Source organism: Triticum aestivum, chromosome 2B, assembly GCF_018294505.1.
Source record: "Triticum aestivum cultivar Chinese Spring chromosome 2B, IWGSC CS RefSeq v2.1, whole genome shotgun sequence".
Classification (NCBI taxonomy): Eukaryota; Viridiplantae; Streptophyta; class Magnoliopsida; order Poales; family Poaceae; genus Triticum; species Triticum aestivum.
Genome location: NC_057798.1, coordinates 762,068,067 through 762,139,761, shown reverse-complemented (window position 1 = coordinate 762,139,761; position 71,695 = coordinate 762,068,067). Strand labels below are relative to the sequence as shown.

The window sequence follows — 71,695 nt, the reverse complement described above, 5'->3', positions numbered from 1 at the left end:
TATTTAGGGATTATTTTCCATAGGATGAACTATTTTGATTGCATGATGGAAGAAACAAATATTTGACATGCATTTCAAATGGAAAAATGGCTTTGATTTGGGACAAGTGTCAGATGGAAAAGTGATCATGATGACATGGCCCCTATTAGAGGGGGATTACTGTAGTGAGATGTTGGGGATGTTACATCTACAGAAAATAATAAGTTGTACTCTATGTGGTGCTTGTTTAGTGTATCTAAATAGCTATATTTACTAGAGTATTGATGTGACATTATATTCGCATGTTAGGATTTGTTCTCTATTGATAGTGACACAAGCTCTAGCATAGTGGAATGGGCAATGCCCGAGCTTTTCCAAAACCCATCATCAATGTCTAGTGCTTGGAGCGAGCTTGCAGAAGTTATTGGCTCCAAAAGAAACATTGAAGAAGATGATATTGTTCGGTTGCCCGATGTCCAAGCTGTCATAAAAGAAACTTTTCGACTTCATCCTCCCGGCTCGCTATTGTTGCCACACAAACCCAAGAGAACAATGAAAATAGTAGGTTACACAATATCTAAATATTCACGTTGTTCATCAACATATGGGCAATAGGTCGAGATAAAGATGGATGGACTGAACCTGAGAAGTTTATGCCAGAGAGGTTCTTGGGTTCCGCAGTTGACTTCAAGGGTGCTGATTTCGAGCTCCTTCCATTTGGTGCTGGACGTCGGATCTACCCTGGAATGCCATTGACTATTAGGATGGTGCGTCTGGTCCTCGCTTCGTTGTTAAATCAATTTAAGTGGAGTCTCCCTGTTGAGCTTGAAAGGGATGGGATTGATATGGAAGAAAAGTTTGGCCTATCACTAACGAAGGCCATGCCTCTTCGTATTGTACCAACCCCGATTTGAATTCGAAACAAAATGTTTACCTAGTAAGGCTGCTTTAGATGTTTTTAATATGTAATAATTCAAATGTATCACCCACGAAATTTGTACCATTATTTATGTCACAGTTAAAACTATTCTTTTATAAAACTTGACTTCCTTGCAGTGTACAATTTGAATGGTATGTTGTTTTTGCGAGGAGATATGTTGTGTTACAAAGTTGCCATGGATGGTGGATGATCATTTGATGAGATATTATTGAGAGCCATAAAGAGAAGACAAATAGTTAACTTAATATGGCAATTTCACCTTTATACCTTAAGTATTGTGTTGGAACAATAGTAATTGTTCTTAGAAAAAGAAAATAAAATGCAAAAGTGATTTACAAAGCTCGAGCTCACATGAGCTCGAGTGAACAGTAAAATAAAAATAAAATAAAAATTAGAATTTTATTTTGCAGCAAACATTAACAAATGTTTTGATTGCTTTCAAAGTTTCATTAGGAAATGACATTCATGGAAGACATAGCATAAAGAAAATCAATGCTCCAAATTTTGTCAATGTTTCATACAGAAATAGTAATCAGATATTTTATTTTTGTATTTATTTTACTGTTCACCCGAGCTCACATGAACTCACGATCTGTTTAACCGCATCGAATAAAATGTATATAGTTTCATATCAGAATATCTACACCATTCAAAGATCGAAAATTTCATTGTTCATAATTCATCACTATGAAAATTGTCCTCTCCAACATTCGGAAATATTTCATTGTCCAGAATATTTCGTTTTAAATCTCTTGCACATTCCAAAGTTCATAAATCTTTCACAATCCAAATCGTTTTTCATAGTCGAAACATTTTGTACCTTCGTTATGCCGTCATCAATGAAAAAGCACAATTTCAATTTTCTGATATCCTAATCAAATACTTATAAAAAATGCAAATGGTATGAAGCACTTTTTAAAATTACACAAACATTCTTTTACCTTGTATAAACAATTTTAATATATCCAGGACATATTTTGTGAAACACATGAACATTATTTTCTAAGTGTGACGACCATTTCTTTGAATGGGACGAATTTTTTTAAAAATTACATGAATGCTTTTTACATTGTATAAACACTTTTTATATATTTCACTAACATTTTTTATATGCATTAATTTTCTAAATGTAATGAACATTTTTTTTAATGCTATCAACAACTGTGACATTGTATAAATAATAGCAAGATGCCCGTGCATTGCACGGAACATCAAGATGCATTTTTTTTTATAAAACACATATTCTGATTGACCCATGCGGGAGCAATCCCATATGTAAAAACTAATGATATCTCGAGAAAGAGGAGAGATAAGGTGAGGAGGAGTGGTGCGTGCTGGTGATTGGTGGTCGGACCGAGAGGAGGCAGGGGGGTGGACGACGCCAGCAGCGACCACCATGCCAGTTTGTTCCAAGGATTCATATTTTAATTGCTCAACAATGAGGTTGTGGGAGATAAGGATGAACAAGAGAAGGCCTTGTCTGCAAATGTGGAGAGAGGTGCGGGTATCTTTTAGTTTAATTTCTATCCGTCAAATATAGATCGGACGGTCTGTATTGGAAGATGGCAGGCATACCATCATCACCAACTCGGTTTTTTATAAGAGAAGAGATTTTTAATTGTGCACTGAACATTTTTTCAAATTGCACATTCCAAATGGTATAGAATTTTTAAAATACAAATAGAAGTTAAAAGATAGAAAGTAGAGTAAAAAACGCATATGCAACTTTCTACCGGGCCGGCCTATTTAAAGGGTCCCTATAGGCGAGACATGCTTCCGTCTCCCTGTGGGCGAGACAAAGCCAGGACGTGGTTTGCGTAAGCTAGGTGGGCACAAGATCCAGGGCCATGAAAAGGTTGTCGGCTACCGCCCACGATCGTAGCCGCCCCTGTGAGGTAGATCCTATTTGATGCTCGTTAGCGTCAAAAGCGCATGCCTTCGGTGAGGGGAGCCTCCGCTCGGGCCAGCGCACGTACAGGATTCACGTACTCTTCGTTTCGCTGCTGCTTCCTTCGTTCTTTCCTGCGTTTTCTTTTTTGTTTTTCTTCTGTGGATTTTTTCCTTTCGGTTCTTTCAATGTTTTATGCGGTTTTCAATGATATTTTTTTATTTCTTTTCTTCATTTCTTATATTTTTCTTTTATGTTTTTTTCCTCCTTTTCTGTGTGTTATATAAAAAGTTCACCATGTATAATAAAAATGTTCACCTAATTAAGAGAATGTTCACCATATATTATGAAATTGTTCAACATGCATTCGAAAATATTCAGAGTATATCATAAAAATGTTTAATGTGTATTTGAAAACCGTTCAACATATATCACAAAAATGTTCAATGTGTATTGAAAAACTGTTCAACATATATCACAAAAATGTTCGTATTTATAAATTGTCCAGGAGCTCCCACGAACACATACACTGTAATAGCGGTTTGCGAGGTCGATTCCTCAACCAAGCATAATTTGCCCCCCTATTTTAATAGCTGCTCGCCACCGCATGGGCTGGCCCATTCAGATCGCGCTCTGCGCGAAAGCTTGGCTGTTCGACGCTAACGAGCGTCAGCTAGGAGCTCTCCCCCTGGGAGCTCCTATACGCGGGAAGCTCCTATACGCCGCCCGTGTGCATCCGATCGTTGCGACTTCGCTGAAGCGACGCGCACACGGGCCGGCCCAATCATGTCGCTGTGAGCGAAAAATCGAAAAAGAAAGTAACGCATGGGCGGGATCGAACCTCCGACCTGCTGACAGAATACAGTGAGGCTAGCCAGCCGAGCTAGCAACCTCGACTGTTTTAGATGCATCGCCAATCTTAAAGTAGAACGCACAGCGGCAAATCCTTAAAAAAGGACGTTCAACATTTTTATAATATGCGTTGAAGAAATTTTAAAATACAGTGAACGTTTTTGTAAAAAATACTGGACAAATCTAAAATACTAATATGGACATTTTATTGGTATACGTTGAACAATTTTTTAATATATGATGAACAAAACTTAAATACACAATGAACATTTTGTAATATACATTGAACAATTTAATAATGTACAATGAAATTTTTTGTAATACACAATGAACATTTTCCGATATACGTTGAAAATTTAATAACATACAATGAACATTTTTGTAATACACAATGAACATTTTCTGATATACCTTGAACAATTTAACAATATACAATGAACATTTTCTGATATATGTTGAACAATTTAATAATATACAATGAACATTTTTATAATACATAATGAACATTTTCTAATATACATTTAAAAATTTAATAATATACAACACAGTACAAGGTGAACTATTTCATAATATACGATGAGCATTTTCTTAATACATTGACAAATTTGTAACACATGATGAACTTTTTCTATAAATACGCAATAATGAGAAGAAGAACAGAAACATAAAATAAAAAAAAAGAAACGTAAAAGAAAGAAAATGAAAGGAAAAAAGGAATCAAAACAGAAAAATAAAAAACCGGAACAAAACAACTGAATACCGGCCAAACACAGTGAAAAACTGGAAGCAAAAAACCATACAAGAAAAACGAAAAAAAAAACGCAAGAAAGAAACAAGGAAACAGCGGCGAACGAAATCCGTCCGTGGGCCGGCCCAAGTGGCGAGTTGCTTCAGCGAAGGCTCGTCCTTTTGACGCCTGCGGGCGTCAAATAGGATTAGCCGCATGCGTCGACATCTCCATCTGATCTGCATTTGCTAAAAAAAAACTCTGATCTGCAACGGTGCAGTTCTGAAAATTATAATTAAAAATGAGTTTGCTAATTCTCATATACCTGAAATGTTTACAACCATCAATCACCATTTTGAGACAAGGCCAAAGGCTGAAGGGCGTGAGGAGTGTCATCCACGACAGGGCCAAATAGTGGACGAGCAGGAGCCGACGAGAGCGAGACCGAAACTTGATGGGTGCGGGTTGGGATGTGCGCATTCACCAAAAAAATGCAGTGAGGAGATGACGAGAGCACGAACGGTCGCGGGTGGCGGCGGCAAACAGTCCAACCGAGGTACATGGGGTGGATGGCGTCAGGTTGAAGATGAAGACGGCATGAGGTCGAGGCTGATCCTAATTTGTTTCATATGCACCATGAGAAAAACGAAGCTAGACAGAATGCACTGCATATTTTGCAAAAGCTAATTCAGTTATGCTCATAAATCTTGCCATAGCGATCTATACCACTCTTTTCCGGGCGCAACGTACAAAACCGCTTTGTGTCAGAAATAAACAAGACGGTATGACCGACTCATCAACCAAGAAAATAAAATCCAAATGATAAGTGTCACACATGTGGCACTAAGTAACAACGCTCGCCCTGACGTTTTTACAATGAAAATTGCCATAAAAAAAACCCCGAAAGAAAACTAAAACTTGGCATCCAAACAGAAAATTGCCATGTTTCATCGTTGTCATCCTTGGCTAACTAAACGTGTTGCGAACCAACCTGTGATTAGATGGTTAGGTGGACAGTGGTATCCCAGCCCATCAGGGTTCAAGTCTTGGTGCTCGCATTATTACGGGATTTATTTCAGGATTTCCGGCAATGCGCTTTCAGTGGGAGGAGACGTTCTCGTCGACGACGAGACGGGTGTGTATGTGCATTCATAGGGATGAGTGTATGCACGTATGTATAAGCGCTTGCGTTGTTAAAAAAAACTTGTCATAAAAAACGTCAGGACAAAATCGCTTTCTGCCATACGTGTGACACTTGGCAGGACAACCACTATACCAGGACCGTGGATGGTGGCGATGAGCGTGGGCGCCCTCCACCGAGCAGCCAAGGCCAAGGCCAACGTTAGTGGCAGCGTCTCGCAGGGCGCCAAGCAGCTTCCGCCGGCGGCGGAGAGGCGGCGAGCGGAGAAGGCCGAGGAGGGGCTGAGGACGGTGATGTACCTCAGCTGCTGGGGTCCCAATTAGTACTACCACCTAGCTTCTTCTAGTTCTAGCCTCTGTTAGAAACCTCTAGCAAGTAGCAACAACCGTGCCGTGTCACTTGGCTGGTTAGTTCCCTCCTGATTGTAAATACTCCCTAGTATGTATCACTCGATGATGATGGTGAAATTTCCCAGCTTGAGTTTACAGTGCCCTGCTTGAGAAAGGGGTTTACATTGCCCTCCAATTCCAAACTGTCTGTTCGTTTCAGATTCTTCCGGAGTACTATTGCTTCGAGTTGTTCACGGTTAAGCTCTGCCCGTTGCTCCCTTCGCTGCTTTGATGGGCAGAATCGGAGAACACTTTGGCCGGAACAAGATCGTGGGACCAAAATAACTGATCGTGGCCCTCAAATCTTCTGATCGAAGCGACGGAATCGAGCAGTGTTTCCTTTCCAGCTTCTACAGAGGACAATCGAAACTGTAACATCCCCGCAAGAAAAGAAGCAGCAAAATTGTACATGAACTAGTTCAATTTGACATCAAAATCAAACAATTCAACAATGTTATTACAAACCGTTTTTCACTTGAATACAATAAACAATCTGAATGCAACAAATAATCCAATGAATGAATTTTTCCAAGTAAAAGTTAATGAACTAAAGAAATGTAAATACACTATCACCCATGCTGTTTGTGTGTCATACGAGGCTTGATAGTTATGCCAACATTGTCCTACTTTTTGGCCACCTATGTATCCGTCTCATCTGCAATGACCATGTCATGTAGGATCACACAAAATATCATGATCCTTGCCAAGGCAATTTTATTCCAGAAATAAGCAGGACACTGGACAATTGCGAACCTACTTTGCACAATTCCAAATGCCCTAGCAATGTCCTTCCTTGCTACTTCTTACATCTTTGCAAAAATGATTATGTTTGGGGATCAGAAATTTTCTTCATAAATGTTGACCAAGATGGATAGATGTCATCGACTAGGTAGTATCCTTGGTCAAAATCATAGCCATTCACCTTGTAGTTGTATCCTGGAGTAGTACCACATGTTTCCAATGAGATATATGCAAGCATTGATGTCATTGTGAGATTCAGGCAAGTCAAAGTAGCAATGCGAAATCCAAAAATCGTCGGAGGTAACAACTTACAAGATAATAGTTGAATCATGAAAACCCGATGAATTGCCCGTGTCATTCTACCAGGCAATTATTCCACCTCCAATGCATAAAGTCAACGCTCCCAAGCATCCGAGGTCACCCTCTTACTTCACCCATTAATTTCTAAAAGACTCTTTCATCGGCATTGGGTGCTCATAAATACTGAGCTCCATGAACCCTAACTGCAACATCGACGAACACTTTTGTGCACTTTATGGTTATATCTTTCAAAGATATCCATGTGTCATATCTGCAGGAGTGTCATATGCAATCATCTGAAGTGTTAGTGTCACGGTCACCTTCTGAAAAAAAAAAGCCCAGCAGACCGGCGGCATTCCTCCGTTGCTTGAAGAACGGTCCATTAGATTCCATGTTATCAACAATTCGACATAATAGCCGTTTGGGCATGTTGAAGCGTCACTGACAATCAAATGCGAGCTCATTATATAACAACTGAATGCGAGCTCATTATATATTTCCCATTAAAATAAACTCGAGAAACACCATTTATTACACACTCATGTAAGGGAACATTTTGTCAAACATTCTGTTGAGACGACATGATATATATGGGCAAAAAATTGAACACGAGAACTGTTACAACTTGCACATCTAATAATTGAATCAATAAAAACGGGCCGGGTTGCATGACGCACTTGGGATCAACCAATCAATCAATAGTTGGGCACGGAGCACTTGAGCCTCACCTCCACGGGCATTCCTTTGGGCGGAGGTACGTTTCCCATCTTCACCATGGCCTTGGCGAAGTCCCTCGCGAACGCCTCACCGTCGGTGCTGTACATCTCCACGAGCTTGTCCTGCAAACCTCCACCGCCGTAGAGAGTCTGGTCGGAGGTGAGGAGACCGCGCCGCGCGATAAGGTTCCGGTAGTAAGCGTTGTCGAACCTCATCGGAGTCTGCACGTCAAACGACGCTTTACCAGAAGGACCCTGGCACATCTGCTGCATGGTCTGTGCGAAGGATGGGTCGATCTCCTCATCGCGGTCGGTGCCGTAGACGCGGTCGCTGTAGTGCAGGCAGTTGGCCATCCCGACGGTGTGTGCACCGGAGAGCGCGGTCATATCACGCGCGTCGAGGTTGAGCCTTGAAAACATGGTGACGAGCTCGCCGAGGTTGTCGTGCGGGCTGGGGAGGCCCTTCTTGGTGGACTCTGGGTCGGCCGCGAAGCGCGAGTCCTTGCGGCCGAGGGGCACGCTCCAGGTGGGGCCTCCGAGCAGGGCGACGGCGTCGCGGGACGCCAGGGCGATAACATCAGCGCAGGAGACGGTTGCCGGGCAGTCGTGCTCGAGGGCGGACTTGATGTCGTCGATGACGGTGTAGCCGGTGAGGGAGGCGTTCGGCTCTACATCCTTCTCGCTGGGGGAGAAGGGGGTTGCTTCCAGGAGAACAGAAGCATCACATCCCTGTCACGCCATATAAGAGTATTAGCAAATGGAACCATATAGTATATGTAAGAATATACGGAATATAGAAGTAGAGATGCGTATATACGTTGATGAAGCAGTCGTGGAAGAAGAGGCGGAGGACGGCGGGTGCCATCCTCGGCTGGGCGGCGACGCTGCTCGCCATCACTGACCGCACGACGCGCTGCACGTTGGGGCACGTCTTCTCGTAGTAACCCGCGGAGAGCTCGTCGCCATTGGCGGTGGCAGCGAGAGCAACCAAGAGGAGCAGCGCAAGTGCAACGCAAGAAGGGACGACGCTGGAGGACGCCATGCCTAGAGGTTGACTGATGATGAGAGCGATCGCTGCACGGTGCAGAAAAAGCCGGCAAGGAGAGAGCGAGATGCTTATAGCTTAATGCTATTGCTAGCTAGGTTGCAATGGATGATCCAGTAGTAAGCATCTGCTTATATAGACTTCGGTTTGGGCTGCCGTCTTCCTCGCGCGTGCGAGTGTGCGAACGCTCTGCTCGACTGACAAGGTCTCTGGTCTGTCTGCCGCGGTGCCGCCTCGTGCTCGTGCATCTTGGCCGGAACCTTGACGGGGTCAGGGCAGGACGTACGAAGAGAAACAAAAGCGCAGGGAATTGACATGCTAACTAATACACGTACCTAGCTTGAATTACATAAAATTATGGACGTGATCCCGTCGACACGGTTGCTTGCTTGGATGGTGCAATTGTCCACGCCGAGAATCAAATCGTTCGCTGAATTCAAAGGGTGTTGGGACATATCACAAACCGTTGAAACTCGCGCTGTAGAAACACAAAGATGCATGCTGTCCACTTGGGCTGTTTTGGCTAGTTCAAAAGGCGAGTAGTACGAGTTAGCAGACGATTTTGTCACGGTTCCAGAAAACATCCTTTAAATACACCCCGCTGGAACTGGAAGCCTGGTATGTATGCACACCTTACACCCAGCCTTGTATATTTGAAATATTTATGAAAGATATCGAGAACCTAAGAATTTGCCCGGGACGCACGGTGGCTATGGACTGCCCTAGGTCTGCCTTACCGCCCTATGGCCTTGAGGTTCGCTGTCATCAAACACGAAAAACAACGAAGAACGAGGAAGGATAAAATGAGGGAGAAAGGTAAAAGCTAAATGATGGATCGGTTTGACGATTGTGTGTTGTTCAATAAGTTGTCACATCTCATCTATTTATGAGACGGATAGTCTTCTTACAAAAAAACAACTTAGATTTCTGTCCAAATCATTAAATCTGTCATATTTCGGATTAATACGTTCAGAAGCTCCGAGCCAGCGCGCGGAGGCTCCAGCCCCAGAAGTCCCCGAACGTTCTGAGGCAATCTTCATGCAGACTTGCAATGCTCATGTTAAACATGGAGGTATCCCAGAGGTTCCAGGACAAAATTTCTCGCATAATGTTGCAATGTTCATGTTAAGTCCAGAGGTTCTGGGGCAACTTTTCTGCACCACACTATTTTGGCACTAGAAATAGCATAGAATCTTAGATTGAGACGATTAAAAGTACAAAAAAATCATTCGTGTTGACAGAAACCCCTTTGAACTTGTCATAACTTTCGGGTCTAAGCTCTAATTTGAGTGGCCCTTAATTGTTTTATATCCATTCTAATATTATAGGGCTATCCAATGGTGGCATCCGACTGTTAATTTGGCCACTGTTTGTGTTCCTTCCTGTTCTGTTTCTCTTGCCACTTTTGAGCGTCAACATTTGCAAAACTAATTGTTAACCACTTTGATGTGATTCAAAATTGGAGTTCAGATCCAGAAAATTGGTGCATGTATGTACCATATTTCTTAAATAGTTTTTTTTACTTCTTTATAATTTCTCTATATTCTAGCTCATGCTTTCATATGCATGCATGACTCAACCTTAGCCCGTTGGACCTATCATTTGGAGAAGATTCACACACGTAATAATCAAATTGATGTATATTTTGTCGATGGCCCTAGCAATGATACTATATACTAGAAGGGTTGGTGCGCTTTGCAGCGCCATTGGTGTTGTTGGGTTTCTTAGAAACATTACTCACTTTGTTTCACATCTAAGGTGAATTAAATTTTTTAAAAGTCAAATACTTTTAAGTTTGATCAAATTTGTAGAGAAATATATCAAATTCATAATACCAAATTGGTATTATTAGATTCATCATGAAATGGATTTCCATATATTTTTTGTTAAATATTGTGGATGTTGACATTTTTTGGCTCTAAACTTGGTCAAAGTTAAAGGAATTTGACTTTCCAAAAAGCTAATAACCTTATATTTTGGAATCGATGGAATATCTAATTTGGCGGGGCGGGGAGATGATGGAGTGTGTTTTATTTTTATATAATTCGATGACCTGTTGGGCCTTTCTCGATGTGATTCTGTGTTATCCGCTAAGAAACCCATATTTATGTCAGCAAATATCTGTGTCGGTAGCTGCATGTACTATATAGGTGCTACAGTATCACATGGTGGCGTTTCTTTTTCTAGGTGGTAGGAGGGTGTGTGGGATCGATATGTTTTTATAGGCGGTTGTTGCTAATTAATTTGAAAAATGATTGGCCCAATCAAAATCTGCCAAATCCATAATTGAATCCCTCAATTGAATTGAAGAGCTTCAAAATTACGGAACAATAGTGAATTAAAATAATTGAATGGGAGATCTCCTTGAAAAATTGTTGACCCAGCCAAAATTGAGTGACTCAATTTTAAATTGAAGACCTCAATTAGTTGTGAGGCCTTAAAATTAGGAAACATATTGTTAGTATAAACGAATTGAATGTGAGAGCTTTGAGAAATTGTTGACCCGATCAAAATCAAGTGACCCAATTTCAAACGAAGACCTCAATTGATTGTGAGCGGTTTAAAATTAGGGAGCTGGTTTTTCTTTTTTCTAGATGGTCGGAGGATGTGCGTGATTGATATGTTTTATAGGCGGTTGCTGCTGATTGATTTGAAAAATGATTGGCCCGATCAAAAATCTTAAACCAAAGCTATAATTGAATACCTCAATTGAATTGAAGAGCTTCAAAATTAGGGGAAATAGTGAATTAAAATAATTGAATGGAAGATCTCCTTGAGAAATTGTTGACCCGATCAAAATTGAGTGACTCAATTTTAAATTGATGACCTCAATTAGTTGTGAGAGACCTTAAAAATTAGGCAGCATATTGTATTGTATAAAAAAAATTGAATGAGAGAGCTTTGAGAAATTGTTGACCTGGTTAAAATCGGGTGACCATGTTTCAATTGGAAACCTCAATTGATTGTGAGCACTTTAAAATTAAGGAGCTTAGTGTTATAGAGGATGATTGACAATGGATGATCAAAATTGAACATGGTAGACAAGAAAAAGACGCAGGATGGATAGCATGTATTGCACACAAGATACTAAAAATCAAGCAATGTTCAGCTCTATAAACAAATGAATATGATAGTACAATATGTATTTTCACTATTTGTGCAACCACAAATGCATCATCTTGTTGACCCAGCCAAAATTGAGTGTCAAAAACCATTACATAACATCATGAATAGATAATTAAGTGTCAAAATTAATAAAAGTTCATCATCACATTAAAACCAAAGTACATACATAGTTCTCATTGAACAACATATAGCTCTCCAGAGCATCTAATTAATTAAACCATGCATTGAAACTATGTAAAACATTTCAATGCAAAAACAAATGTGATCATAATCGCAACCAAGGTAATGATTGATCCAACGGCATAATGATACGAAGACTTGGTATGAATGGCATATTTTCTAATCTTTCTAATCTTCAAGCGCATTGCATCCATCTTGATCTTGTGATTATCGACGACATCCGCAACATGCAACTCCAATATCATCTTCTCCTCCTCAACTTTTTTTATTTTTTCCTTCAAGAAATTGTTTTCTTCTTCAACTAAATTTAACCTCTCGACAATAGGGTCGGTTGGAATTTCCGGTTCACATACCTCCTAGATAAATAAAATCTATGTCACGTTGGTCAGCATAATTATCATAAACAATAAATGAACCAAATAGTTAGAAAAGATAATATATACCACACCTGAATCATAGACAGGACGAGGACCGACCGGGGCAGATACTAAAACCATCGCACTATATAATAAGAAGCAATAGTAAAAGTAAGAAAATTATACAAGTATCTATCTAAACATACAAGTAAGAATTATTTTTTCTTTCAGAAAGAAGATAAGAACAAGAGGCTCACCACCATGGTGTCGGCGACGAGATCGGCGTGGGCGATCGACGGCGGTGAAGACGGGGACGGGACGTGACAGAACGCTAAACCTAGACAAATATTTAGGAAAATGAAGTTTGAAGATCGAGCTGGGAGAGGAGAAAGTTTAAGTACTGTGGCTCGGACATTCCATCGAACACCTCATGTGCATAAGAGGTGAGCTAGAGCACCATAAAGCCCTCCCCTCGCCGGCCAGAAAAAATAGAGCAATGTGGAGTGCTCTGCTCGCCGGCGAGAGGGTATATATAGACACATCATTGGTTCCGGTTCATGGCTTGAACTGAGACTAAATGACACCCTTTGGTCCCCGTTCAAGCCAACCAACCGAAACAAATGATGGTGGGCCAGGAGCGAGGCCCATTGGTCCCGGTTCATCCCACCAACCGGGACCAAAGCAGCCAGATGAACCGGGACCAATGCCCCCACGAGGCCCGGCAGGCCCCCTGGCCTCATGAACCGGGACCAAACGTGATTGAACTGGGACTAATTGGCTTATCTGGCCTGAACGAAAAACCCTGTTTTCTACTAGTAAGGGGTTGAGGACCGTCATATACCTCAGCTGCTGGGTCCCAATTAGCGTGTGACTTGGTTCCCTCCCGGTTGTAAATACTCCCTAGTACAGTATGTTTCACAAACATCACGCATTACATATTCAAAAACCTTTGTACAAGGCAATCGTGCCATGCATGTCAATATGTCACGTGTAATGTTCGTGACACGACGGGTAAGGATTTGGTCACACAACTTTAGATTTGGTCTTTATTCCCGGTTCCCCGAACAGTACAAAGATCTCATTAGAGACACCTGTTCCGTGCGCTGATTTAAAAGACCGGAAGCATCTTAGCAATGGCGCCGGTGGCTGTGCTTGTGCCGTGGCTAGCATGGCTCGTCGTCTCTTTCCTCTCCGTCTACCTCCTCAACCTCCTCTCTCGAGCGCGCTCCGGCCTCCCGCCGGGCCCCCGCCCGCTGCCGCTCATCGGCAGCCTCCACCTCCTCGGCGACAAGCCGCACCGCTCCCTTGCCCGTCTGGCCAAGGTCCACGGCCCGCTCATGTCCCTGCGCCTCGGCGCGGTCACCACGGTGGTCGTTTCCTCCCCCGCCATGGCCCGGGAGTTCCTGCAGCGGCACGACTCCGCGTTCGCCGCCCGGTCCGTGCCCGACGCCACCGGCGAGCACGCGGCGGGCTCCGTGGCCTGGCTGCCCCCTGCGCCGCGGTGGCGCGCGCTGCGCAAGATGATGGCCACGGAGCTGTTCGCCCCGCACCGGCTCGACGCGCTGCGCCACCTGCGAAGCGAAAAGGTGCGGGAGCTCGTGGACCACGTCGCGCGGCTGGCGCGCGAGGGCGCGCCCGTGAACGTTGGCCGCGTGGCCTTCACGACGAGCCTGAACCTCCTCTCCCGCACCATCTTCTCCGCCGACCTGACGAGCCTCGACGACCGCGGCCGCTCGGAGGAGTTCCAGCAGGTGGTGACGGCCATCATGCAGGCCCTGGGGAGCCCCAACGTGTCGGACTTCTTCCCGCTGCTCGCGCCGGCCGACTTGCAGGGCACGCGCCGGCGGCTGGCGCGGCTGTTCGCGCGGCTGCACGCGGTGTTCGACGCCGAGGTGGACGGGAGGCTGCGCGGCCGCGACGCCGGCCAGCCGAGGAAGAACGACTTCCTCGACGCGCTGCTCGACGTGGCGGCGCGTGAGGACGGCAAGGACCTGCTGGACCGCCAGACGCTACGATCACTTTTCACGGTAAACATAATTTCTGTCTGAGAGGACACAAAAGATATACTTGAAAATTCCGCACGCACATGAATGGTCAGCCTTGCCGACTGAGCCTGCCGGGGATCAAAGCACATGGCCAGCCTTGGAGATTGAGATTTATATTTTTAAATGTTGGCATCGAGATATCTAATATCCACAAATTTCGTATTTAATTTTTTAATCAAGAAATAAACATAAGAGTTTGATAGTATATAGATGATAGGAGCCATATTACTTATAGCTTAAATGAATATATTTAGATATATTTCAATGCTAGATACATCTGTTTGGACGACAAGTAATTTGATTCAGAGGGAGTACCAGCCAGATTTTTGTTTATTTCCCTATGTATGGACGACATTTTGGTGAAATTTTGTAGTTACTACTATCCACTCTATTGATGCTATACGAACACTAACAGTGATAACATCAAAAGTAACATTTGGATACTCATGTAGCCATGTTTATGCCTCTAAGATTCAGACAGAAGAGTCGCACATAGTTTTTTACAAGAGTCATGCACGGCAGGCTACTCATGTGTTACAAAGTGTACCACTGGATTTCTCCTCTATATAAGAACTGAATCATCTAAAACAAGAATTCCTATGTTTTTCATTTGTTTCAAACCAGGCTTATTGTATTTTACCCCATTTCCAACAATTCCATGATAGCCCTTGCATGACTGCACTTCATCCAACGCGTGAAGAATGGAGAATTGGGTTAGGAACAATAGCTTCTACTATACTATAATGAAATGAGTATAAAATCTTATAACGCAAATCAATGAGGTGTTTCTTCTATAGTTCATCCGAACAGTACATGTATGTGTGGTTCAAAGAGAATTTAAGTTCTTCTATAGAAAACAATCATTTGTACTCTCTGTGGTGCTTGTTTAGTGTATCTAAATAGCTATATTGACTAGACTATTGACGTGACATTATATTTGCATGTTAGGATTTGTTCTCTGCTGGTAGTGACACAAGCTCTAGCACAGTGGAATGGGCAATGGCAGAGCTTCTCCAAAATCCATCATCAATGTCTAGAGCTTGCAACGAGCTTGCAGAAGTTATTGGATCCAAAAGAAACATTGACGAAGATGATATTGTTCGGTTGCCCTATCTCCAAGCTGTCATAAAAGAGACTTTTAGACTTCATCCTCCTGGCCCGTTCCTGTTGCCACGGAAACCAGAGAGAACACTGAAAATAGCAGGTTACACAATACCTAAAGATTCACGTGTGTTTATAAACATATGGGCGATAGGTCGAGATAAAGATGTATGGACTGAACCTGAGAAGTTTATGCTAGAGAGGTTCTTGGGTTCAACAGTTGACTTTAAGGGTGTCGATTTTGAGCTCCTTCCATTTGGTGTCGGACGTCGGATCTGCCCTGGAATGCCATTGGCTATTAGGATGGTGCATTTGGTCCTCGCTTCGTTGTTAAATCAATTTAAGTGGAGTCTCCCTATTGAGCTTGAAAGGGATGGGATTGATATGGAAGAAAAGTTTGGCCTATCACTTACGAAGGTCGTGCCTCTTCGTATTGTACCAACACAGATTTGAATTAGAAACAAAATGTGTCCCTAGTAAGGTTGTTTTAAATGTTTTTAACATGTAATAATTCAAATGTATCACCCATGGAATTTATACAATTATTTATGTCACAGTTAAACTTTTAGAAAACTTGACTTCCTCATAGTGCACAAGTTGAATGATATGTTGTTTTTACGCGGAGATATGTTGTGTTACACAGTTGCTGATCCTACAAAGGTATTCATGCATGCCATCCTAGCCACCCAGATTAACCTTTTAGGTTTGTACTAGCACATATGCTCGTGCATTGCAACGGGAAAATTTATGTTTTATGCAGGCATAATGTCTCGTAGCACCGGATTCACTACAGAATATGCAATGCAGCATCCGTTTACAAAATGAACATAAAAAATTCGAAGCAATTTATCTGCATCCATATTTTCTTTGCGGGCATATATAATCTCCCACTAATTCCGTTTAAGTATAATCCTTCCTTTAATTGCCATGACGTCCTCACCCATTTTTGTCGGGAATCAAATCCTTCCTTTTCTAGTTTAGTAGCCCCACCCGAATGAAGCATATGATCCTTCCTTTTAATTATCCTACCTTTTTACCTCAAATCCTTCCTTTAATTAGCCCCATATATTTGAATATTCTATTTATTAAGCCCATAATTGTTCTTTTAATTATTTCATCGGTTTACCCACAATCCTTTCTTTAATTAGCCACGTCCATTTAATATCCTATTTAAGCCGCATTCAATTCCCACTATGTTGATTTATTTTGACCTAACTATTTTTCGCGGTCTCTATGAAAGCGCATAGAAGGCCCATCAACGTACAAGTACCAGCGAACCGTACGAAACTTTAGTGTGCGCTCATCCCAAATGAAAATCAATGAAAAGGACTAAACCAAACCAAGAACATATATTCCCTTTAATAGTAGGTATAGATAACACCATATTACAAAAAAGTAAACGCATTCCTTAAAAAAATACAACATTTTATTCACATGCGATGGATGGTGGATGATCATTGATATATTATTGAGAGCCTTAAAGAGAAGACAAATGGTGAACTTAATATGACAATTTCACCTTTACACCTTAAGTATTGTGTTGGAGCAATAGTAATTGTTCTCAGAGAAAGAAAATAAAATACGAAATTGCTTTTCTAAGATCAAGCACACATGAGCTCGAGTGAACAGTAAAACAAAAATAAGAAAAATTAGATTATTTTTTTGCATCAAACAATGGCAAATGTTTTGATTGCTTTCAAAATTTCATTATGCAATGACATTCATGGAAGACATGGCTAGAAAAATAAAATCAATGCTCCAAATTTTTGTCAATGTTTGGTACCAAAAAAATCAGATTTGTTATATGTTATTATTTTACTGTTCACCCGAACTCACATGAGTTCATGCTCAGTTTAACCTTGTCCAATAAACTATGCATATTTTCACTTCACGAATATCTACACCATTCGAAGATTCAAAATTTTCACTATTCATAATTTGTCACTGTGAAAATTATCCTCTCCAACATATGGAAACATTTCCTTGTCCAGAATATTCACTTTTAAATTTTTTGCGCATTGCAAAGTTCAAAAATCTTCCACGGTCTAAATCTTTTTCGTAGTCAAAACATGTGCACCTTCATTCAACCGTCACCAATAATATGAAAAAGCACAATTTAATAATTTTTTATGTCCAAATCAAATACTTATGAAAATTTCAAATGGTATGGAGCACTTTTTAAAATTACATGAACATTCTTTTACATTGTATAACTTTTTAAAAAAAATACGAACATATTTGGTGAAATAAGTGAACATTATTTTCGAAATGTGACGACCATTTCTTTGAATGGTATGAAATATTTTTAAACTTACACAAATGCTTTTTACATTGTATAAACACTTTTTATAAATGTCACAAACATTTTTTTTGGAATGCATGAATAATTTTTAAATGTTACAAATATTTATTTTGAATGCTATCCAGATTTTTAAAAGTTGAAAGAACATTTTTTGACATTGTATAAATATGTTTAATGTGCGGTGAACATTTTTTGAATTTGATCAAGTATAAATAAAAGCTAAAAGATAGAAAGGAAAAAAAAACAAAACGCATACTTAACCTCCTACTGGGCCGGCTCATTTAAAGGGTCCGGCGAGACGTGCTTTTGTCTTGCGGCGGGCGAGACGAAGCCATGACGGGTTTCGCGTAAGTTGGGTGGGCACAAGATCTAGGCCCATGAAAAGGTTGCCCACTAACGCCCTCGGTCCTAACTGCCTCTGTGGTGCATGCGTCAACATCTCCATCTGACTACAACGCCACCTCAAAAAAATCTGATCTACAATGATGCAGTTCTCAAAAGTAAAATTAAAAACGAGTTTGCTAATTCTCATACACCTGGAATTCTTACAACCATCAATTATCTTTTTGAGACGAGGCCGAGGATGGACGTCGTGAGGAGCACCAGCCACGGCAAGGCCGAGCCATGGACGAGCGGGAGCCCGCAAGAGCGAGTCTGAAACTTGATGGGTGAGAGTTGAGGTGTGCACGGTCGCAGTCGCGGAAAAATCTATTCACCGACGAGGTTGAGAGGGGTGGAGGCGGGCAGCATGACGGTTGACGCCGGGGGATGGACGTGCGCCGGTGAGGTCAAGAGAGTGCCAACGGTCACCGGGGAGGGGGGGTCAATCATGTGGCTCAAAAGGTGATTGAAGGTTATTTTTTTTCAAGCACTTGAGTGTAGTGGTACGTGTCCTGAGGACGAGGCTGGGCCAGAGAAAAGCGATGGGTGCATGCGACCTATACGAGCACCCATTTTCCTGAAAACCAACGTCCGCCGTCAACTGTTTCGCCCCGCCATGTTATATTGACCCACTCTTTCAGACGTGGAGTATGTGATCGCGGATGAATAGTAAAATTCAGAATAATAGTAATTTTTTAAAAATTAGTCTGACTTTTTGGCAAGAAACATTGATGTTTTGTCTACACTAGTAAGCGTGCATGTGCAACGCATGAATAACCGTACACAGAAAATTCCCTGTTCATAATTAGCAAAATTCACACATCGAAGGCAATCAAGGGGGTGAACTTTTCCATAGAGAACATATGGGATATTTATTGTGCATATAGTAAAAATGAAACCAAATATTCCATAATGTTTCTGTTATCTATCTAATGCAAACTTCATAGGACTTATGATGCGATTAAGCATTGTACAAATGAACATGGTAGAGACAGAAAAGGTACAAAAAGGAAAAATAGGAACATACTAAATGGGTGCGAAGGTAAACTTTATCAGAGTTATAATTGATAAAGGGCCATACACTGTCGCAAGGCACAAGCAATGTCATTAAAACAATGAAAAAAAGTTAAATAATAATATGATTGTTCATGGTTCTTACATGATGAACCACAAATGCTTCCAAAAATAAACATGGGAAAAGTATCATATAGTACTCCCTCCGATCCATATTACTTGTCGCTCAAACAGATGTATCTAGAGATATTTCAGTGTTTGATACATCCAATTGAGCAACAATTAATATGGATAAGAGAGAGTATATGATTTTAGAACAAGTTCATGTCATACATGCATGAGAATAACGCCCGATTCACAAATCAACATCAATCTTAACATGTAGACCAATGACAATTATAACCTTGTGGTGGCATAGAACAATTCACCAATCTATACTGATCACAATCGGTTCAATTTTACACATATATGAATTGGACATAGTGCTCCTAAAGGCAATGGCTTCATCTTTGTAGAATTTTGTCCAATACATACTGGACACATAGAAGCATTTGACACATCAGGTGCATCACCTTGATACTGGAGCGGTTGTGTTAACAATAGCGCATTTCCTGACGAAAATATGAGATACCATGCAAATTACTCTCTAATCTTGAACGTGCTTCACGCGGTATCCATAAGCCAACGCTGGAGTAGCATTAACTTGATTGCAGCGTAGCTAATGCTCAACCCATGAATCTTACTTTTTCAACTATTGTCATGCCCACAGACATGCCCACCTGCACCCTGTAATTCAATCAACTGATTAGAGGTTATACTGTAAAAACAAATTAAGGTCACATCTATATTCAAATATGTCATCTTCTTTAGAATACTTAACTTTCCTTTATCTAAGAAAACAATGTCATAAACATATAGATACAACATCCTATCTCAGAGAAAATAATAAGTACAAAAGAAATTGTCAAGGTTTCTACATGCATCATTCCAATGCTTGATGTGCCCTCTCTAGGAGCAGCAGTACATAAACTGAGTCCTTGCAAGCCAAGAGTTGAATCCCCCACAAAAGAATATCAGTTTTTCACAGCAGGAAATTAACCCCACAAACTAAAATAAAAAAACTGAGTCCTTGCAAATAAAAATCAAAACTGAATGCCCTGCAGAACATGTGACATATGCTCAAAATAGAGAACCGAATTGAGGAGATGGTAGGTTAATCTATCAAGGGGAAGAAGTGGGTGGACCAACTTATGGGGACAGAGATACTAGTGTCTTGGGGTCTCGATTGCAGGGAGTCAAAGGCGAGTGAGATGGCTGACTGGAGAACATTTGTGATATTTGTTAGGCCAAAAAAAGTTCCAGATCAGTCAAGTCATTCCCAATGAAGAAGCTGAGCCAAATCTAACAAATCAACGCCTCCATTTTGGCCATCTCAGTGTGGTCGACCCCCAATTCGAGTGTGGTGCATCGATGCAGACACTCCACGCCTCCACCAAGCCAAATTATGCATTCAATTTTAGTAAGGGCATTCGTGATTAATGGAGGATCGAATTCTCACTTTTAGTAAAGGCATTCATGGTGTCTGTTCGAACATACTGGGATCGAGAGACTACACTATTAACACAAACTCGTAAATAGTATACTGCAGTGTACAATGAACAAACTAACTAACATGATATTCATGGGAATTTTAGATAGAAGTATACGAATACGGAAGTAGGATCCAGTGCTGAATTTATACCTTTGAGGCTACCTCCTGAACTATCTGTTGTTGATTTGACATCTTTTGGTATACTCAGAAAGCTTCAACTCTAGTTCTTCTATATACGGCCTACAAAATGATAATTTGACGCAGTGAAACAGTGGTGGTTCTTGACATTGCCTATCAACTGGGGGGTCACAAGACAGAAAGATAGATCACCATTAAGGAATTATATTGGTGCTAGAAACCCGCGCCCACTAAATAATACAACTGACAAGAATATCAAATTGGATGCAATTGCAGGGGTAAATTGATTGTATTTAGGCATCTGCAAGATAAAGCTTGTACTCTAAAAAAATGTGTGCCTGTTTCTCTGCAATGGAATGCCCTAATACTAAAGTTAAAACATCATCTAATAATTTCTGTATAATGAACATTTTGTATCAAATAATTCTTTCTGCTTAGAGTGCTAGAAAATGTTCAACTGAAAATGCAAGGAGGAACATATCGATCAGGTTGATGGCAGTATATACTTAAACATAGTCTCCTACTTCCTTTGAAGTTTTGCCAATTCCCTCCCCAGATTCAGAAATCACAACCCACCTCACTTTTCTGTTTATAAAAAACCAGTGGAACTGCACGTACATGGCCAAAATCAAGAATTCAAGTAATCTAATTCAACATGGTGCTCATTGAGAAAAATAACATACACGTGAGCTCCACACTCTGGGTCCCCGGCACGAAAAAAAACATTGCATGTCGATGAGCATCTGCGGTGCATGAAGAAACAACAGCGGCGATACTTCAGTCTTTGGCACACCTCCAGATACGCTCAGATCAAACCTGAAAATGCTAAAGTGCTAACATAAAACTCAGCACACCTCCAAATCACATCGAGACAATCAAATAAATATAATACCCAAATAAATGTTGTATTGTAGGCATACATAAAGCAAAACTATTTGCAGTTGCGTCTTCTATGACATCGTTAGCCTAAACGGGGAAAACAACAACTCCCTAGTCCAGTGAGTACCTAAAGTAGCCTACCTTGATGAACATAATAACCTGAGGCGGCGCTACATCCAGATCGTGGTGTGCGTCCACACAATGAGTATGTTGTCAAGTGGATGGAGATGGTGTCAAGGTTGGCGCGTCCGCGCGTGGAGTGGACCAGCGATCACTAGTAGAAAAGGGGGCATTGGTCCAGGCCGGGTCAGCCCATTAGTCCCGGTTCAATTCAGAATCGGGACCAATGGGGGCATTGGATCCGGTTCGTGAGCCCCGGGGGCTGACCGGGCCACGTGGGCCATTGGTCCCGGTTCGTCTGGACCTTTTGGTCCCGGTTCGTCCCAATGGTCCTCGCTCCTGGCCCACCACTATTGGTCCCGGTTGGAGGCATGAACCGGAACCAAAGGCCGCCCATTAGTCCCGGTTCATACCACCAACCGGGACTAAAGGGTTGGTCCTCATTGCGGCCAGAGTTTAGTCCCACCTCGCCAACCGAAGGGGGCTCACACCGGTTTATAAGCCCCTCCCTCTCTGCCTTGTTGAACTCCTCTCAAAATGAAAATAGATGCCCTTATACAAGAAATTTGACCTAAATTCATACTGAATTTCTCTGAAGTTAGTAGAAATTTATTATGAATTTAGGTTGAATTTTCTCTATAAGCGCATCTATGCTCATTTTTTTAGTAAAGTTAATCACAACTATTTTTTCTTCTATTTATTTCTGAGTAGTTTTTTATATAGTTTTTTTCTTTTCTGCTATATTTATTTTTTTCTATTTTTTTCTGAGTTGTAGTAAGTCATTAAAAATAAAAAAGAATTTAGTAAAGTTAATCACAACTATTTTTTCTTCTATTTATTTCTGACTAGTTTTTTATATAGTTTTTTTTCTTTTCTGCTATATTTATTTTTTTCTATTTATTTCTGTGTGGTAATAAGTCATTAAAAATAAGCATCTATGCTCATTTTTTTAGTAAAGTTAATCACAACTATTTTTTCTTCTATTTATTTCTGAGTAGTTTTTTATATAGTTTTTTTTCTTTTCTGCTATATTTATTTTTTTCTATTTTTTTCTGTGTGGTAATAAGTCATTAAAAATAAGCATCTATGTTCATTTTTTTAGTAAAGTTAATCACAACTATTTTTTCTTCTATTTATTTCTGAGTAGTTTTTTATATAGTTTTTTTTCTTTTCTGCTATATTTATTTATTTCTATTTATTTTTGTGTGGTAATAAGTCATTAAAAATAAAAAGAGGCGCAATGCTAGTTAATTCGCTTCAAGCCTTTCAGAATAGTGTAAACTGCACTGCACATAGCTCCGTGCAGTCTACCCTATTCCTCAAGGCTTGAAGCGAACCAACGTGCAGGTGAGCATTGAGCCTCTTCTTCATCGTCTCTGCACTCAGGGCTTATAAACAGCTACGAGTGCCTTTCGCTTGGTGAGGTGGGACTAAAAAAACAGCTGCAGAAAGAATCAACTAAAAAACAGCTGCAGAAAATAAATAAATAATTAGACGGGTCCATTGGTACCGGTTGGTGGCTCCAACCGGGACCAAGGCCCCTCTTTAGTCCCGGTTGGTGGCACCAACCGGGACCAATGCCACTCTTTAGTCCCGGTTGGTGGCACCAACCGGGACCAAAGCCCTCTGCTTCCCGCCCTTTGGGCTGCTGAAAAGAGGCCTTTGGTCCCGGTTGGTGCCACCAACCGGGACTAAAGGGGGCATTGGTCCCGGTTTGTGCCACGAACCGGGACCAAAACTTTTGCTATATAAGGAAAGTTTCAGAATCGCATCCCCGCTTCGATCTCTCCTCCTCCTCGATCTCCCGACGCCGCGCGCCGTCGACTGCCGCCACCTTGCCGTCGCCGCCCCGCCCCAACACCGTCGCCGCCCCGCCCCGACCCGACGCCGTCGCCCTGCCGCCTCGACGCCGTCGCCGCCCCGCGCCGCACCTCGCCGTCGCCGTCGACCTCGCCGTGAGCAACTTTTTATGATTTTTGTTAAAAAATTAGATTTTTTTGTAGTTTATAGAATTTTTTATTAGATCAGATGTGTAGTAATTTAGATATGTAGTTCATAGTATGTTAATTTAGATTGCGTAATTAATTTGTTCAAATTGTATTAGATTTTTTTTCTGTTAATAGATTTTTTTGGTGATATTATTGTTGAATATGCATGTTTGGTGATATTATTGTTAATAGATTATTTTGGTGATATTTAGATTGTGTTAGTAAGTACTAGTTTATTTTTTTGGTAATATAATTAGTTATAAAAATACTAGTTAGTTAGAAAAATACTAGTTTATTTTTAGTAAGTACTATTTTATTTTATTTATAGTAAGTGCTTCATATATAGTTGAACTAGCTAGTTGATTTAATAAACTAATTTATTTTACTATATATAGAAATAGTTTGTAGTAAGTGCTACTTTATTTATTTATAGTAAGTGCTACTTTATTTATTTATAGTAAGTGCTACTTTGTTTTTAGTAAGTACTACTTTATTTATTTATAGTAAGTGCTTAGTAGTTGAACTAGATAGTTGATTTAATTAATAAAACTGCTTTATTTAACTATATATAGAAGTAGTTTGTAGTAAGTGCTACTTTATTTATTTATAGTAACTGCTACTTTATTTATTTATAGTAAGTGCTACTTTGTTTTTAGTAAGTACTACTTTATTTATTTATAGTAAGTGCTTAGTAGTTGAACTAGATAGTTGATTTAATTAATAAAACTACTTTATTTAACTATATATAGAAGTACGTAGTTCCCGCATCGACGTCGGCGATGCCTATCCCGCATCCTCGTCGTCGTCGACTCGGCGGTGGAGGCCTGCTTGATCAGGGCCATGTTCGGGACTGGGCTCCGCCGGGCTGGTATTGGGAGGTGCTACCTTCTGGGGGACGTAGGTTGGTGAGGAGGCAGCCCGTTGTTGACCCGATCCTTGTTTGGTGGCGGTCGCGTGGGCCAGTGACGGTGCCGAGGCTTCCGGACACCGCGGAGGTGGTACGTCACCGTGTCAGCGAGGAGGACGAGCACGTCCGTCGCTACATGGTTGCGTTGGAGGGCAGGTTCGACAATACCTGGCAGGTTCTTCAGGGATCTCACTGGAGCTATGATCCTGTGATCGTTCCTTATCTTTGGGTGTCCACCGCCCGCGACGATACCCGTCGGGCGCTACGGTTCTAGCTGTATTAATTAGCGATGCTATATGTATGATAGTATTCGAGGAGTATTCGACGATGTACGGACACAAGAGATGATGTACTTTTGGTTATAATTGAATGCATGCTAATTTGAATACTACTTTATTTTACGATTTGGTTTTGCTTATTGAATGCTCATATTGGAAAAGTACTCCTACTTTGAATGCTAAAATTGAAGAGCACTCTATGCAGAAATCTAGGAGCCCCCTCCATCATCCACGCCGTCGTGGGGGTAGCTTCTCCTTCATTCCCGTGTGCTAGACAATTTGTTGTAATAATGCACTCGGGAATGAAAGGAGGAGCTACGTACCATCACCGATAGTCAACCCGTGATTAATAATAATGATCTAATTTAGGTTTTTTAGTACATATATTTAATATTTGAATTATGAACTTAGGCCGGAAATGTCGTACTCGGACGATGAAAACCGCCCGGGGGAGTGCGACTGGTGCCACGACGACCGAGGTATGTGCGACAGGTTCATTGAGCTGGACGAAGATCGGCGCTTCAGCATTAAGCTCGAGGAGACCTTCGATGTTCATACGGTACGCAACGACGACAATAGTTTTTTTCGTAATTAAGCACGACTTCAACTATTTTAACGTGTATTTTTCATCTTTTCCAATTCGACTAGCTTATCCCATGCTTTGCAAGACGCTATGTCTTGGAGAGGATGGGTTTTGAAGACCATGAAAGTATGGAAACCAAAAAAATTATCCTAAGTACCCATCATGGTGTGGATTTTCAAGTAAAGCTGTACAATGCTCAGAGTGTAACCCATTTTGGTTGCAAAAACTGGGAAGCACTTTGCAAGATGTATGGTTTTGATGAGGGTATGCTTGTCACCATGGATCTTGGTGATCCTACAATCGCGCAAGAGAGACCTTCGATTTTCGTCCTTGTGGATACACCTCCAATTCTTCCCCCATGTGAGCTTAACATAGTTATTAAGTAATTTATATTGTTTATTTCAAAATAGTTGACAACTTATTTCCATTGACAGCTTATTTTCATTCTTCAAAGAATGTGCGGAAGATGGTAGACAGAACCTACTACACCGAAGGCTCCGAATTAACTTATCAGGAGAAAAATCATCTGGTCGCATTTTGTACTGATCTTGAGAATTACAATATCTACAATCAAACTCCTCAACATTATGGTCAATACGTGCCACTAGTGCACGTGTTGAACTACGGTAACTACCATGGAGATACCCTGGTAAGATTTTTTACTATTACGACATCCGTGCATCTTTTTGCACACTTCTAAAACTAGTACATCATTGCTAACTACGAAGTTATTACTATGTTTTTCAACAGATAATCCCGAATGATTGTGTGCCTCATCTGATGTATACGCACGGTAGCCTTCATGTTTTGAACATACAACCAGGTCTTCCTACGAATCTGAACTGTCCATACCGGGTTTCTAAAAGAAGTGGAGACATGACAATCAAAGAATGGAAAAAATGTATGGACAGTCGTAAGGAGCTTCTTGGAAGCAAAAATCAGCGAAGGGCAAGAATTGGAGACAGGATGATCGCCATTCTTCATAATGGAGAGTCAGGGTCTATATTGTTTTATGCTATTTTACCTTAAGGGTGTTTAGGTCATGTCCTACCTGATACTGATGATCATGTGCTAAGAACAATTATGTAGGGTTGGGTTCGATGACTATGAGGATGATGATCGTATGACTTATTATTAATAACGAGTAGAAGTTGTATGATGATGCATGATTAGTAGGACTTGTTATTATATATGATGATGTATGATGCGAGCATGCATGAGTTATTATATCAGCGGGTGAAATGAACATATATAGCAGCAGCGTTGGTAAACCAAGGACGAAGATATAAGAGAGGACACTTCTCTCTATTAGCTAGCTAATAACAACCTAAAAATAACCCCCAAACCCCCTAAAGCAGCCACTTTTCTAAAAAAACATGGACTTTTGGTCCCGGTTGGTGCCACCAACCGGGACCAAAGGCCCCCTGACTGGTCTCGGCGCACAGGGCCACGTGGAGGCACATTGATCCCGGTTCGTGTTTGAACCGGGACTAATGAGTGGAGGTATTAGTAATGACCCATTAGTCTCGGTTCATGAGCCGGTACTAAAGGCCCTTACGAACCGGGACTATTAGATGTTTTTCTACTAGTGGATGGTCGTATCTAGGCAGTGAACGCCATGCGAGGAGTGGGGCGTGGCGGAGGCGGATTGCATGCAATCCAGTTCCCATGAGAGATGTGGCTGTGGCTTGTCCGGGTCGAGTGGATCTGACCGATGAGGCAGCACATAGCGACGGAGTGAGGGAGGCGGAGGATGTGGTGAAGGGCGGCGGCGGGTCCTGCTCCCTCGGTGGAGCGAGGCATGATGCGGACGGCATGACAGGATGTCGAGGTCACGGCGACTCCTGCTCCCTCGTGGCGCGGCGGCGCGGCATGCCGCGGGCGGCACGAGGTCGGGGGCGCGGCGGCTCCTGCACCCTGGGTAGCACGGCGGCAGCAGGGAGGGACCGCGGAGATGGTGATTTACTTTTGGAAGTTTATCTCAGGGTGCGTGATTACAAGAGATGGTTATGTGATTATCTCAGGGTGGGTGATTTAGTTTTTTTGTGTGTGTGTGCCTCGCGTGATTATGGGCATGCGTTTGCAGACGCGAGATGTGAAATTTCCTTCGTGGTGGAGTACGGTCAGTCATGAGAAATTTCTAAGTGCACACGATAGAGGCATTAGATTAATGATGACTGTCAGATTAAAAATTGTGGGCCTAATCGTGTGGTGCTGATTGATTCGTGCGGGGTTGTGGGACTAATTGCAAGAAACATTGATGTTTTGTCTACATGCATGCAAATTTTCATGATGAGATTACATTTGTAGAGGTTGGGGGAAAATGAAATTGATGTTCCAAAGAAAGTGTTTTTGGAAGCACTTTGGAGCATCAATATTTTTCACACCTCCACAAATGTAATTTCATCATGAAAGTTTGCATGCATGTAAAAAACATCAATATTTCTCGCTAGAAGAATTCAGATTTTTTTGGATTTTTACCATTTTTTAAATTTTACTGTTCATTCGGGATCACTGGAGCTCAGTATCACATGAGTACTTTTGCACTCTTCCACTCTTCTCTCATAGCATCTACATCCGGCGCCCAAACTACCGATGGCAGACCTAGAGCTTGACCATGGGGGTGTCAACCTTATCACTCACAACAGAAATGCCAAGTACCACTCCCTCCGCTTCTAAATATTTGTCTTTTTGAAGATTTTACAGACTACATATGGATGTATATAGACATATTCTAGAGTGTAGATTCGCTCATTGCTTCCTATATAGTCTATACTGAAATCTTTAAAAGGATTTTATATTTAAGAACAGAGGGAGTAGAAAACTTTCGTTTCGCATTTTTGGAGGGGGTGCCCCCCATTGGATCCACCACCGTAAACCATCAGGTGGGCCTAACCTGTCAGTTTCGTTGTTTTGGCGCGCATATCAGACTATCAGTGCAATCTGTTATTCGCTACGCGCAAAGTTGGTGGCTCCCCGTGCCTTGCCTCAAATGTGATACTAAGAGCATCTATAATCGGACCCTCTACTTTCTTCCTAAATGTCCGAAACGTCCACCTGATCAGCGTTTGATCAAAAAAGAGTGACCCGGTTGGACCCCCTATTTTAGGACGTCGATAACTGCCACACGTGTGGCAGGAAAGGAGACGCACCACACATCTTTAATGCAAATAGATTGCCATGTCATCGCATGCATGCATGCGAGAATCTTTTCAGATTTTTAGTTTTTAAAATGTTTTATCTCTTAAATGAAAAATCTGATTGAAGATCCGTTTTCACCATTAAATCCCTAGCGACGAGATCTTCAAAACTAGATCTCATATCGATATATTTCGGCGAAATTTTTTTTGGGTTAAAAGTTGCCATGTCTATTGCACATGAATTGCCATGATATTTACACTAAAATTGCCATGATATGTTTCAACTATTTTTTTTTACATTTAAAAGTAAATTTTAACATATTATAAAACAGAGAATTAAGAAACTAGACTTGCCATGCACCACAAACTAAAATTGCCATGATTCATGCACTTAAAATTGCCATGGTTCAATAATTTTTTTTTCATGGTCAAAGTACTGGAATTGCCATAATCAAAAAACTAAAATTGACATGATCTACAAACTAAAATTGCCACATGGCAACTTTAGTTTATGCACTATGGCAACTATAGTGTAAACATCATGGTAACTTCTGGGCAAAAAAATCGTCGAAACATATCAACATGGGGTCTAGTTTTAAAGATCTCGTCGAGACGGATTTAATGGTGAAAACGGAGTTTTAGTTCGCTTTTTTATTTAGGAGATAAAACTTTTTTAAGTCGAAAACCAAAAAAAATTATGTTAATGTCATCTATTCATACGTGGCAAAATAAGTGGTGATGGAGGCATGTGGGCGATCTACACAGCGCGTGGGCGTTAGTTTTTTCACTAGTTTATCCCTAAGTATTAGGGGTCCGGTCACGCTCGGGTAGCCCGCTGCATGCCCACACGGTTCCACCTGCAGCGACTTGGCCAGAAAACCGTGGCGGCAACGGCGCCATCAAGCCCGCGTCGGGGAGGAAAGCCGTCGGAGCTAGGCATGCTAGGGCCGGAGCTCGCCCGCGCCGCGCTGCCCATAGCTCGCGACGCTAGCCAGGGCCGTTGTGCCGCGCCGGGGCTCGCGCGGGCTGGGCCGCTATGCAGCCGCCACGTGCTGGCCGTCGTGCATGCGGGGAGGGCGTGCTGTGCCGCGCTGGTGCCACAGTTCAGCCGTCGTGCGCTACCGCCGCGTGCAGCCGGCTCTTGTGCCCCGCCGCACCGCGCTGGAGCACGACATGGCTGCCACGCCTGCGCCGCCTCGGAGCTCGTGCGTGTCGTGGCCATTGTGCTTGCGCTGGTCGCCGCGCACTGGCCATCGTGCTCGCAGCCGTGCCGTGCGTGCCGGCCGCCGTAGACTCGTGCTGGTTAGCAAGCTGCTAGCTGCAGCTGGCCGCACACATGCTTGCATGCTAGCTAGCCAGCCGCTGGCCGCCGATGCTCTGTGTGCTTCCGACGGGGTGGCGAGCCGCTGCGTGCGCTTGATGGCTGGCCGCCGCCGCGTGTTGGCGGGCCGCGCTGGGTGGCTGGCCGCGTGAGCTGCAGTGTGTTCTTGACGTGATGTTGTTGCCATGCGTGCTCTCCACTTGCTCGGTTGCTCCGACAGTGTCGCACACAGAGTGTTCGATGTTCGCATGTAGAAACAAAAGTGAAGATTCAAGGGTGTGGTAATTTTGCAGGAAAAATGCGGGGTCAAAACAGACGCACCCGACAGTGACCGGGTGCATCGGTGGATGTTTGAGGGGTCAAATTAGCTAAGTGCCACTGTAAATGCTCGAAGTTGTTACCCTATCCTCAAATGTGATGGTTTTGCGTAAATACCTCCAATCTGGTCGTTATGAATAAGCAGTGGAATTTGGTCTTTAATGTGAAGAAACTCTATAGTTAGTTCACATGACTTCAATTTCACAAGTACCAAGAACAAAACGAAGCTAGACAGAAGTGCACTGAATATTTTGCAAAAGCTAATTGAGTTAGAGCATCTCTAATAACCGCGCGGCAAATTTGTGCTTTTTAGCACGCGCGCAATCGATATTCGGGCTTCAGCGGACGCGCAATAAGCGCGCGCGGCATATGGAGTTCAGCGCGCGGTCTGAATCGCCATCGCGCATTGTTTATTTGATGCGCCCGCTTTAGCGAGCCGCACACTCGAGCGCTTGTGTTGCACTCTCTTCGCCGCGCCACCATCGCCCCGCCCCGCCGCTGCCGGCAAATTGACCCGATGGACGCCCACGCCGGCACCCCCCCTCACCCCTTCCTACACCCGCGACCTCTCTGCCGCGGCCGCAAACCCTAGCGCGGGGAGCTTTGGCTTCGCCTCTGCCGGTGCTCCTCCAAGCACCGGTATCGTGGGCGGCCTTTTCATGCTGCCACAGATGACCTCGGCGACGGGTGGCGGCGTGCCGACGCACGCCCTGAAGACACGTGCCCCCCTCTCGAAGCTCCCAAATGCGGCGCGGGCGAAGAAGGGCAAGGTATCCGCGAAGAAGAACAAGGCAGCGGATGGCTCCGGCTCCACTAAGCCGTCGAGGAAGAAGTTTACAGGGCGTGCGACGAACACAGTGGCTGCCGAAGCGCCTGCGAGCTCACTTGTTGAGCCGGCGGCCTACACGCACAAGGTGTGCAATGAAATGCCCCAAAGGTATAAAATTTCACCAACTTTTTGTTGTTGTTATTTTAATGCGTACATATAGATAGCTTATTTGCTTCGTTGTATATACTTTGTAGTTTCAATGATGAGGCATATATGTCAACTATGGGTATTGGCTCCAACAATTCTCATTGTTCTCAAACCAATGACATGCATTTCAATGACCATGAGTTCGAGGTGGACGAGGATGGTGAGGGCATCGTCGACGCACCGAAAAGAAGAGGAGGCAACTACACCAATGATGAAGATATCTTGCTATGCAATACTTGGTTGCAAGTGTCGAGGGATCCATCCGTTGAAGGTGATCAAAGTAGAGATGCATATTGGAACTGGATGAAGGAGCACTTTGATCTCACAACAAGAGTGCAATTGACCGCTCGGAACGGTCTCTTCGCTCCCGGTGGTCGAAAATCAACCGGGATTGTCAAAAGTGGGCGGCCGCACAAAAGGCTGTTGACAAGGTGAACCCAAGTGGCACTGATGATATAGATAGGGTAAGTGTCATTTCATCCATGTTCATCATGCTCGTTCTTGGTGTTTGTAGTGCTAACTTGTTTTGTTTTTATGTAGCTCAATATTGCACAAAACTTGTTTAAAGGAGAGGAGAAGAAGAGCAAGAAAGGGAAGATCAAGAAAGGAGGAGGAAGATGAAGACGAGGATGATGCTTGAATGTTGATGGGCCATTCGTTGGTGTGAACTTTTGTGTCATGATTGGTTCGGATTTTGAACTTGATTGGATAATGTTATGGGCATGAATTTGAACTTATGGGCATGCCCTTTTATGTCATGAACTTGTTTGGGTGATTTAAATTATGCCATGTCTTTTTTTTTATGTTTGAAATATCATCTTGTGTCCAAAATACAACATATGGCAAGCGCCGGCTGCTCGCGCATGCTGCTTTCTAGCGCACCTGCTGAAGCTACTCGCGCGCGCGAAAATTTGTAGCGGCTGTTGGAGCAAGCGCTCCTCGCCGCGCCAAAACAAGCAATCGGCGCGATGCAAACACTTTTTTAGCGCCCTGCGTGTTGGGCGGCTGTTGGAGATGCTCTTATGCTCATAAATCTTGCAATAGCGATTTATACCTGTTTTTTCTGATTTGGTGTGGTTACAACGGACAAAACAACTTTGTGCCATAAGTAAACAAGACGGTATGACCGACTCATCAATCAAGAAAAAAAAACTCAAATGATAAGTGTCACACGTGTGGCACTAAGTAACACCGCCTGCTCTCGTCCTCCTCCCGAGTCGCCCCCGCGCGGCGGCTGGGAGGCCCCTAGATCAAGTCGCCCCCGACTCCCCCTCTCGTCCTCCTCCTTCCTCGCCGCTGCCCAAGGGCGCGACCAGGCAAAGCCTTGTCATCGCCGGCGGCAGCGGGGACTAGGTGCCCTCCCGCTCGTGAGGAGCTGGCGCAGGCCGGCGCCCCTGGGCTGAAGCGTGGCGTGCGGCCGGACGTTACGGCGGGGGCTGGCGGCGCTCCGGCGATCCCATACCCCATGGCAGGCGGCTTCAAGATCTGGGGCGCCACGGTCGCCACGAACGGTGGCGGCGTGACTAGATCGGCGGCGGCGTGGCCGGATCTGGGCCAAGGCGTGAGCTTGGTCTCTGGGGTCATGGTCGGCGCGATGGCGAGTGCGACACGTCGGCAGCTGGATGGATCTGCGGGATTCCATCCTTGTCTGGTCCTTAACAACTCGGGCAACTCCGGGGGGAAACCCTAGATCTCCATGGGATCGAGCGATGGCGGTGCTTTTGCGTCGTAGTCCCTCTTCAGGGCATCGTTTTAGAGTTTTCTATGGTTGAAGGGACCAGAGAGGCCGGCGGCGTACGCCCGGTGGCGCAACTGCCGATGAAAATCGCGCCGACTACGGTCATGGCGGATGATGGCAGCGTTTTTGATGTCGTTTCCTTGTCGAGGCATCGTCGTTTCAGTTGGCGTCATCAGGCTCGGGATGCTCCGGGCGAAACCCTAGATCTGAGTCTCCCAGATCGGACGATGATGATGGCTTTCCCTCACGGGGACATCGTTTTGGAGCAAGTGATGGCTGGAGGTGACAAGAGGAGGTGCGGTGCCTCATCATATACATTGATGGTGTCGGATCTCGATGGCATGGCGCCCTGGAGATTAGCCGTCTGATGTGCGATGATGGATTCACGCAGAAGGTCGACGATGTCTGGCGTCATGGTGGCGTCGGCAGCTAGACCGGGCACGATACATGCAGCAGTTCAGCTCTAAAGATGGATTGGTGGCAGGTGGCTGCGGCGGCCTCATACCCGGCAGTCGTCCTGGTTGAGGAACACGCCGGACTGGTAGGTGCCCATACCCAGCAGGCGTCCTGATTGAGACCTCAGGTCTTAGATGTTAGGTTTGGCTGCGAGGTCTGTTTGGTATTAGGCCCAGACTATCAGCGCCCCTTCATCAACTGAATAGGAGTAGCGACAGATGTTGCTTAGAAGGTGGCTTTAGTCTTATTGTTGTATGACTTTGTAAGGTCGTATGTTAATAATTAATAAAATGTTGTATGCATCGTCCAGATGCAGAGGCCGGGGGTCCTCCTCCTTATCTAAAAAAGGTAACACTGTATTAACGGTTTTACAATTAAAATTGTCATCTAAAGGGAAAAAAACCCTAAAAATCCCGAAACTTGCCATCCAAACAAAAAGTTGTCATGCTTCATAAATAAAGTTGACATCTATAGCAACAGCCACGCCATGTCACTTGGCTGGTTAGTTCTCTCCTGATTGTAAATACTCTCGACTATGCATCACTCGATGATGATGATGAAATTCCCCTGCTTGAGTTCACAATGCCCTGCTTCAGAAAAGGGGTTTACATTGCCTTCCAATTCCAAACTGTCTGCTCGTTTCAGATTCTTTTGGAATACCATTGCTTCGAGTTGGTCACAATTAAGCTCTGCCCGGTGCTCCATTCAATATACTGACATCTCCATGGTTTGTTCTTAGAAAGATGATGCCGCCATAACTTGTTGAGGAACAGATTGAAATGGTTGTAATGGCAGATAGAAACATTAAAAGTATGTTCCTGCACCGGCACATCGGATGTGGCAACTACCTAACATGATTGTCGGTTACAGAACTTCCATGAACTTACTACTAGCTAGGATAAAATGATTGCAAAGCAAATTAAGTAATAATTGTACAGAGAGAACGGGCAATATTCAGTATCGTCTATGTTAATGTTTGAGCAGAAAGCTCGATTTCTCCCTCTATTAGAAACTGATACTTCAACACACCTGGAACATGATCAAGAACTCCATCTCCATTAATATCTGTGTGAATGCCCCCTTCCTCCTCTTGTCAAATGAAGGTGACCATGGGAATCACAAGACTGTGTGACAGAACATAAAGCTTATCAATGCACCATCCCTTGGAAGGGACGGGGTTGCTCAAGAAACTCAAGGTACAACAGCATCAAACATTCAATTTCGTTTTATCGGCATCGTGAGCCAGTAAGTTTTGGTTTGTTGGATAACATGGCTTGGCCTGCAACAAAGCGAGGTTTTATCTTTTGGTAAATTAACATGGTGTGTTAATGATCATGGAAGGTTGATTTTGCTGTTAATATTTCGTTTAACTAAGTCAGCGTGTCCATGTTTTTGTTGTGGATAATCATGGAAGGTTGATTTTGCTGTTAATGAAGAGCCGGTTTGTATATAGGGTGGCATTGCACCAACAAAACATGGAAATCAGAGTGGCGCAGCGGAAGCGTGGTGGGCCCATAACCCACAGGTCCCAGGATCGAAACCTGGCTCTGATATTTTTTTATTTACTTTTTTGCCCTACAAGTCTGCATCATCGGGAATTTTCTCTGAAAAAATTTAGAAGCTCTGTGCCCGCGCTCATCCCCCTGTTTCAGCGAACTGGACTGTGCGCCTGATGTCTTCTCGTTCAACATAGTAATCAACGGCTGCTTTAAAGAAGGTGAAGTAGACAAAGCGTGCAATCTCTTCCATGAGATGCCCCAACTGGGAGTTCAACCTGATGTGGTGACCTACACCTCAATCATGGACGCACTAAGCAAGTCCGGAGCAATGGACAAGGCAGAAGTGCTCCTTCGGCAAATGGTTGATCAAGGAATTGAACCCAATATCAGGACATATAGCTGTCTGATCCATGGATATTCTACTTTTGGTCAGTGGAAGGAGGCACTTAGGGTATTCAAAGAAATGGCAAGTCTTGGTGTTGTACCAGACGTTGTCACATTGAGCTCATTAATCGATTCCCTTTGCAGGCACAGAAGGACAAAGCAAGCTAGAGAAATTTTTGACTCTATGGCTGCAAAGGGCCTGAAACCTAATATCGTCTCCTACTCTACTATGCTTAATGGGTATGTCAAAGAAGGATCCTTCGAGGATATGACCGGTCTCTTCAATTCGATGGTACGGAATGGTATTGTACCTAACCACCATATTTTCAACATACTGATCAATGCATATGCTAAACGTGGACTGATGGATGAGGCTATGCACATGTTCGAAGTAATGAGGCAACAAGGAGTAAACCCAGATGTATTTGGCTATCAAATCATAATGGATTCACTTTGTAAAATGGGTAAGATGGATGCTGCTCTGGACAAATTTAATCAGATGGTCAATCAAGGAGTTTCACCTAACAAAGCTGTTTACCAATGCCTGGTTCTGGGTTCTTGCTCTCATGGTGATTTTGTGAAAGCCAAGGAATTGATTTCTGAAGCGGTTAATAGAGGTCTGTGTTCTAACAGTGTGTTCTTCTATCCTGTAATAAACGACCGTTGCAAAGAAGGAAAGGTGAAGGACGCACAGGATATGTTTGACTTCATTGTAGGTATTGGTCATCGGCCTGATGTGATTATGTACAATTCACTGATGGATGGATATTGCCTTGTTGGCAAGGTGGAGGAAGCACTGAGAGTACTTGATGCTATGAAGTCTGCTGGCCTCCAACCTGATGTTTTTACATATGGTATACTTATTAATGGCTACTGTAAAATTGGAAGGATCGACGACGGATTGAGTCTTGTCAGGGAAATTTCACTCAGTGGGGTTAAGCCCACGACTATTATGTACAACATTATACTTGATGGGCTGTTTTGCTCTGGGAGAACAGTTCCTGCAAAGGAAAAATTCCATAAGATGAATGAAAGTGGCATACCAGTGGGCGTTGGAACATACAACATAGTTCTTAGTGGACTTTGTAAAAATAATTGCACTGATGAAGCAATAGAGCTGTTCAAGAAATTACGTGCTGTGAACGTGAAGATTAATGTCATAACACTCACTACCATGGTTTCTGCAATGTTTAAAACTAGGAGAATTGAAGAAGCCAAGGATTTGTTTGTTACTATATCAGCCATTGGGTTGGTGCCTTCTGTTGTGACTTACAGTATAATGATGACAAATTTCATAAAAGAAGGGTTGCTTGCAGATGCTGATGATATGTTTTCAGCAATGGAGAAGGCTGGCTGTGCTCACAACTCCAGACTGCTAAATCAAGTGGTCAGGGTATTTCTGAAGAATGGTGAAGTTGTAAAGGCTGTGACTTATCTTGCCAAATTTGATGCAAAACAGCTGTCAGTTGAAGCTTCGACGGTTTCGTTAATAGTATCTCTCTTCTCAAGGAAAGGGAAATTAAGGGAGCATGTAAAATTGCTTCCGGTAAAGTACCAGCCTCCTGAGATGTTGGACTGACAATTGATACAGTATTACTTGGTACTTCGTACAAAAAAGCAAGGTGGTATTCAGTCATAGCTGACAGAATGCCATTGCCCCCACATGCCCTTTTTGAAAATGTAGATAAATCATCCATTCTGTTGTTGCCTGATGTTTGATGTCACGTTCTAAATGAAATAACAAGACTGTGGCCTGAGAGTCATATGAGCTTCCCTTTTTTGTGGGATGAAGAAGGCGCAACTCTGATCTGGAAAGTTTGGATATGTCACACATTTAGGCCTATTCAGTGTATCCAAATTTGTGACAAAGTACTTGGCTGCCTACCTCTGGGAATACCCAAACTCGTTGTTTACGCATTTATGCAATATGAAGGCTTGAGCAAGGAGTGCAACAGAAACACGATATAAAATAGTTTGTTTAACAACTCTGATATTTTCCAGTAATGCCTCTCTCAACAGTAGTGCTAATTTTTTTGGGAAAGCGTTAAGTGCGCTGTATTCATGGGCTGCATATCCGATGTTACTTGAGGGCTATTAAGCATGTTTTGTGCTCCTCCCAGACTGTAAGAATTCACTGCAATCTCTCCAGTAAGAGATATTTACCTTAATTCATCGTATGCGTTTTCCTTTTTCTGTTCCAGCTAGAGCTATCAAGGGGAAGATGAACAGAGCATCAAGGATCAGTGTTGTACTGCTGTTGGGGTCTCATCTCTGAAACATTTACATTAATTCATTATCTATGTTTTTTTTTTCTGCTTGATGAGTGCGGAGTTAGAAGAGCAGCAAGGGAAATGAGATGCTTGCTCGTCCACGCCGGCGGCGACTTTTTTTGCATTGACTGACGACCTCGGAAATCCAATTTAGGAAAGCTTAAGTATTTTGATCTGTGCAAAAAAAAGAAAAACAAGTCGAACGACAAATGTTACCTCCAAATGTTAACACCTATTTTTATTTTTTCACCGACGATGCACTTTTCATGTGAAAATTGTCAAGCAAGCTTGTTACACTAACAAGAACATCTACCAAAAAATCAGAATTTTAAAATTTTATTTACTATTTATTTTAAATTAACCGTTTTCATTAGGAGCATATATGCAAGCCAAAATGGCCCTCCCGACCCTGACGACCTTCTTCCTCTTCCTTGTGAACTGAACTGGACCGGGTCGAGTCGGGCCTGGCCTTTAATGAATGAAATGGGCCGGAGAAGCGGGCCCAGAGGAAGGATGGAAGTTATCTCATCTTCGGCGAGGCGAGGCAGAGCAGAGCTCCTCCCCCCTTTCCCTCCCCTCTTCGGCGACGGCGGATGGCCTCCGCGTCGTCGGCGGCGGCGTCGCTCCGCCTCCTCCGCCGCCCTATCGGCCTCACCCCCCTTCGCCCCGGCCGCCGCCTCCTCTGCGTCGCCTCCCCCACGGCCGCGCTGGCCACCGACGGCGACTCCTCCCCTGCTTCTTCTGCTTCCATGGCGCAGCCGACAGTGGTGGATGTGAACCCGCCGCGCGGCACCAGGGACTTCCCGCCGGAGGAGATGCGGCTCCGCTCCTGGCTCTTCGACAACTTCAGGGAGGTGTCCCGCTCCATGGCCTTCGAGGAGGTGGACTTCCCCGTGCTCGAGTCCGAGGCGCTCTTCATCCGCAAGGCCGGGGAGGAGATCACGCAGCAGCTCTACAACTTCGAGGACAAGGGCGGCCGCCGCGTCGTGCTCAGGCCAGAGATCACGCCTTCCCTCGCGCGCCTTGTCATCAAGCAAGGGTATGTATGCATCTACTCCCATGTCTAATTGTCTATGTATGATACATGAAGGCTGGATTGGATGCCAATCTCAATTCATTCAACCATTAGATTTGATTGATTTTGCACAACCTAGCATGGTAGATACCAGTCTCACTTAATTCAGTTTGTACCAATTGACGCCTAGTAATTGCATTTCTTCATCTTCTTCTTGTGAATGTCTCTCTTTCTCTAGAAAGTCAGTCTCCCTCCCACTCAAGTGGTTCACCATAGGACAATGCTGGCGATACGAGCGTATGACAAGGGGAAGGCGCCGCGAGCATTATCAGTGGAACATGGACATTTTTGGTATGCCTAAAGTCCGGGTATGTATGTATCTATGCCCATTCTGATTCACCTTGTCCTGTATGATTCACACTGACTTCACTTCTCCACCTTGTTCAAATTCAGGCTGAGGCTGAGCTCATTCAAGCCATCGTTCTCTTGTTCGAGCGTCTTGGGATTACATCTTCTGATGTGGGGATCAGACTGTCCAGCCGAAAGGTAGCCTTTCACTTCACTATTTGCCCTCTAATTACAAGTAAACAAATCATTTTGTTCCCTTCCATTGGATGGCATATACTCCCTCCGTTCCTAAATAATTGTCTTTCTAGAGATTTCAACAAATGACTACATACGGAGTAAAATGAGTGAATCTACACTCTAAAACGTGTCTACATACATCCGTATGTTGTAGTCCATTTGAGATGGTTAGAAAGACAATTATTTGGGAACGGAGGGAGTATGTCCCATGCATGGGTTTTTTAGGACCAGTCTCTCTGTGTTGTGCCTCACTGTTCTCTCTTCTCTCCAGGTTCTACAGGCCGTGTTGGATATGTACTCCGTACCACAACACTTGTTTACTCAAGTTTGTGTTATTGTTGACAAGGTACATCCAAATCCTGCTTCCACCTTCCGATTTGTTGTATCATGACGCCTTCATGCACATCCTACTTTGTTTTAAGCCCAACTTTATCAGCCATGGCATTCTGAATAACGGTATAGTTTGGAAGTTTGCTCCTAAACTGCTTTTGTTCGTATGCTGATGTTAAAAAGGTTCATGTTCACCTCTTTCCACTGCTCATTAAAAAGAACATAGTAAGATCTTTATGTTCTTATTTATTTCTATGCACTTTCTTCTTAGCTATGCTTGTTTCTCAATTTGTGATTAAAATCCGTTCTCATCTAACCCTCTATATTGTAAATAACTAGTAAAATAGTCATTACAAAACCACAATCCTGTTGTCTAATGATTTTAAAGTTAACCATATCATAGTTGTTTCTGTGTTGCATATTTACTCTGTTCATAACTACTAGATGAATTTGCATGCACTATGTAATTGTTTATTGCATCATGAATTTACAATATTGTGCAGCTGGGGAAACTGAGTAGGGAAGAAATTGAGAAGGAATTGATTTCAACTGGGCTGTCATCTGAAGCAGTACAGGGCATCATTGAAGTGCTCTCTCTCAAGTCACTGTCCAAACTTGAAGGTCTGTTACTGGCTTTAGCATTCGACATGTTCTTAAACTGTTGGGCTGTACTGTGGTACCTTCGTGTTCAACTTCTTGTTGATACTGTCCAAACTCGTTTTCTTATGGCATCCATATTTGTGCAACTTCTTGGAAAAAGAAATCGAAATCGACCCTTTTATCCAGAAAAGGGTCGCTCATTTTGATATTCCCATGCAGAGGTGCTAGGCTCAGGTGTTGAAGCCGTTGCTGACTTGAAGAAGCTCTTCTCGCTTGCTGAGCAATATGGTTATTCTGATTGGATCTGTTTCGATGCATCTGTTGTTCGTGGCCTTGCATACTACACAGGGATTGTTTTTGAGGTCCTAATCAAGTGCCATTCCATCTTTATTTTTTTTGTCACCAACTCTTATTTCATGCCGAACTCTCTTGATCCATGTTTTCAGGCTTTTGATAGGGAAGGGGAACTGAGAGCGATTTGTGGTGGGGGGAGGTATGACAGGCTACTGTCAACATTTGGAACTGAAGATGTACCAGCCTGTGGCTTTGGATTTGGAGATTGGAGATGCTGTCATAGTGGAGGTATGATACTATTCCCCCCCCCCCCCCCCCTTCCTCTGGTTCCTTTTCCCGTGTCGAGCGAAGAAAGCTGCTTGGTCGAAGATTAAAGTTCCTGTAAAATTGATATTTTGATAAAGATATGAGAAATACCTGCTAATATTAAGTAAAAAAAAGTAACAGTAGTAAATTCAGAAGCCCAGCATTGCACAAGGTTGGGCCAAGATTTTATCAAGTTGAGTAGTGGTGAGAACATAAATTCATGTGGAAAAGATTGTCGTTGTTTACATGTCATTATGAATTTGTGATGCAGTTTGAGTGGCAGTAATACCAACTCTGTAATTTACACATTTTCTGGCAGCTGCTGAAAGAAAAGGGTCTTTTGCCTGACCTGCCACGTCAAATAGATGACATTGTGTTCCCATTGGACGAGGAGCTTGAGGGGCCAGCATCTAGTGTTGCATCCTGTCTGCGGAAGAAGGGCAGATCTGTAGACCTTGTAGAAGACAAGCGTCTGAAATGGTATTGCCTTTCCTTAATTTGTACTATTTTTTTCATTGTGTTGAATACTTATGTGAGTGGGTGTATCTGTAATTACTTTTTACTATGCTGCAGGGTGTTCAAACATGCTGAGAGGATAAACGCTAGCAGGCTGATCTTGGTTGGGAAATCCGAGTGGGAGCGAGGCATGGTCCGTGTGAAGATACTATCAACCAGAGAAGAGTTCGAGGTCAAGGCGGGCGAATTGCAGTAGCTGTTAGCTGATCTGGTCGATTTGAAGGTTTGACTTGTCCCCTTTCTTCTTTCTGATCATCTTCAACACTGTAAGTTTTGCAATTCACGTCGTGTATACAAACAATTAGGTGGCTTTGAATGCTATTGCCATCTTCTTTCGGATCATTCACCTTGCAACAAACAAAGAAATTGTAGGTTTTGCCATTCACCAACATGTATTGAGAATGCCTTTGCTGCCTGAGAACAGAATGCTCATCTGCTTCGAACTAATGCTGTTCTGAAGCGATTATTTTTGGTTCTGTACATGATGCAAAATGTATGGATGAATGAATATAATGAAGCAGGTAATTGTCCTGCCTTGGAAATTAAGCTGGTGCCTACAGGTATATATGTATGTATTGTTCGGTTGGCCCTGAAAAACAACAAGCTATCTAGCTAGTATGCAATGCAAATTAAGTTGCAGATAGCTTATAACTAGGTAGAGGCAGCCAGCAGGTACGGTTTTTTGTTCTTGTTTTGTTGGCGTCACTTCATTGGGAGCCGACGTAGCCGAATCCGATGACGAAGGCGGCGGCGGACTGCATGAGGAGGTAGACATAGAAGTGATCGTGGCCGAAGACGATGTCGTAGACGGCGCAGTAGAGCAGGCATAGCCCCATGACGATCTCCGGCGCAAGGATGCTGCTCTGGCTCTTCTTCTTCTTCATTGCCCCCTTGTTGGCGGCCATGGTCGTCGCCGCAGCAGGGGTGGAGGTCACCGAGCCGAGCTTCTCCGTGACGACCCACTCGTTTGCGCGGCTGGCCTCGACGAGGCCGATGATGGTGGCCTTGGAGCGGTGCATGGACATGACGTTCTCGAAGAGGATCCAGAAGACGAGCAGGTGCCATGACCTCGGGGTGCAGACGGCGTTGAGCAGGGTGATGATGGCGGGCACGTACATGGCCACGTACTTGGGCAGCCGCACGTCCTGGCCGCCGACGAGCACGTAGGCCGGGATCACCACGCAGTAGAAGAGGAAGGTGACGAGGTGCGCCACCACCTTCCTCACGAAGAAGAAGCCGTAGAGCACGTGCACCTTCTTCCACGCCGACACCTGCCGGCTGGCCACGATCTCCCAGAACATCTTCCGCATCAGGTTCGCCGGCCCGCACGACCACCGGTGCTGCTGGTACCGGTACGCCTTGAAGCTGCTGGGCAGCTCGTTGCGCACCTGCACGTCGCCGGCGTAGACGAACCTCCAGCCCCGCATCGACGCCCGCACCGCCAGGTCCATGTCCTCCACGGTGGTGCGGTCCTTCCATCCCCCGGCGTCCGCCAGCGCCTGCACGCGCCACACCCCCGCCGTGCCGTTGAAGCCGAAGAAGCCGTGGCACGCCGACCCCACCTCCTGCTCCACCGAGAAGTGGTAGTCCAGCGACATCTCCTGGATGCGGGTCAGGATGCACTCGTCCGCGTTCACGAACCGCCACCGCGCCTGCACCAGCGCCACCGCCGGGTCGGCCTGGAGGACCGGCACCGTGCGCCGCAGGAAGTCCGCGTCCGGCTGGAAGTCGGCGTCGAACACCGCCACCAGCTCGCAGTCCCTGGCGTACCCCTTCTTGAGGCCCTCCCGCATGGCGCCCGCCTTGTACCCGCTCCGGTTGCTGCGGTTCTCGTACCGGATCTGCACCCCCTTGCCCGCCCACCGCCGGCACTCCGCCTCCACCAGCGCCCGGATGCCGGCGTCCGTCGAGTCGTCCAGCACCTGGATCACCAGCTTGTCGGCCGGCCACCACAGCCCGCACGCCGCGCCGATGGACAGACGGTACACCTGCATGCCACCAAATAATTCTACTTGTTTCACTCAAAGTTGCATGCTTCACTCACAGACAAAACTTTTGTAAGTATGTTGTCACTCCCCACATCGGACAAAGTACTACCGTACGCAGCAGAGAGAGTTGACTCTTGTCTTTGCGTGCAGTAAAGCATAGCGCTAGCTGTTTCTTTTTTATTATCTTGATGAATTTGGATGGACGTAGCAATGCAACAAACGTAGTTGTGCATGCATGCATATGTTGTGGAAATGGAGTTGTAAAGCAGCAGCTTTTGCATGCTGATCGTTGAAGAAGGCAACAAAATCAAGTACACATGCAGCTAGCGTTACCAGCAGCGCACACCGCTCGATCGCAGGCAGCATGCAGCAGTGCAGTATTACCAGTGGCGGATCATGCGTGCAGCAAGCAACAGCCATCAGAGAGGTCATGCGTATCATATCATCCATCATAGACGAGCAATCGATCGATCATAGAGTACGTACGTACTGACCTGCTTCTCGTTGAACATGGGGATCTGGACCAGGACCATGGGCAGGTCCTCTCCGCCGCCGGACTCCAGGTCGCCGGCGCCGCCGTCGTCGTCCCCCTTGTTCCTGCTTGGGTTGCGGCGCTGACGGCGGCGGCGGCGGAGCCATAGCGCCGCGACGACGAGCCCCATGTAGAGGCGCTCGGCGAAGAGCATGAGCGACATGGCGGCGCAGAGGTACACGGCCAGCTGCAGCAGCGGCACCACCACCGCGTACCGCACCGCCGCCCACGCCGCGCGCGCCATCGTCAACATGCTCACTCCCCTCATCCTTCTTCTAATTCCTCCTCCACAAGAGAGCAAGAGAGAGATTGAACTTCTTCTCCTCTTCTTCTTCTTCTTCTGCTCCTAATTATTTCAAAAGCTTGGATTATATATAGAATTTTCCTAAACTGATCTTGGTAGGTGCATCATATATAGAGAGAGATTGAACTTCTTCTCTTCTTCTTCTTCTGCTCCTAATTATTTCAAAAGCATGCAATTGGGGGCCAGGCTAGATTAGAACGACCCAAAGGGGAAGGTTATAGACTTGGGCATTTGGCATTGACCTGGTGACAGCCAGAAAGCACTATCTGACACAGTTGAGGGCAAGATTAGTACCAGCATTAGTGCTTGCTATCTGTACTACTAATACACTGTGGGGTGGGTAGGTGCATGCGGTGGTGCAGCCAGCCACAAGCTAGAGTGAAGACATGCATGCAGGCCAGTACAAATTACACCATATATACGTACAAGGTAAGGTAGCCGAGCGAACCACTGTCTTTGTAAGTATATTGATTGGTGAAGAAACAAACAAGTATGGTCAAGTGTGTTTCGCATTCATATACTACCAACACAAAACAGAAGAAAAGCAAACTAAACTGAGTTTGTACTATATATGTTGCATGGTATCCATCCATCTCTTTCTGTTGTGCATGATTGAACCTATATTTATTTATTTATTTATTTATGCACATTTATGCATATGAACACGCTAGCTTAGCTAGCCAGGAGATATACCATATATACGCACTGGGAATTAAGCAGAGAAATTAATATATAAAACCGTGTGCGTGCGTGCGTGTGGGATGGGTTAGGATCCTCTGCAGTAGCATATGGTGCGGTACGGTCGCTGCCATGTGGACCCGACCTCACCTGTCATCTGCACTACAACAGGGTACGGTGCAGTACTGTAGAGGATCTCAACCCGTGTGGGATCCATCTATATGGAGTGGAGTTGCCAACCGCGTCGTGCCGCGTCCATTAATTCCATGGCCATGGCAGCAGGCATGCATGCATGTCCATCCATCTATGGTTGTGTGCTAGGCTAGCCCTGGATTCCTCACTGCCTACCTTATTTGGAGTGAGGGAGGGAGCTAGCTAGCATTCCATATATGCTACTCCTCCGTTTCCAAAATACTATAAGATGTTCTAACTTACTTTTTTTAGAATCGGATGCATATAGACACGACACATTTTAGTGTGTTTGTTCACTCATTTCAGTCTTTATATAGTCCATAGCAAACAAAATCCAGAACATCTTATATTTGTGAACGGAGGGAGTAATTAATTTGCGTGTATACAGGAAAGCCATCATATTATTTACGGACATTTTATTTTTCACAATGGCCATGCGCACTACACTCGCTAGCGGCGTGAGCTTGCACATGGAAGACTTTGGTTCAAATCCCAAGCCTTTTTTTGCCTTCTCTTTTTTTACCATGATGGAATTTTATGTTTTTTTTTGGCTTAGGTACATGGCAACTTTTTCTAGAAAAAACCAACATGGCAGTTTATAAATTTTTGAAATATGTCACATGGCAATTTAAACATTTTTTCAGAAAGTCAAGTTTATTACTGTACATGGCATTATTTATTATTAAGAGATGGCATTATTATTATTAAGAGATGGCATTTTTTATTATTACAAGATAGAACTTTTTATTATTAAGAGATGGCATTTTTTTATTAGGATATTGCATTTTTATTATTAAGAGATGTCATTTTTTAATTAAGTGATGACATTCTTAATATTAAGAGGTGGCATTTTTACTAATAAGAGATGGCATTTTTCTAAGTTGTTATTTTCCAAATAATACATTTTCATCTACGGGATGGCGGTTTTAAAGTTTAGGATGTCAATTGTATTTTCCCTAGATCACACGACCTTCTTTATGTTTTATCATACTTATTGTAAATTTATAAATTAGAGTAATGGCAGTTTTATAAAGTAGCATGAAAAATTGTTTTGTATAAGATGGCAATTTTTTGATACTGCTTTTCTTTACATACATCATGCAAATCTTTCTGTTTACATTTTTTTGTACAAAATAAAATGGTAATTGGGCCTTGTTTTGCCTGAGTGTTTTGTATGAGATGCTCAGCAAAGGCATTGGTTGCGGTTTGCCAAGTACCCTTGTTTTGCCCGTGTTTTCTGTATGAGATACTCAGCAAAGGCCTTGTTTGCATTTTGCGGAGAACCCCGTGAAAAATCACTCGGCAAATAGCCCGACACTCTACATATAACTTTTCGTAGTGTATGTATAATTCACATGAGTAACAATCTATGGAAAGAAATGATATGTTTTGTAAAATCAAATTTATTTATGCTCATTGAATCTTAGCCAGAATTAAATAATATTTACATATTAACTGTAAATACATGTGTTGCGACAAACGATGATGATGAAAAGCTTCCCCAATTCGAATTCACATTACCCTGCTCCAGAAAAACGTTCACAGTGCGCTCCAAACCAGTATACTTAGGATTCTTCTGGAAGATTATTGCTTGGAGTTGGTTCTGGAAGATCATCAACTGCAGCTAAACGGTTGAAGCTTCAAGTACTAAATTCTTCTCATCAATTTTAGAAAGATAACCTCCGGCCCTGATTACTTCACCTTTGTCCAGCAACACCCTCACCACATTTTTTTTTTTGCAACTGAGAGTTGAGAGCACAGCTAATCTTCTTCATTGTTGATAAGATATTGCCTGCCCCTTCCAGGTTGAGATACAGGTTGACCAGAAGGTCACAAGACTAACAAAATAATCAACTCCCGCAATTTCCACAACAGAAAGCCAGAGAATATTGCAGTATTTATTTGGTTTCAGAGACAAGCATTGTGTTTCAACCAAAGGAGCTACTTCTACGTGTACTGGTATTAACTGACTGACTGATCATGACCATACAGAATATGTGTAATGTGTGCATCCATTGGAGGCCTCCAGATTGCACAACTTTTTATCTAAAAAAATCCTTCAAGTTAATCGCACAACACCCTAGAATGCACCATGACAAATGTTCCCTAGATGAGAATCCCAATGGCAGTACAGCGCTGATCCTTCACGCTCTGTTCATGATCAGTCAGTCTGTCAATACAATGAATAAAGGTAAATGTTTCTTACCTAGGCCTCTGCAATGTATTTTTACAGTCAGCAGTTCCTGGGAGTAGCTTAACGCTTCTCATCTTCAAAACATGCTTAGCACATAACATCAGATTATACTGACTAAAGTGCACTACGCAGCAACTGGATTTTAGATGAGAACACAGCTCAATACTGTTCACCGGTCTGCAGCCCATGAATACAATATAACACACTTAACGCTTCACAGAAAAGGAAATTAGCACTACGTTGAGAGAGGTATAACTGAAAGTAACCTGCTGACAAATTGGGTTTACGTGCAATGGTTGCTGAAATTTAAAAAATGCAAGCATTTAATCTAGAGCAACCTAGCTTTCTGTAACATTATGAAGAGAGAGATCATAGCTTAGTTGGAGTTTTAAGAGTGAACATAATAGTAACTATCATCAACAGAGAGCAAAAACAGTGCATCAACCATCTCATGAACATAATAGCTTAGTTGGAGTTTTATATCTGGTTTGTGTTGCACTCCTTGGTCACGCCTTCTTGCTGCATGAATGCATAAACGCCGAGATTGGGTATTCCCAGAGGAAAGTAGCTAAGTACTTTGCCACAAACTTGGATGCTGATAAATATGTAATGTGTGACAGATATCTAAACATTCCAGATCAGAGTTACACTTTCTTCGTCACAAAAAGGGGGAAACTCATATGACCCTCAGGCTTCTTGTTTCAGTTTACCACCTTTTTTTTAAGTAGGAAGTTTCAAGTATACTCTTTCAATTGTCAGTCGAACTCTCAGGAGGCTGGTACTTTACTGGAAGCAACTCTACGTGCTCCCTTAGTTTCCCTTCCCCTGAGAAGAGAGATACTATTAACGAAATCGTTGAAGCTTCAACTGACAGCTGTTTAGCATCAAGTTTAGCGAGATAAGTTGCAGCCTTTACAACTGCACCTTTTTCCAGCAACGCCCTGACCACTTGATTTAGCAGGATGGAGTCGGGAGCACAGCTAGCCTTCTCCATTGCTAAAAACATATCATCAGTCTCTGCCAGCGACCCTTCTTTTATGAAATTCGTCATCATTACACTGTAAGTCACAACAGAAGGCACCAACCCGATGGCTGATATAGTAGCAAACAACTCCTTGGCTTCTTCAATTCTCCTACTTTTAAACATTGCAGAAATCATGATAGTGAGTGTTTTGACATCAATCTTCACATTCATTGCACGTAGTTTCTTGAACAGCTCTATTGCTTCACCAGCGCAATTATTTTTACAAAGTCCACTAAGAACTATGTTGTATGTGTCAATGCCCACTGGTATGCCACTTTCGCTCATCGTACGGAATTTTTCCTTTGCAGAATCTGTTCTCCCGGAGCGAAACAGCCCATCAAGTATAATGTTGTACATAATAGTAGTGGGCTTAACCCCGCTGAGTGACATTTCCATGAAAAGACTCAATCCAGCGGCAATCCTTCCAATTTTACAGTAGCCATTAAGAAGTATACCATACGTAACAGCAGTAGGTTGGAGGCCAGCAGACTTCATAGCATCAAGTACTCTCAGTGCTTCCTCCACTTTGCCAACAAGGCAATATCCATCCATCAGTGAATTGTACATAATCACATCAGGCCGCTGACCAATACCTACAATGAAGTCAAACATATCCTGTGCCTCCTTCACCTTTCCTTCTTTGCACAGGTCGTTTATTACAGGATAGAAGAACACACTGTTAGAACACAGACCTCTATTAACTGCTTCAGAAATCAATTCCTTGGCTTTCACAAAATGACCATGAGAACAAGAACCCAGAACCAGGCATTGGTAAACAGCTTTGTTAGGTGAAACTCCTTGATTGACCATCTGATTAAATTTGTCCAGAGCAGCATCCATCCTACCCATTTACAAAGTGAATCCATTACAATTTGATAGCTAAATACATCTGGGTTTACTCCTTGTTGCCTCATTACTTCGAACATGTGCATAGCCTCATCCATCAGTCCACGTTTAGCATATGCATTGATCAGTATGTTGAAAATATGGTGGTTTGGTACAACACCATTCTGTAGCATCGAATTGAAGAGACCAGTCATATCATCGAAGCATCCTTGTTTCGCATACCCATTAAGCATAGTAGAGTAGGAGGCAATATTAGGTTTGTGGCCCTTTGCAGCCATGGAGTCAAAAATATCTCTAGCTTCCTTTGTCCTTCTATGCTTGCAAAGTGAATCCATAAATGAGTTCAACGTGACAGCATTTGGTAGAACACCAACACTTACCATCTCTTTGAATACCCTAACTGCTGCCTTCCACTGACCCAAAGTAGAATATCCATGGATCAGACTGTTATATGTCATGACATCGGGTCCAATGCCTTTATCAACCATTTGCCGAAGGACCACTTCTGCCTTACCCATTGCCCCGGCCCTGCTTAGTGCGATGATAATTGAGTTGTAGGTCACCACATCAGGTTGAACTCCCAGTTGGGGCATCTCATGGAAGAGATTGCATGCTTTGTCTACTTCACCTTCTCTAAAGCAGCCGTTGATTACTATGTTGAACGAGAAGACATCAGGCGCACAGTCCAGTTCGGGCATCCGGTGGAGCAGCATGTCCAAAGCCTCATTTGAACGCTTGGCCTGGCAGAGCCCCTTGAGGAGGTTGTTGAAGGAGATGACATTCAAGCGCAGCCCCAACCTGAGGAGGCGGCCGAAGAAGGCAACCACCAAGTCCGGGCGGCCTGCGCGGCAGCAGCAGTCCATGAGGATGGAATAGGTACAGAGCGTAGGCGACACCACCCGTGCACCAGCGCCTCGGGACATGCGGTTGAAGAGGGCAAAGGCAAGGCCCGGACCATCGCTGCAGGCAGATGAGGGCGGAGCACGGGCTAGTGCGGCAAGAAAGTTGTTGAGCCCGCGTTCCGGGACGGCGGCGGCTTGGCCTTGCAATTCGTCGAACAGGTGGTGTGCGTCCTCCCGGCTTAGCGTTCCAGCGCGAACGCGTTCCGTGGCGGCAGCCAAGGCGGCGAGGGGGGCTCGTGGTTTACGTGAAGGAGCCCTGAAGGAGGAGGTGGAGATGGAGGACAGGCGGGCGGTTGGCATTGCTGGCCGATTCCAGCCGAGCTCGACTCACCCTCTGGGGACTGGGGAGGTGCGTGCGTCCGCTGAAGAGGCGCACCTCCGTCGACGAGGAAGGGAACGCAGGAGGCAAGACCCGTGGGCATGCCCGCCGGCGAGCGGCCTCGTACGCGGCTGGCGAATCTGGCCGTGGCCGGAGAGGGGTGAGAGATGGCCGGACGGAGGAGTTGGGATGCCGCCGCGGCGCCGGGGGCGTGTGCTTGGGGTGTCGGGTGGGTAGTACAACGGCACTTATGATTTATGATTTACTAGTGGTTGGTGCGCCGCCTGAAAGGAAGCTACACGCGCTTGTTTGCAAAAAGCGCCTGTGGACGAAAAAATAGTACCACCTCGGATAATAAAAATCTTCGAGGTGGGACGAAACCAAAAAGAAAAAAAAAATCACCTAAACGGGACGAAACAAAGCGAAACCAAACCAAGAATACCTATTCCCTTTAATAGTACTCCCTCCGTTTCAAAATAGATGACTCAGCTTTATACTAACTTTAGTACAAAATTGGGTCATCTATTTTGGAACGGAGGAAATAGGTATAGACTAGTGGTTGGGGCGCCGCCTGAAAGGAAGCTGCGGGCAGGCGGTGCCAGACTGCCAGGTGGGGTGCGCCCCTTTCACTTTCTTGTCTATACTAAGGGCCTGTTCGGTAGTCCTCCATGGCTCATGGCAAATCCTCAACTCCGTGGATCGTAACCAGCAGCCAGCTTCTCTCGTCAACTCCCGGAGTGAACAATCTGTTCGGTGCGCTAGCTTCTTGCTAGAATCGATCCGCCAGGCCGAAAGTCCACAAATAACGATTCTGGCCCGTTCTAGCTGGCTCGAAGCCCATTGATCAACCTCACGGCGGACCATGTACAGCCCATCTATCTCCCTCCTGGATATTCAAGAAAAAATATGGATCTCTCCTGGTCAACGAAGCACATCAGATCAGAGGCCAACGAGCGGGTTGTGAAGGGGATGAGAGATGGACGGCGATGCAGGCGGACTACGAGTCGGGATGGGGTAGCCAAGGTCGCCGGAGCGACCTCCTCTGGATCCGGCGAGGCCGTCGGGGGTCAGGGATGGGAGCGACTGCTGTTACTCCCGCGGCCTCGACTTCTCCTAGCTGATTGGAACGGCCGCGGCGTAGGACGATCGAGATGCCGGGCTTCGAGCGGAGAGGGTGACGGCCGGCTACAGGGCTCGGCGGTCTCCTGCTGGCTGGCTCACATGGGTTGTGTGAGGAACGAGAGGAGGAGGATAACGTGAGGATAGAGTAGTCGTGCGGGGGGATGAGCTCGAATCGGTACGCTCGATGTTCACTTGGCGGTGGCAATCGCGCGTAATTTCTGTCAACTCCCGCTCCTTCGATTTCTGGGAGCTCGATTTGCCCAACTCCGCGACTCCACCAATTTTACACTGCGTCAATAGCCAGCTTCTCTGTCCAATAGCCCGGATTTGGACCGTTCGGCTGGACTCCGAGTCTGGAGTTGAGGATTTGAGAGGCTGGAGGACTACCGAACACGCCCTAAGTATTGTTAATAGATCAGATTAAGCAGAGGAATGCTCAATTTCTTATCTGTATTTGTCTAAGACTAAGCAGAGGAATATGGAAGTAGCTGTAAAGTTGCTGAGTGAAACAATAAGACTAAAATGGACTGGGCAGTGCCAGGTAGGGGAACGACACCTTCATTTTTTTTTTTTGGATCTTGATAGCACATTCATGCAATTCTTGATAAACTTATTGTATTGATGCTTCTCGTGGGGAAGAAACTAAAATGCCATCACAGGCGTACATTCAGGTGAGTCATTGCAGACGGCAACGATCCTCCATGACAAGTCGTCGACGAAGGCGGCGGTCGTCGGCGGATATGTTGAGCTTGGTCCGGAGGACCATGATGGAAGCCCTGGTGATGGCGGATATGTTGAGCTTGGTCCGGAGGACCATGATGGAAGCCCTGGTGATGGTGAACGGCTCTACACCGTTAGCATCCTGGGTCCTCAACTGCACACACTAGCTTCTTCTCGTACGACAATAGCCGGACACGCTCCTCTGCCTGCAAATGCATTCCAGTTCATAACTTGGCTTGAATTAAGTGCACACATTACCCAAGAGACAACCATTTGATAAGCAAATCCATTTGGAAAAATATAAACTGAGACGATAAAGCTCTAATATCAAGTCAATGATTATTAACAAAAATAAATAGTATGGTGCCTTTAGGTGTATTTGACAACAAATAATACTCCATAATTGTCTGCCTTTCAGAATCACAATCTAAAACATGCCTGCAGTCTGCACGTCCTCGGTATGGGACAGCGGCTTCCGCGCCCGCAACTGCAACTGTGGTGAGCATTGTTGTCGAGAGGATTAGAGCGCTCTTGGGTGGGGATGGATGTGATAATAACCCATCTTCGGCAGAGGAGATGGAGGCCTACGGTGTTAGCTCTGCCAAGATGCGGCCCGGTGGCGAGGTCGGGTGTGGGCAGTGGGCGCGCTCCTAGCAAACCCAGACAGGGGTGGGGGAATGGGGCCGCACCTTCACAAACTGACCTGGAAATCAATCTTAGTTGCACACACAAAAATTTCTACTTGGTGGAAGATCATGTATGGTGACTATTGTTCTATTTACGAAATAATATTTTCTTAAGGAAGAAAAACATCTTTCTTCAAACAAAAAACGAAAAGATAAAATATGCTAAGCACTGCAACAAAATATTACCTCACATCAAATAAAACAACAAACAAGACACCAGAATTGATTTTGCAGAGAGTCTTTTTGTTGGGACTGTTTGATAGTGAAAAGGCACTATCCGTGTGTCCACATTTCTATTGAACCACGCATCAAATATATTCAGTTCTAAAAACGACAATAGAAGGCTCTCTTGTGAAATCTAGTAGGGGAATGTTTAGTCAAGCTTGTCAAGGTGTAGACATTCAGGTACCACTTGAAACCCAACTCAGTTTCTTATCCCCATGGACACCACGCCTTAAGGGCACATATATCGTGGGCGTCCTCTTCTGTGTGATTTGTCGCTTAGTAATGCACTATTTCAGTATAATATTATTTGATTCTCTCTAAGGGAGAAACATCTTATCTATTTATAATCAATCGTGATAGTACAAAGAACAACAGTGGCAACAAAATTTGCCTAGTACCCTTGTTTTGCCAAAGACCTATTTCGGCAAAGACCCTACTTTGTCGAGTACAATACTCGAGAAAGTTTCTATTTGCCGAATACCCTTGTTTTGCCAAGTGTTTTATATGAGATACTCAGCAAAGGCCATGTTTGCCGAGAACCCCGTGAAAAAACACTCGGCAAACAGCCGGACACTCTGCATATAACATTTTTCCATGGTGTATAGATAATTCACATGAGTAACGATCTATGGAAAGACATGATATATTTTGTAAAATTAAATTTAGTTATGCTCATTGAATCTTGGCCAGAATTAATTGGCTCGGCCGGCCAACCAATCCCCTCCTGATTGTTAATATGTGTTGGGACAAACGATGATGATGAAAGCTTCCCCAATTTGAGTTCACATTATTACCCTGCTCCAGAGAAAAATAAACCTTGACTTGACTTGACAGTGCGACCCAAACCAGTATGTCTGCTTGGGATTCTTCTGGAAGCTTATTGCTTGGAGTTGGTTCTTGTCCCGGTAGCATACACACATGATTTTGTTTTCTTTCTTGGAATTAAGGAGCCTCCCGCTTCCGGTTTCATTCAAATGAAACCGTCCAGAGAACCTCAGGCCGGACACAAATTATTACAGCATCCTTAGACGTCCAGAGGAAAAAAAGACTAAAATTTCTGGCATGTCTCTTTCGTTTGGAAGAGAGAGGTCAGCAACTACAAACTCAATGGCTGAAGCTTCGAGTAGTAAATTCTTTTCATCAATTGTACTCCCTCCGTTCTGATTTACTCGTCGTGGTTTTAGTTCAAAATTTGAACTAAAACTACGACGAGTAAATCGGAACGGAGGGAGTAGAAAGATAATCTCCTGCCCTGATTACTTCACCTTTCTCCAGTAACACCCTGACCACATGTTTTTTGGCAACTGAGAGTTGAGAGCACAGCTAGACTTCTCCATTGTTGACAAGATATATATTGTCTACCCCTTCCAGGTTGAGATACAGGTTGACCAGAAGGTCACAAGACTAACAAAATAATCAACTCCTGCAATTTCCACAACAGAAAGCCAGAGAAGGAAGCTCATGTTCTCTTTTTCTTTTCAAAACAAGCTCATGTTCTGTTGGAAATGCATACTTTGTCGGGTAATTCATTCTACTTCTTTCAAATAATGCAGTATTTTATTTGGTTTCAGAGACAAGCATTGTGTTTCAACCAAAGGATCTACTTTTACACGTACTGCTATTTGACTGACTGACCGATCATGACCATCCAGAATATGTGTAATGTGTGCATCCAATGGAGGCACCCAGATCGCACAACCTTTTACCTAGAATTTTTCTTCACGGTAATCGCACAACACCCTAGAGTGCACCATGACAAATGTTTCTGAGATGAGAATCCCAAAAGCAGTAGATCAACCATCTCACAGTTATTAAATAGACTATTTTATATCTGGTTTGTGTTGCACTCCTTGGTCACCCCTTCTTGTTGCATGAATGCATAAACGCTGAGATTGAGTATTCCCAGAGACAAGTAGCAAAGTACTTTGCCACAAACTTTGGATGCTGATAAATATGTAATGTGTGACAGATATCTAAACATTCCAGATCAGAGTTACACTTTCTTCGTCACAAAAAGGGGGAAACTCATATGACCCTCAGGCTTCTTGTTTCAATTTACCACCTTGTTTTTAAGTAGGAAGTTTCAAGTATACTCTTTCAACTGTCAGCCGAACTCTCAGGAGGCTGGTACTTTACTGGAAGCAACTCTACGTGCTCCCTTAGTTTCCCTTCCCCTGAGAAGAGAAATACTATTAACGAAATCGTTGAGGCTTCAACTGACAGCTGTTTAGCATCAAGTTTAGCGAGATAAGTTGCAGCCTTCACAACTGCACCTTTTTTCAGCAACGCCCTGACCACTTGATTTAGCAGGATGGAGTTGGGAGCACAGCTAGCCTTCTCCATTGCTAAAAACATATCATCAGCCTCTGCCAGCGACCCTTCTTTTATGAAATTCGTCATCATTACACTGTAAGTCACAACAGAAGGCACCAACCCTATGGTTGATATAGTAGCAAACAAATCCTTGGCTTCTTCAATTCTCCTAGTCTTAAACATTGAAGAAATCATGGTATTGAGTATTATGACATCAAACTTCACATTCATTGCACATAATTTCTTGAACAGCTCTATTGCTTCATCAGTGCAATTATTTTTGCAAAGTCCACTAAGAACTATGGTGCATGTGTCAATGCCCACCGGTATGCCACTTTCAATCATTGTATCGAATTCTTCCTTTGCAGAATCTGTTCTCCCGGAGCGAAACAGCCCATCAAGTATAATGTTGTACATAATAGTAGTGGGCTTAACCCCGCTGAGTGACATTTCCCTGAAAAGACTCAATCCATCGGCGATCCTTCCAATTTTACAGTAGCCATTAAGAAGTGTACCATATGTAAAAACATCAGGTTGGAGGCCAGCAGACTTCATAGCATCAAGTACTCTCAGTGCTTCCTCCACCTTGCCAACAAGGCAATATCCATCCATCAGTGAAGTGTACATAATCACATCAGGCCGCTGACCAATACCTAGGATGAAGTCAAACATATCATGTGCCTCCTTTACCTTTCCTTCTTTGCAAAGGTCGTTTATTACAGGATAGAAGAACACACTGTTAGAACACAGACCTCTATTAACCGCTTCAGAAATCAATTCCTTGGCTTTCACAAAATCACCATGAGAGCAAGAACCCAGAACCAGGCATTGGTAAACAGCTTTGTTAGGTGAAACTCCTTGATTGACCATCTGATTAAATTTGTCCAGAGCAGCATCCATCTTACCCATTTTACAAAGTGAATCCATTATGATTTGATAGCCAAATACATCTGGGTTTACTCCTTGTTGCCTCATTACTTCGAACATGTGCATAGCCTCATCCATCAGTCCACGTTTAGCATATGCATTGATCAGTATGTTGAAAATATGGTGGTTAGGTACAATACCATTCCGTACCATCGAATTGAAGAGACCGGTCATATCCTCGAAGGATCCTTCTTTGACATACCCATTAAGCATAGTAGAGTAGGAGACGATATTAGGTTTCAGGCCCTTTGCAGCCATAGAGTCAAAAATTTCTCTAGCTTGCTTTGTCCTTCTGTGCCTGCAAAGGGAATCGATTAATGAGCTCAATGTGACAACGTCTGGTACAACACCAAGACTTGCCATTTCTTTGAATACCCTAAGTGCCTCCTTCCACTGACCAAAAGTAGAATATCCATGGATCAGACAGCTATATGTCCTGATATTGGGTTCAATTCCTTGATCAACCATTTGCCGAAGGAGCACTTCTGCCTTGTCCATTGCTCCGGACTTGCTTAGTGCGTCCATGATTGAGGTGTAGGTCACCACATCAGGTTGAACTCCCAGTTGGGGCATCTCATGGAAGAGATTGCACGCTTTGTCTACTTCACCTTCTTTAAAGCAGCCGTTGATTACTATGTTGAACGAGAAGACATCAGGCGCACAGTCCAGTTCGCTGAAACAGGGGGATGAGCGCGGGCACAGAGCTTCTAAATTTTTTCAGAGAAAATTCCCGATGATGCAGACTTGTAGGGCAAAAAAGTAAATAAAAAAATATCAGAGCCAGGTTTCGATCCTGGGACCTGTGGGTTATGGGCCCACCACGCTTCCGCTGCGCCACTCTGATTTCCATGTTTTGTTGGTGCAATGCCACCCTATATACAAACCGGCTCTTCATTAACAGCAAAATCAACCTTCCATGATTATCCACAACAAAAACATGGACACGCTGACTTAGTTAAACGAAATATTAACAGCAAAATCAACCTTCCATCAGCTTCATTTGGTCAGCTTCATTTGGCAAGAGGAGGAAGGGGGCATTCACACAGATATTAATGGAGATGGAGTTCTTGATCATGTTCCAGGTGTGTTGAAGTATCAATTTCTAATAGAGGGAGAAATCGAGCTTTCTGCTCAAACATTAACATAGACGATACTGAATATTGCCCGTTCTCTCTGTACAATTATTACTTAATTTGCTTTGCAATCATTTTATCCTAGCTAGTAGTAAGTTCATGGAAGTTCTGTAACCCTGTTAGGTAGTTGCCACATCCGATGTGCCGGTGCAGGAACATACTTTTAATGTTTCTATCTGCCATTACAACCATTTCAATCTGTTCCTCAAGAAGTTTTGGGAGGACATTTGATCCATCTGGCTTAGAGGTGGCAACCTCTGTTCTGCATCAGAGAGGCGCTGGGTTATAAGTACAGAAGATGAAGTCATGGCAATATTATCTTTCTAACAAACCAGGGAGATGTGAGATGTCAGTATATATTCTAGCAATTTTAGACACATCAAGTCGATGACACGAGCAGTGGTTTTACTTCCAATACCGCGACTTGTCTGCCCATCGAATCAGCGAATGGAGCAACGGCCAGAGCTTAACTGTGACCAACACGAAGCAGAGCATTGTGAACTCAAGCAGGGTATTCCAAAAAAAATTGAAACGAATATTGGAGGGCAATGTAAACCCCTTTCCTGAAGCAGGGCATTGTGAACTCAAGCAGAGCAATTTCATCATCATCATCTTCATCGACTGATACATACTAGGGAGTATTTACAATCAGGAGGGAACTAACCAGCCAAGTGACACGGCATGGCTGTTGCTAGAGGTTTCTAACAGAGGCTAGAACTAGAAGAAGGTACTAGGTGGTGGTACTAATTGGGGCCCCAGCAACTGAGGTACATCACCGTCCTCAGCCCCTCCTCAGCCTTCTCCGCTCGCCGCCTCTCCGCCGCCGCCCCTGCGGAGGCCGGAAGCTGCTTGGCGCCCTGCGAGACGCTGCCGCTGACGTTGGCCTTGGCCTTGGCTGCCCGGTGGATTGCGCCCACGCTCATCGCCACCATCCACGGTGCCTTCGCCGGACCTGCCATGATCCTCCCTTCTTCTTCTTGCCTGGGAAAACTGGAAACTGTACTGATCTGCCTGAACCTGAAGCCCTGAACTGTGTGATATCCGTGAGTCTGGATTTTGTAGGGGCGGAGGAATTGGGCGGAGGAATTGGGATTTTGTAGATGCTTGTGTCGATGGGAGGAAGGGTGGGATGGAGGAAAACGGGTGGCTGGCGGCGCTGGTTTTACAGGAAATTTTGCTCTGACGTTTTTTTTACGATAAATTTAGTTATCTGGAGATGACAACTTTATTTATGAAGCATGACAACTTTCTGTTTGGATGGCAAGTTTCAGGATTTTTAGGTTTTTTTTTTCCTTTAGATGACAATTTTAATTGTAAAACCGTTAATACAGTGTTACTTTTTTTAGATAAGGAGGAGAACCCCCGGCCTCTGCATCTGGACGATGCATACAACATTTTATTAATTATTAACATACGACCTTACAAAGTCATACAACAATAAGACTAAAGCCACCGTCTAAGCAACATCTGTCGCTACTCCTATTCAGTTGATGAAGGGGCGCTGATAGTCTGTGCCTAATACCAAACAGACCTCGCAGCCAAATCTAACATCTAAGACCTGAGGTCCCAATCAGGACGCCTGTTGGGTATGGGCACCTACCAGTCCGGCGTGTTCCTCAACCAGGACGACTGCCGGGTATGAGGCCGCCGCAGCCACCTGCCACCAATCAATCTTCAGAGCTGAACTGCTGCATGTACCGTGCCCGGTCTAGCTGCCGACGCCACCATGACGTCAGACATCGTTGGCCTTCTGCGCGAGTCCATCATCACACATTAGACGGCTAATCTCCAGGGCGCCATGCCATCGAGATCCGACACCATCAATGTATATGATGAAGCACCGCACCTCCTCTTGTCACCTCCAGCCATCACTTGCTCCAAAACGATGTCCCCATGAGGGAAAGCCATCATCATCTTCCGATCTGGGAGACCCAGATCTAGGGTTTCCCCCGGAGCATCCCGAGCCTGATGACGCCAACTGCAACGACGATGCCTCGACAAGGAAACGACATCAAAAACGCTGCCATCGTCCGCCATGACCGTAGTTGGCGCGATTTTCATCGGCAGTTGTGCCACCAGGCGTACGCCGCCGGCCTCTCTGGTCCCTTCATCCGTAGCAAACTCTAAAACGATGCCCTGAAAAAGGACTACGACGCAAAAGCACCGCCATCGCTCGATCCCATGGAGATCCAGGGTTTCCCCCGGAGTTGCCCGAGTTGTTAAGGACCAGACAAGGATGGAATCCCGTAGATCCAACCAGCTGCCGACGTGTCGCACTCGCCATCGCGCCGACCATGACCCCGGAGACCAAGCTCACGCCTGGGCCCAGATCCGGCCACGCCGCCGCCGATCTGGTCACGACGCCACCGTCCGTGGCGACCGTGGCGCCCCAGATCTTGAAGCCGCCTGCCATGGGGTATGGGATCGCCGGAGCGCCGCCAGCCCCCGCCATGACGTCCGGCCGCACACCACGTTCCAGCCCGGGGGCGCCGGCCCGCGCCAGCTCCTCACGAGCGGGAGGGCACCTAGTCCCCGCTGCCGCCGGCGATGACAAGGCTTTGCCTGGTCGTGCCCACGGGCAGCGGCGAGGAAGGAGGAGGACGAGAGGGGGAGTCGGGGGCGACGTGATCTAGGGGCCTCCCAGCCGCCGCGCGGGGGCGACTCGGGAGGAGGACGGGAGCAGGCGGTGTTACTTAGTGCCACACGTGTGACACTTATCATTTGAGTTTTATTTTCTTGATTGATGAGTCGGTCATACCGTCTTGTTTATTTATGGCACAAAGTTGTTTTGTCCGTTGTAACCACACCAAATCAGAAAAAACAGGTATAAATCGCTATTGCAAGATTTATGAGCATAAGAGCATCTCCAACAGCCGCCCAACGCGCAGGGCGCTAAAAAAGCGTTTGCAGCGCGCCGATTGCTTGTTTTGGCACGGCAAGGAGCGCTTGCTCCAACGGCCGCTACAAATTTTAGCGCGCACGAGTAGCTTCAGCAGGTGCGCTAGAAAGCAGCGTGCGTGTGTTGGGGAACGTAGCAGAAATTCAAAATTTTCCTACGTGTCACCAAGATCTATCTATGGAGAAACCAGCAACGAGGGGAAGGAGAGTGCATCTACATACCCTTGTAGATCGCTAAGCGGAAGCGTTCAAGTGAACGGGGTTGATGGAGTCGTACTCGTCGTGATCCAAATCACCGATGACCAAGTGCCGAACGGACGGCACCTCCGCGTTCAACACACGTACAGCCCGGTGACGTCTCCCATGCCTTGATCCAGCAAGGAGAGAGGGAGAGGTTGAGGAAGACTCCATCCAGCAGCAGCACAACGGCGTGGTGGTGGTGGAGGAGCGTGGCTAGAAGAGGAGGAAGAAGAGACGCAGGGCTGCACCAACGAGAGATCGAATCGCATGTTATGGGCAGCCCTATGCCTCACTATTTATAGGGGAGAGGGAGGAGGGTGCGCCCCCCTCTAGGGTTCCCACCCCTAGGGGGGGCGGCAGCCCTAGATGGCAAAGGGGGTGGCGGCCAAGAGGGGAGAGGAGAGGGAGGCGCACCAATATGGGCCCTAAGGCCCATATCCCCTTAGGGTTTGCCCCCTTTCCACCTCTTAGGCGCCATGGGCCCTTGTGGGAGGCGCACCAGCCCACTGAGGGGCTGGTCCCTCACCACTCTTGGCCCATGAAAGCCTCCGGGGTTGGTGGCCCCACTTGGTGGACCCCCGGGACCCTCCCGGTGGTCCCGGTACGTTACCGATAAACCCCGAAACTCTTCCGGTGACCAAAACAGGACTTCCCATATATAAATCTTTACCTCCGGACCATTCCGGAACTCCTCGTGGCGTCCGGGATCTCATCCGGGACTCCGAACAACATTCGGTAACCACATACAAACTTCCTTTATAACCCTAGCGTCATCGAACCTTAAGTGTGTAGACCCTACGGGTTCGGGAGACATGCAGACATGACCGAGATGACTCTCCGGTCAATAACCAACAGCGGGATCTGGATACCCATGTTGGCTCCCACATGTTCCACGATGATCTCACCGGATGAACCACGATGTCAAGGACTTAATCAATCCCGTATACAATTCCCTTTGTCTAGCGGTACGATACTTGCCCGAGATTCGATCGTCGGTATCCCAATACCTTGTTCAATCTCGTTACCGGAAAGTCTCTTTACTCGTTCCGTAACACATCATCCCGTGATCAACTCCTTGATCACATTGTGCACATTATGATGATGTCCTACTGAGTGGGCCCAGAGATACCTCTCCGCTTACACGGAGTGACAAATCCCAGTCTCGATTCGTGCCAACCCAACTGACACTTTAGGAGATACCTGTAATGTACCTTTATAGCCACCCAGTTACGTTGTGACGTTTGGCACACCCAAAGCACTCCTATGGTATCCGGGAGTTGCACAATCTCATGGTCTAAGGAAATGATACTTGACATTAGAAAAGCTTTAGCATACGAACTACACGATCTTGTGCTATGCTTAGGATTGGGTCTTGTCCATCACATCATTCTTCTAATGATGTGATCCCGTTATTAATGACATCCAATGTCCATGGTCAGGAAACCGTAACCATCTATTGATCAACGAGCCAGTCAACTAGAGGCTTACTAGGGACATGGTGTTGTCTATGTATCCACACATGTATCTGAGTTTCCTATCAATATAATTATAGCATGGATAATAAACGATTATCATGAACAAGGAAATATAATAATAATCAATTTATTATTGCCTCTAGGGCATATTTCCAACAGTCTCCCACTTGCACTAGAGTCAATAATCTAGTTCACATCGCCATGTGATTAACACTCACAGGTCATATCGCCATGTAACCAACATCCAAAGAGTTTACTAGAGTCAATAATCTAGTTCACATCACCATGTGATTAACACTCAATGAGTAGTGGGTTTGATCATGTTGCTTGTGAGAGAGGTTTTAGTCAACGGGTCTGAACCTTTCAGATTCGTGTGTGCTTTACAAATCTTTATGTCATCTCCTAGATGCAACTACTAGGCTACATTTGGAGCCATTCCAAATAACTGTTCTACTTGGAGCTATTCTAAATTGTTGCTCCATTATACGTATCCGGTATCTCTACTCAGAGCTATCCGGATAGGTGTTAAGCTTGCATCGACGTAACTCTTTACATCGAACTCTTTATCACCTCCATAATCGAGAAAATTCCTTAGTCCACTAGTTACTAAGGATAACTTTGACCGCTGTCCTGTGATCCATTCTTAGATCACTCTTGTACCCCTTGACTGACTCATGGCAAGGCACATTTCAGGTGCGGTACACAGCATAGCATACTGTAGAGCCTACGTCTTAAGCATAGGGGACGACCTTCGTCCTTTCTCTCTTTTCTGCCGAGGTCGAGCTTTAAGTCTTAACTTCGTACCTTACAACTCAGGCAAGAACTTCTTCTTTGACTGATCCATCTTGAACACCTTCAAGATCATGTCAAGGTATGTGCTCATTTGAAAGTATTATTAAGCATTTTGATCTATCCTTATAGATCTTGATGCTCAATGTTCAAGTAGCTTAATCCAGGTTTCTATTGAAAAACACCTTTCAAATAACCCTATATGCTTTCTAGAAAAACTACGTCATCTCTGATCTACAATATGTCAACAACATATACTCATCAGAAATTCTATAGTGCTCCCACTCACTTCTTTGGAAATACAAGTTTCTCATAAACTTTGTATACACCAAAATCTTTGATCATCTCATCAAAGCGCACATTCCAACTCCGAGATGCTTACTCCAGTCCTTAGAAGGATTGCTGGAGCTAGCATACCTTTTAGCATCCTTAGGATCGACAAAATCTTTCTGATTGTATCACATACAACCTTTCCTTATGAAAGTTGGCAAGGAAACTCGTTTTGACATCCATCTGCCAGATTTCATAAATGCAGCTTATGCTAACATGATTCCGACGGACTTAAGCATCGCTACGGATGAGAAAATCTCATCGTAGTCAACTCCTTGAACTTGTGAAAAACTCTCCGCCACAAGTCGAGCTTCATAGATGGTGACATTACCATCCACGTCCGTCTTCTTCTTAAAGATCCATTTATCTCAATGGCTTGCCGAACATCGGGCAAGTCCACCAAAGTCCATGCTTTGTTCTGATACATGGATCCTATCTCGGATTTCATGGTTTCTAACCATTTGTTGGAATTTGGGCCCACCATCGCTTCTCCATAGCTCGTAGGTTCATTGTTGTCTAGCAACATGACCTTCAAGACAGGATCACTGTACCACTCCGAAGCAGTACGCGTCCTTGTCGTCCTACGAGGTTCGGTAGTGACTTGATCCGAAGCTTCATGATCACTATCATAAGCTTCCACTTCAATTGGTGTAGGTGCCACAGGAACAACTTCCTGTGCCCTGATACACACTGGTTGAAGTGATGGTTCAATAACTATATCAAGTCTCCACCATCCTCCCACTCAATTCTTTCGACATAAACTTTTCCTCGAGAAAGGACCCGATTCTAGAAACAATCCCTTATTGCTTTCGGATCTGAGACAGGAGGTATACCCAACTGTTTTGGGTGTCCTATGAAGATGCATTTATCCGCTTTGGGTTCGAGCTAATCAGCCTGAAACTTTTTCACATAAGCGTCGCAGCCCCAAACCTTTAAGAAACGACAACTTAGGTTTCTCTAAACCATAATTCATACGGTGTCATCTCAACGGAATTACGTGGTGCCCTATTTAAAGTGAATGTGGTTGTCTCTAATGCCTAACCCATGAACAATAGTGGTAATTCGATAAGAGACATCATGGTACGCACCATATCCAATAGGGTGCAACTATGATGTTCGGACACACCATCACACTATGGTGTTCCAGGCGGTATTAATTGTGAAACAATTTCCACAATGTCTTAATTGTGTGTCAAAACTCGTAACTCAGATACTCATCTCTATGATCATATCATAGACATTTTATCCTCTTGTCACAATGATCTTCTACTTCACTCTGAAATTACTTGAACCATTCAATAATTCAGACTTGTGTTTCATCAAGTAAATATTCTCAACATCTACTCGAATCATCTGTGAAGTAAGAACATAACGATATTCATTGCATGCCTCAGCACTCATTGGACTGCATACATCAAAACGTGTTACTTCCAACAAGTTGCTATCTTGTTCCATCTTACTGAAAATGAGGCTTTTCAGTCATCTTGCCCATGTGGTATGATTTGTATATCTCAAGTGATTCAAAATCAAGTGAGTCTAAACGATCCATCTGCATGGAGTTTCTTCATGCGTATACACCAATAGACATGGTTCGCATGTCTCAAACTTTTCAAAATGAGTGAGTCCAAAGATCCATCAACATGGAGCTTCTTCATGCGTTTTATACCAATATGACTTACATGGCAGTGCCACAAGTAAGTGGTACTATCATTACTATCTTATAATTTTTGGCATGAAAATGTGTATCACTACGATCGAGATTCAATAAACCATTCCTTTAGGTGCAAGACCATTGAAGGTATTATTCAAATAAATAGAGTAACCATTATTCTCCTTAAATGAATAACCGTATAGCGATAGACATAATCCAATCATGTCTATGCTCAATGCAAACACACAATGACAATTATTCAGGTTTAATAATAATCTTGATGGTAGAGGGAGCGTGCGATGTTTGATCACATCAAACTTGGAAACACTTCCAACACATATCGTCAGCTCACCTTTAGCTAGTCTCCGTTTATTCCGTAGCTCTTTTATTTCGAGTTACTAACACTTAGCAACTGAACCGGTATCTTAATACCCTGGTGCTACTAGGAGTACTAGTAAAGTACACATTAACATAATGTATATCCAATATACTTCTATCGACTTTGCTAGCCTTCTCATCTACCAAGTATCTAGGGTAATTCTGCTCCAGTGGTCGTTCCCCTTATCACAGAAGCACTTAGTCTCGGGTTTGGGTTCAACCTCGGGTTTCTTCACTGGTGCAGCAGCTGATTTGGCGTTTCATGAAGTATCCCTTCTTGCCCTTGCCCTTCTTGAAACTAGTGGTTTCACCAACCATCAACAATTGATGCTCCTTCTTGATTTCTACTTTCGCGGTGTCAAACATCACGAATATCTCAAGGATCATCATATCTATCCCTGATTTGTTATAGTTCATCACGAAGCTCTAGCAGCTTGGTGGCAATGACTTTGGGGAAACATCACTATTTCATCTGGAAGATCAACTCCCACTCGATTCAAGTGATTGTTGCACTCAGACAATCTGAGCACAAGCTCAACGATTGAGCTTTTCTCCCTTAGTTTGCAGGCTAAGAAAATCGTCGGAGGTCTCATACCTCTTGACGTGGGCACGAGCCTGAAATCCCAATTTCAGCCCTTGAAACATCTCATATGTTCCGCGATGTTTCAAAACGTCTTCGGTGCCTCAATTCTAAACCGTTTAACTGAACTATCACGTAGTTATCAAAACGTGTATGTCCGATGTTCGCAACATCCACAGACGACGTTTGGGGCTCAGCACACTGAGCGGTGCATTAAGTATAAGCTTTCTACTGTCCGCATAATTGCTACTTTCAACTTTCAACTATATTTTCTCTAGGAACATATCTAAAACAGTAGAACTAAAGCGCGAGCTACGACATAATTTGCAAAATCCTTTTGACTATGTTCAGATAATTAAGTTCATCTTATGAACTCCCACTCAGATAGACATCCCTCTAGTCATCTAAGTGATTACATGATCCGAGTCAACTAGGTCGTGTCCGATCATCACGTGAGACGGACTAGTCATCATCGGTGAACATCTTCATGTTGATCGTATCTACTATACGACTCATGCTCGACCTTTCGGTCTCCGTGTTCCGAGGCCATGTCTGTACATGCTAGGCTCGTCAAGTTAACCCTAAGTGTATTGCATGTGTAAATCTGTCTTACACCCGTTGTATGTGAATGTAAGGATCTATCACACCCGATCATCACGTGGTGCTTCGAAACGACGAACTGTAGCAACGGTGCACAGTTAGGGGAGAACACTTCTTGAAATTGTTGTAAGGGATCATCTTATTTACTACCGTCGTTCTAAGTAAACAAGATGCATAAACATGATAAACATCACATGCAATCAAATAGTAGTGACATGATATGGCCAATATCATATAGCTCCATTGATCTCCATCTTCGGGGCTCCATGATCATCATCGTCACCGGCATGACACCATGATCTCCATCATCATGATCTCCATCATCGTGTCGTCATGAAGTTGTCACGCCAACGACTACTTCTACTTCTATGGCTAACGCGTTTAGCAATAAAGTAAAGTAATTACATGGCGTTGTTCAATGACACGCAGGTCATACAATAAATTTAAGACAACTCCTATGGCTCCTGCCGGTTGTCATACTCATCGACATGCAAGTCGTGAATCCTATTACAAGAACATGATCAATCTCATAGATCACATATCATTCATCACATTCTTCTTGGCCATATCACATCTCAAAGCATACCCTGCAAAAACAAGTTAGACGTCCTCTAATTGTTGTTTGCATGTTTTACGTGGCTGCTATGGGTTCAAGCAAGAACGTTTCTTACCTACGCAAAACCACAACGTGATATGTCAATTGCTATTTACCCTTCCTAAGGACCCTTTTCATCGAATCCGTTCCGACTAAAGTGGGAGAGACTGGCACCCGCTAGCCACCTTATGCACCAAGTGCATGTCAATCGGTGGAACCTGTGTCACATAAGAGTACGTGTAAGGTCGGTCCGGGCCGCTTCATCCCACAATACCGTCGAAACAAGATTGGACTAGTAACGGTAAGCATATTGAACAAAATCAACGCCCACAACTACTTTGTGTTCTACTCGTGCAAAGAATCTACGCAATAAACCTAGCTCATGATGCCACTGTTAGGGAACGTAGCACAAATTCAAAATTTTCCTACGTGTCACCAAGATCTATCTATGGAGAAACCAGCAACGAGGGGAAGGAGAGTGCATCTACATACCCTTGTAGATCACTAATCAGAAGCGTTCAAGTGAACGGGGTTGATGGAGTCGTACTCGTCGTGATCCAAATCACCGATGACCAAGTGCCGAACGGACGGCACCTCCGCGTTCAACACACGTACAGCCCGGTGACGTCTCCCATGCCTTGATCCAGCAAGGAGAGAGAGAGAGAGGTTGAGGAAGACTCCATCCAGCAGCAGCACAACGGCGTGATGGTGGTGGAGGAGCGTGGCTAGAAGAGGAGGAAGAAGAGACGCAGGGCTGCACCAATGAGAGATCGAATCGCATGTTATGGGCAGCCCTATGCCTCACTATTTATAGGGGAGATGGAGGAGGGTGCGCCCCCCTCTAGGGTTCCCACCCCTAGGGGGGCGGCAGCCCTAGATGGCAAAGGGGGTGGCGGCCAAGAGGGGAGAGGAGAGGGAGGCGCACCAATATGGGCCCTAAGGCCCATATCCCCTTAGGGTTTGCCCCCTTTCCACCTCTTAGGCGCCATGGGCCCTTGTGGGAGGCGCACCAGCCCACTGAGGGGCTGGTCCCTCACCACTCTTGGCCCATGCAAGCCTCCGGGGTTGGTGGCCCCACTTGGTGGACCCCCGGGACCCTCCCGGTGGTCCCGGTACGTTACCGATAAACCCCGAAACTCTTCCGGTGACCAAAACAGGACTTCCCATATATAAATCTTTACCTCCGGACCATTCCGGAACTCCTCGTGGCGTCCGGGATCTCATCCGGGACTCCGAACAACATTCGGTAACCACATACAAACTTCCTTTATAACCCTAGCGTCATCGAACCTTAAGTGTGTAGACCCTACGGGTTCGGGAGACATGCAGACATGACCGAGATGACTCTCCGGTCAATAACCAACAGCGGGATCTGGATACCCATGTTGGCTCCCACATGTTCCACGATGATCTCACCGGATGAACCACGATGTCAAGGACTTAATCAATCCCGTATACAATTCCCTTTGTCTAGCGGTACGATACTTGCCCGAGATTCGATCGTCGGTATCCCAATACCTTGTTCAATCTCGTTACCGGAAAGTCTCTTTACTCGTTCCGTAACACATCATCCCGTGATCAACTCCTTGATCACATTGTGCACATTATGATGATGTCCTACTGAGTGGGCCCAGAGATACCTCTCCGCTTACACGGAGTGACAAATCCCAGTCTCGATTCGTGCCAACCCAACAGACACTTTCGGAGATACCTGTAATGTACCTTTATAGCCACCCAGTTACGTTGTGACGTTTGGCACACCCAAAGCACTCCTACGGTGTCCGGGAGTTGCACAATCTCATGGTCTAAGAAAATTATACTTGACATTAGAAAAGCTTTAGCATACGGACTACACGATCTTGTGCTATGCTTAGGATTGGGTCTTGTCCATCACATCATTCTCCTAATGATGTGATCCCGTTATCAATGACATCCAATGTCCATGGTCAGGAAACCGTAACCATCTATTGATCAACGAGCCAGTCAACTAGAGGCTTACTAGGGACATGGTGTTGTCTATGTATCCACACATGTATCCGAGTTTCCTATCAATACAATTATAGCATGGCTAATAAACGATTATCATGAACAAGGAAATATAATAATAATCAATTTATTATTGCCTCTAGGGCATATTTCCAACAGCGCGAGCAGCCGGCGCTTGCCATATGTTGTATTTTGGATACAAGATGATATTTCAAACATAAAAAAAAGACATGGCATAATTTAAATCACCCAAACAAGTTCATGACATAAAAGGGCATGCCCATAAGTTCAAATTCATGCCCACAACATTATCCAATCAAGTTCAAAATCCGAACCAATCATGACACAAAAGTTCACACCAACGAATGGCCCATCAACAATCAAGCATCATCCTCGTCTTCATCTTCCTCTTCCTTTCTTGATCTTCCCTTTCTTGCTCTTCTTCTCCTCTCCTTTAAACAAGTTTTGTGCAATATTGAGCTACATAAAAACAAAACAAGTTAGCACTACAAACACCAAGAACGAGCATGATGAACATGGATGAAATGACACTTACCCTATCTATATCATCAGTGCCACTTGGGTTCACCTTGTCAACAGCCTTTTGTGCGGCCGCCCACTTTTGACAATCTCGGTTGATTTTCGACCACCGGGAGCGAAGAGACCGTTCCGAGCGGTCAATTGCACTCTTGTTGTGAGATCAAAGTGCTCCTTCATCCAGTTCCAATATGCATCTCTACTTTGATCACCTCCAACGGATGGATCCCTCGACACTTGCAACCAAGTATTGCATAGCAAGACATCTTCATCATTGGTGTAGTTGCCTCCTCTTCTTTTCGGTGCGTCGACGATGCCCTCACCATCCTCGTCCACCTCGAACTCATGGTCATCGAAATGCATGTCATTTGTTTGAGAACAATGAGAATTGTTGGAGCCAATACCCATAGTTGACACATATGCCTCATCGTTGAAACTACAAAGTATATACAACGAAGCAAATAAGCTATCTATATGTATGCATTAAAATAACAACAACAAAAAGTTGGTGAAATTTTATACCTTTGGGGAATTTCATCGAACACCTTGTGCGTGTAGGCCGCCGTTTCAACAAGTGAGCTCGCAGGCGCTTCAGCAGCCACTGTGTCCGTCGCACGCCCTGTAAACTTCTTCCTCGACGGCTTAGTGGAGCCGGAGCCGTCCGCTGCCTTGTTCTTCTTCGCGGATACCTTGCCCTTCTTCGCCCGCGCCGCATTTGGGAGCTTCGAGAGGGGGGCACGTGTCTTCAGGGCGTGCGTCGGCACGACGCCACCCGCCGCCGAGGTCATCTGTGGCAGCATGAAAAGGCCGCCCGCAATACCGGTGCTTGGAGGAGCACCGGCAGAGGCGAAGCCAAAGCTCCCCGCGCTAGGGTTTGCGGCCGCGGCGGAGAGGTCGCGGGTGTAGGAAGGGGTGAGGGGGGGGGGTGCCGGCGTGGGCGTCCATCGGGTCAATTCGCCGGCGGCGGCACGGGCGGGGCGATGGTGGCGCGGCGAAGAGAGTGCAACACAAGCGCTCGAGTGTGCGGCTCGTTAAAGCGGGCGCACCAAATAAACAATGCGCGATGGTGATTTGGACCGCGCGCTATTTTGTTAGTAATGCATAGCATCATATGTTAGTAACATATGATGCTATGCATTAGGGAGGTAGTATCATATACTAGTATCATATGCATGATACTAGTATATGATACTCCCCATTACAACCAGATGCTCTAACTCAATTAGCTTTTGCAAAATATTCAGTGCACTTCTGTCTAGCTTCGTTTTGTTCTTGGTACTTGTGAAATTTAAGTCATGTGAACTAACTATAGAGTTTCTTCACATTAAAGACCAAATTTCACTGCTTATTCATAACAACCAGATTGGAGGTATTTACGCAAAATCATCACATTTGAGGATAAGGTAACAATTTCGAGCATTTACAGTGGCACTTAGCTAATTTGACCCCTCAATCATCCACCGATGCGCCCGGTCACTGCTGGGTGCGTCTGTTTTGACCCCGCATTTTTCCTGCAAAATTACCACACCCTTGAATCTTCACTTTTGTTTCTACATGCGAACATCGAACACTCTGTGTGCGACACTGTCGGAGCAACCGAGCAAGTGGAGAGCACGCACGGCAACAACATCACGTCAAGAACACACTGCAGCTCACGCGGCCAGCCACCCAGCGCGGCCCGCCAACACGCGGCGGCGGCCAGCCATCAAGCGCACGCAGCGGCTCGCCACCCCGTCGGAAGCACACAGAGCATCGGCGGCCAGCGGCTGGCTAGCTAGCATGCAAGCATGTGTGCGGCCAGCTGCAGCTAGCAGCTTGCTAGCCAGCACGAGTCTACGGCGGCCGGCACGCACGGCACGGCTGCGAGCACGATGGCCAGTGCGCGGCGACCAGCGCAAGCACAACGGCCACGACACGCACGAGCTCCGAGGCGGCGCAGGCGTGGCAGCCATGTCGTGCTCCAGCGCGGTGCGGCGGGCACAAGACCCGGCTGCACGCGGCGGTAGCGCACGACGGCTGAATTGCGGCACCAGCGCGGCACAGCACGCCCGCCCCGCATGCAGGACGGCCAGCACG

At 44.7% G+C, this 71,695-nt stretch overlaps 5 protein-coding genes and 2 pseudogenes across 6 annotated transcripts; 4 read left to right on the top strand and 3 right to left on the bottom strand.

Moving 5' to 3' along the window:
* The first annotated feature begins 294 nt into the window (after positions 1-294).
* On the top strand, positions 295-893 carry LOC123042539 (geraniol 8-hydroxylase-like; annotated as a pseudogene).
* A 6,677-nt stretch (positions 894-7,570) lies between these two features.
* On the bottom strand, positions 7,571-8,794 carry LOC123042538 (peroxidase P7-like). Its single transcript, XM_044464970.1, has 2 exons — positions 8,491-8,794; positions 7,571-8,402 (listed from the first exon to the last, which is right to left on the bottom strand). The coding sequence occupies exons 1-2, from the start codon at positions 8,713-8,715 to the stop codon at positions 7,653-7,655; spliced, it is 975 nt and encodes a 324-aa protein (XP_044320905.1). The 5' UTR covers positions 8,716-8,794; the 3' UTR covers positions 7,571-7,652.
* A 4,644-nt stretch (positions 8,795-13,438) lies between these two features.
* Positions 13,439-16,050, top strand: LOC123042537 (geraniol 8-hydroxylase). The gene is made up of 2 exons (XM_044464969.1): positions 13,439-14,407; positions 15,374-16,050. Exons 1-2 carry the CDS (start codon positions 13,514-13,516, stop codon positions 15,977-15,979), a joined length of 1,500 nt encoding a protein of 499 aa, XP_044320904.1. The 5' UTR covers positions 13,439-13,513; the 3' UTR covers positions 15,980-16,050.
* Positions 16,051-35,316: 19,266 nt separating this feature from the next.
* On the top strand, positions 35,317-37,728 carry LOC123047231 (protein Rf1, mitochondrial). Its single transcript, XM_044470732.1, has one exon. It carries the CDS (start codon positions 35,409-35,411, stop codon positions 37,116-37,118), a length of 1,710 nt encoding a protein of 569 aa, XP_044326667.1. The 5' UTR covers positions 35,317-35,408; the 3' UTR covers positions 37,119-37,728.
* Positions 37,729-38,351: 623 nt separating this feature from the next.
* LOC123047234 (histidine--tRNA ligase, chloroplastic/mitochondrial-like) lies at positions 38,352-41,870 on the top strand (annotated as a pseudogene). Its single transcript, XR_006422847.1, has 9 exons — positions 38,352-38,848; positions 39,063-39,192; positions 39,278-39,370; positions 39,681-39,755; positions 40,243-40,360; positions 40,559-40,701; positions 40,786-40,921; positions 41,259-41,419; positions 41,513-41,870. The product of XR_006422847.1 is annotated as a histidine--tRNA ligase, chloroplastic/mitochondrial-like (transcript).
* Positions 41,825-44,588, bottom strand: LOC123047233 (glucomannan 4-beta-mannosyltransferase 1). The gene is made up of 2 exons (XM_044470733.1): positions 43,938-44,588; positions 41,825-43,443 (listed from the first exon to the last, which is right to left on the bottom strand). The coding sequence occupies exons 1-2, from the start codon at positions 44,241-44,243 to the stop codon at positions 42,163-42,165; spliced, it is 1,587 nt and encodes a 528-aa protein (XP_044326668.1). The 5' UTR covers positions 44,244-44,588; the 3' UTR covers positions 41,825-42,162.
* Positions 44,589-55,284: 10,696 nt separating this feature from the next.
* Positions 55,285-57,092, bottom strand: LOC123039569 (protein Rf1, mitochondrial-like). The gene has a single exon (XM_044462681.1). It carries the CDS (start codon positions 56,998-57,000, stop codon positions 55,285-55,287), a length of 1,716 nt encoding a protein of 571 aa, XP_044318616.1. The 5' UTR covers positions 57,001-57,092.
* Between the last annotated feature and the right edge of the window lie 14,603 nt (positions 57,093-71,695).

What these genes read in the sequence shown, in the direction of transcription:
- LOC123042538 (XM_044464970.1), bottom strand. Translation starts at nt 8,715, where the DNA reads ATGGCGTCCTCCAGCGTCGTCCCTTCTTGCGTTGCACTTGCGCTGCTC. An exon ending in TCCACGACTGCTTCATCAAC is followed by an intron (nt 8,403 to 8,490) that starts GTATATACGCAT and finishes ATGGCGTGACAG; the next exon opens with GGATGTGATGCTTCTGTTCT.
- LOC123042537 (XM_044464969.1), top strand. Translation starts at nt 13,514, where the DNA reads ATGGCGCCGGTGGCTGTGCTTGTGCCGTGGCTAGCATGGCTCGTCGTC. An exon ending in CGCTACGATCACTTTTCACG is followed by an intron (nt 14,408 to 15,373) that starts GTAAACATAATT and finishes TTTGCATGTTAG; the next exon opens with GATTTGTTCTCTGCTGGTAG.
- LOC123047231 (XM_044470732.1), top strand. Translation starts at nt 35,409, where the DNA reads ATGCCCCAACTGGGAGTTCAACCTGATGTGGTGACCTACACCTCAATC.
- LOC123047233 (XM_044470733.1), bottom strand. Translation starts at nt 44,243, where the DNA reads ATGAGGGGAGTGAGCATGTTGACGATGGCGCGCGCGGCGTGGGCGGCG. An exon ending in CCATGTTCAACGAGAAGCAG is followed by an intron (nt 43,444 to 43,937) that starts GTCAGTACGTAC and finishes GGTGGCATGCAG; the next exon opens with GTGTACCGTCTGTCCATCGG.
- LOC123039569 (XM_044462681.1), bottom strand. Translation starts at nt 57,000, where the DNA reads ATGCCCCAACTGGGAGTTCAACCTGATGTGGTGACCTACACCTCAATC.